This window comes from Mixophyes fleayi, chromosome 3 (genome assembly GCF_038048845.1).
Source record: "Mixophyes fleayi isolate aMixFle1 chromosome 3, aMixFle1.hap1, whole genome shotgun sequence".
Lineage (NCBI taxonomy): Eukaryota > Metazoa > Chordata > Amphibia > Anura > Limnodynastidae > Mixophyes > Mixophyes fleayi.
This window is the reverse complement of record NC_134404.1, coordinates 1,175,957-1,247,374: the sequence shown is the minus strand read 5'-3', so window position 1 is coordinate 1,247,374 and position 71,418 is coordinate 1,175,957. Positions and strand designations below refer to the sequence as shown.

The 71,418-nt window shown below is 48.3% G+C and overlaps 1 protein-coding gene across 2 annotated transcripts; it reads right to left on the bottom strand.

The window, feature by feature from the left end:
- Positions 1 to 24,168: 24,168 nt before the first annotated feature.
- On the bottom strand, positions 24,169 to 69,158 carry LOC142143288 (low density lipoprotein receptor adapter protein 1-B-like). 2 transcript variants are annotated; one of them, XM_075201004.1, is made up of 10 exons: positions 69,022 to 69,158; positions 57,233 to 57,375; positions 56,258 to 56,370; positions 56,053 to 56,167; positions 54,397 to 54,469; positions 48,703 to 48,753; positions 35,490 to 35,590; positions 29,509 to 29,552; positions 27,968 to 27,999; positions 24,169 to 26,742 (listed from the first exon to the last, which is right to left on the bottom strand). In XM_075201004.1, the coding sequence occupies exons 1-10, from the start codon at positions 69,104 to 69,106 to the stop codon at positions 26,696 to 26,698; spliced, it is 804 nt and encodes a 267-aa protein (XP_075057105.1). In that variant the 5' UTR covers positions 69,107 to 69,158; the 3' UTR covers positions 24,169 to 26,695. The 2 variants fall into 2 exon arrangements, with proteins under 2 accessions (XP_075057105.1, XP_075057106.1); XM_075201005.1 differs by lacking the exon at positions 27,968 to 27,999.
- Positions 69,159 to 71,418: the final 2,260 nt, after the last annotated feature.

The window sequence follows — 71,418 nt, the reverse complement described above, 5'->3', positions numbered from 1 at the left end:
CAGTGAGATATGTTGATGTTCTAATGTACTCTCGTTTCTCATCCATCTATCTTTGCTGTTGAGGGAATATTCTGTCACTCATCTAGTTTTCTTCGGTTCTCACAATTCCATCCTTTTATTTAAACATCTCTCCATGTCCTCATCCAGGAATTCCACAATCTGTCCACCCGTGTCCTCGTCATCTGGAAATCCATAAACTCCTCTACTTTCTGTCCTATCACCTTCTACACTCTGACCTTTAATTCTTCATATCTCCCTTCGATGTCCTTATCATGTGTAGACAAGTCTATCGGCACCTCCTTATCTGTGTGTCCATTCTCTCATTTCACAGTCCTATAATTATTCCATACCTAGCTTCCACATGCTGATTATCTGTGCTTAAATAACTTCTTTCCAGATCTTCATCATCTGTACCTTCTACCATGCTTTTATGTTTCCATCATTTGTGTTTTCTTTCCTTATTTCTACCTCCTCACCATCGTGTGTCTCATCATCTGTTCTTCCATACCATGATCTACACGTCCCTTAAACTTCTTCCTCACACCTCTCTTCCCCATCATCACCTGCATCCATAACATACCTCTATTGTGGGTCTCTGCTCTCCTTACACATGCCCATCATCTGTGGTTCTCTGCCTTCCACACTACCATCATACATGGTTCTCTGCTTTCCACACTACCATCATACATGGTTCTCTGCCTTCCACACTACCATCATACATGGTTCTCTGCTTTCCACACTACCATCATACATGGTTCTCTGCCTTCCACACTACCATCATACATGGTTCTCTGGTATGTTCCATATTATAATCATATATGGTTCTCTGGTATTGTTCCACGTTCCCATCATCTGTAATCCCATACCTGTCTAACATATTCATGTCCATAATTTCATCCAGTCTTCTTGTTTTGCCATCTGTGTCTGCAACCTTTTCATTTATTTTCCGTTTATTTGCAATTTATTGTACTTGTGTCAAAGCCCATTTTTGATCCTCATGTTTCCAATAGAACAACCTAATGTCTAATGTTTAAAATTTGACAAGTTATGTGTTGTTTTCCCTCTTTGTTATGCTCTATTATACAATTATGTCAGACTGTTGTCTTATAAAACTAATAACATTTGACATATATTGTTTCTATACTTTGTTGTCCTGCATTATATTGTTTTAGAAACATTTCCTAAAATGTGACATCATGTTATACATTTGCTAATGTCTGTTATATTCTAACAATGGGTCATGTTCTGTAAGTCAACAGACAAACCAGTACAGCCCAGTTTCTGACCAATGGTACATACACACAATGATGCTCATCAGATACACCCATATAATCCTATGTCAGGTCAGTCATACATGTACATAATGATGATCACCGGATACACCCGTATAATCCTGTGTCAGGTCAGTCATACATGTACATAATGATGATCATCAGATACACCCATATAATCCTGTGTCAGGTCAGTCATACATGTACATAATGATGATCACCGGATACACCCGTATAATCCTATGTCAGGTCAGTCATACATGTACATAATGATGATCACCGGATACACCCGTATAATCCTGTGTCAGGTCAGTCATACATGTACATAATGATGATCATCAGATACACCCATATAATCCTGTGTCAGGTCAGTCATACATGTACATAATGATGATCACCGGATACACCCGTATAATCCTGTGTCAGGTCAGTCATACATGTACATAATGATGATCATTGGATACACCCGTATAATCCTGTGTCAGGTCAGTCATACATGTACATAATGATGATCATCGGATACACCCGTATAATCCTGTGTCAGGTCAGTCATACATGTACATAATGATGATCATCGGATACACCCGTATAATCCAGCCTCAGGTCATCAGATACATCAATATAACCCAACTGTTAAAGTGCCCCATTCATAGCGGGCATTAGCTGCAAAGATTGCTTATCAACCCCGCTTCATGTATCTCTGAGCGGTTTTGCAAAGAATCACACCACAGCTCTACCACAGCGTGGTCCATGTTTGTCAGGAGCAAATGTCACAGTGAAGGCAGCTTCCAGTAAAGAACCACTTGTCTGAGGTAACTATCAAAGACACACCACGTCCGGCCAGGACGCTTAATCCTGAGTGGACTGGTAGTGAGGTACAAGCTGAAGTTAATGGATTAGAGAAGGGAGAATAATGGTGGGCGAAGCCGAGGTCGAAAAATTGAAGAAGGTAGAATAGTGGAGAATAAAGATGAGGATGCAGGATTGGAGAAAGTAGAGTAGTGATGGACAAAGCCAAAGTCAAGGGTTTGGAGAAGGTAGAATAGTGGTGGATGAAGCCTCGGTCGAAGGATTGGAGAAGGTAGAATAGTGGGGGGTGAAGCTGTAGTTGAAGGATTGGTGGAGATAGAATAGTGAGGGACGAAGCCGAGGTTGAAGGATTAGAGAAGGTAGAATAGTGGGGAATGAAGCCAAGGTCAAAGTTTTGGAGAAGGTAGAATAGTGGGGGGTGAAGCTGTAGTTGAAGGATTGGTGGAGATAGAATAGTGAGGGACGAAGCCGAGGTTGAAGGATTAGAGAAGGTAGAATAGTGGGAGATGAAGCCAAGGTCAAAGAATTGGAGAAGGTAGAATAGTGGGGGGTGAAGCTGAAGTCGAAGGATTGGAGAAGGTAGAATAGTGGGGGATGAAGCTGAAGTCGAAGGATTGGAGAAGGTAGAATAATGGGGGATGAAGTCAAGGTCCAAGGAGTGGAGAAGGTAGAATAGTAGGGGATGAAGCCGAGGTTGAAGGATTGGAGAAGTTAGAATAGTGGGGGATGAAGCCGAGGTCGAAGGATTGGAGAAGGTTGAATAGTGGGGGATGAAGTCAAGCTTGTAGGAGTGGAGAAGGTAGAATAGTGGGGGATGAAGCCAAGGTCGAAGGATTGGAGAAGGTAGATCAGTGGGGGATGAAGCTGAAGTTGCAGGATTGAAGAAGGTAGAATAGTGGGGAATGAAGCCAAGGTCGGAGGATTGGAGACGTTAGAATCATGATATACAATGAAATGAAACAAGTCTTCAAAGCACAAACCAGGAAATTCAAAACAAAATGTTGCTCCTGTATGATTTGGTAGAACTGAAGGACTTTATAAAGTCTACAAACTGATGTGATAAATGTTTTGATTGACTTGACCTTTTCCCTGATGGACTGAATGCAAAGTAGAGAAAGCTGTGCAGTAGTCCAGGTGAGGTGACTAGCTAGATTACTGTTCCTAGCGGAGTGCTGATTACAGGAATTGAGAGAAGGTGTTTTTAGCTGTCACATTATTATTATTATTATTATGAATCTTTATTTATAGGGCGCCATATGATGTCTGCAGCTCCATACAGAGGGAAAACAACAAGACAGTACATGGTATAACAGTACAATACAGTAAACAACACTACAATTCTCAGCACAGCTACTGGGGTGCAAGGGGTATATTCAGGGCAGGCTGAAATGTGTGCCCATTAGCGTGGATGCAACTAACAGGTCACTGAAAGACGTGCAAAGACAATAGAGGCTTGGAGTCAAGGAGCTGAGAACCCAAGTAGGAAGTGTGCAGTGTTGCTGGTGAGCAAAAGTTATATATATTGGGAAGAGGGCCCTGCTCACTAGTGCGTACAATCTAAAGGGAAAGGAGCAGACAGACATTTGAGGGTGGTGGCTGGAGGGAGTTGAGGGTGGAGTGGTAAGGGTGGCAGAAGAATGATTGGAAAAGAAGATTTTATATCTGATAGAATTGTCTTCTGACAGCTGTCATTTGGAGCTAGTGTTGTGAATCCTCACATCAACCTCTGATCAGTGATATAAACACACATTGAAGATCACCATATGAGCGACATAACACAGATTCTGTACAGTGATACAAACACACACTGAAGATTACTTTATACAATGACATCACTCAGCCACAATATATACTAATATAACCCAGCCTCTGATCAGTTATACATACACACAATAATGAGTGGGAGATACACCAGTATAACCCAGTCTATGGTCATTGGTACAAACACACAACAATGGTCATCGGATAAACCATTATAACCTAGTCTCTGATCAGTGATACAACCCCTGGGGTGATCTGTCCTGGCAGTAGTCCAGTGTTTGTTATTGTCCTTCTGCTGGCTAACCAGTGGTCATGTCTGATGTCACACCAGCACAAGACCAGGCAGGGATCCAACAATGTATCTGCTATCCAGCTGCTAACTATTCCACTGGGAGCCAGAACGCACAGCTCTCCGGGCTTCCTAGGTACCATCATTGATGCCCCCTCTGGTTCCCACAATTTAGGCTGGTTATTAACTGGGGAGTCACCCTCGTTGGCTGCCTGGATTGGTGGCTCTTATCATGAAAATGGTTTGTTGTCAAATCTCAAACTGGCTCCCTGAAGTCTAAAGATAAGGGAACAAGATACCGTTATATCCCATCCTCTGGACAGTAATAAATGCATGTAGATTATATTCACCAGCTACTCCGGAATAACCTTGACAACGGTCAGTCGTACACATACATGTATTATGTTGAGCACCAGACACACTGGTATATCCCATCTTATGGTCAGTCATATGTGCAAACATTGGTGATCTTCATATACACTGTTATAACTAGAATCAGAACCAGCAAGCGCAGTCACGTCTTCCTCCTCAGCTGTGGTGCTTCTTGTGGGTACTGACTCAGAAGATCGGAGTCAGTACCCACAGGGTCCCTCCTGTAAGAATATGGGGATGATCGGACACACTGGCACTGTCAGCTAGCATTCCATATGAAACCCTAAAGACAGAAGAAATAAGGTGATCAGCGGCACTGAAGATAGACTGATGTGGGGCAAGGCTAGGCCAGAGAAGAGGGGGTTGCAGTAATCCAGGCAAGAGATTATAAGGGAGTGAATAATAGTTTTAGTAGCTTCAATGATGAGAAAGGGCCAGACCTTAGATATATTCAGGGGTGGTGATAGTGTTACCAACAGAACGATGGGGGGAGGTGACTGGAGCCCTGGAGGTGGATGACATTGTCACACATCGGGGTCTTAGTCCCATTTACCATATCTGTCGTTGTGATCTCATCCAGGCATATCCTGGTCACCTGGGTCTTTCCTGAGCTCTAGACCATCATTTGTAAACAAACACTTCTGTCTGTTCTCCTGCAAGGGCGTGGCCATATTGGATTGTGTCAGGTGATCTTCCCAGTCCTACCAGGCTCCAGCAGCTGTGTTCACATGACCTCTGCAGCCAATAGGCACTGGGAGTACCCTATTTCAACTAGAGATGTTCACTGACCCCCTTGTTCTGGTTTTGGATCTGGATTTGGATTAACTTCGTGCTTTGGTTGTGGCAAAACCGTTTTGGATCCCGATTTTTTTCTAAAATCCCTATTTCTTTTGCTAAAATCACATATTTTTGCTCCCCCCCTTATATTATTATTAACTTCAATAATTTATTTGCAGTAAATTTTGACCACCTCAATATTATTTTCATACACTTTCAAACAAAGTTTGCAGGTTTAGAAGACCAAGTCTGCCAGACCTATTATTTCTATTTCAGCATTGACAATTAGCAATGGAGCAATGAAGCTCTCCTCTTTGTGTGTTACCTAAATAACACAGTACAATGTGACTGCAGATTTAGAAGACCAAGCCTGCCAGACCTTTTATTTCTATTTCAGCAATGACAATTAGCAATGGAGCAATAGAGCTCTCCTCTTTGTGTGTTACCTATATAACACAGTACAATGTGACTACAGTTTTAGAAGACCAAGCCTGCCAGACCTTTTATTTCTATTTCAGCAATGACAATTAGCAATGGAGTAATAGAGCTCTCCTGTTTGTGTGTTACCTATATAACACAGTACAATGTGACTACAGTTTTAGAAGACCAAGCCTGCCAGACCTATTATTTCTATTTCAGCTATGACAATTAGCAATGGAGCAATAGAGCTCTCCTCTTTGTGTGTTACCTATATAACACAGTACAATGTTACTGCAGATTTAAAAGACCAAGCCTGCCAGACCTTTTATTTCTATTTCAGCAATGACACTTAGCAATGGAGCTCTCCTCTTTGTGTGTTACCTATATAACACAGTACAATGTGACTACAGTTTTAGAAGACCAAGCCTGCCAGACCTATTATTTCTATTTCAGCTATGACAATTAGCAATGGAGCAATAGAGCTCTCCTCTTTGTGTGTTACCTATATAACACAGTACAATGTTACTGCAGATTTAAAAGACCAAGCCTGCCAGACCTTTTATTTCTATTTCAGCAATGTCAATTAGCAATGGAGCAATGGAGCTCTCCTCTTTGTGTGTTACCTATATAACACAGTACAATGTTACTGCAGATTTAGAAGACCAAGCCTGCCAGACCTATTATTTCTATTTCAGCAATGACAATTAGCAACGGAGCAATGGAGCTCTCCTGAATGTCACTGGAGACTTTGAAGAACACTGCTACCCCTCCTCTTTCTATTCTACCTATGATGCTGCCCAACTGCTCTACAGACTACCAAGAACTATGCTACTCCTTCTGTGTCCATCTGTGAAATGGCGCTGGATCGCCGTGCAAGGCGGTACTTATAGAATCCAAAGGTCATGAGATCCGAGAACCGACGACGTAATGATGAAGTTTTGCCTTGCTTTCAATTACGAGGGTGCGCAAAAGTACCGAGCCGGCTCAGCTCGGTACTCGGATCTGCTAAGTTTGGGTGTGTTCCATTATTGGGGAACCGAGCCTGAGCATCTCTAATGTAAACTAGCTTCTGAGATCGGCTCATTGCCAGAACAACTCACTTTCTTCTCCTTATGATACGTCCTGGGCTCCAGGGTTCAGTTGTTTCCAGCATTGTTCCTGAGTCGCTCAGCGTTTTCCAAAGTGCTGATTTCTCTGCAAATAATCTGCATTCAAAGTGCTCATCCCTCACAAGAGCTTATTCTGCAGTAGCTCAGTGTTCTGCTGGTATCACCAGATCTGTAGCTGATTTGCAGTCCTGAGTTCTCCACTACTAGGGGGTAAATGTATCAAGCTACGAGTTTCCGGCTGGTTTGAAAAGTTGAGCTGTTGCCTATAGCAACCAATCACATTCTAGCTATCAATTATTTAGTACATTCTACAAATTGACAGCTAGAATCTGATTGGTTGTTATAGGGAACTTCTCCATTTTTCAAATTTTTCAAACCCACCGGAAACTCGCAGCTTGATACATTTACCCCCAGGTCTCAGTTCTGAGTTTCCGTCATCACATCTTCTCAGTTTGCAGTGGGCTCCAGCTCTGTGCGCCTGGTTACAGGCTCTGAGGCCGAGTTCTCCACGAATCATTCCAGATTATTACCACAGTGGGCTCCAGCTCTGTTTGCCTAACTCAGCCGAGGCTGAGTTATCCATGAACGCTTCCAGATTACAGTGGATTCCAGGTTCGTAGCACAAACTTGTTCCTATCTGCTAGAGCTACACTGTTTCTAGCAGTTAACAGAACATGTTTGGATCAACAAAAACAGACGACTGTGACAGACGATGAATTCAGGCTTTGAAATATTAGGTTAAACAGCAGGATTTATGGGGGAGATCAGGTCAAACAAACCTTACTGACTTTTTATACTGGGTAACTAAAGCAATAGATCAAGGGGGGGGGGGGGGCATAGATATAACTTATCTGGACTTTAGTAAGACTATTGACATTGTCCCACATCGCAGATTGTAAAATAAACTGTAAAGCTTGGAATTGGATTCTAAGATGGTTTAATGAATAAGTTGCAGGATAGAGAACAGAGAGTTATAGTATATGGAGTGTATTCACAGGGGGTAAAGGTTACCAGTGGAGTACCCCAAGGATCTGTACTTGGACCAGAGCTTCTTAATATCTTTATTGGTGACATTGCAGATGGTATTAGGGGACAAGTATTCCTTTTTATAGGTGACACAAAGATATGCAACAGGGCAGACACACCAGGAGGGGTAAAACAAATGACTGATGATCTAGGTAGACTACAGGAATGGTCACGAGAGCGGCAACTACAGATTCATGCCAAAAAATGCAAAATCATGTACTTGGGTCTCAAAAACCCAAAGGATAAATATAATATTAATGGCACTATAATGGAAACTACTGAGGAGGAAAGGGATCTAGGAGTCACTATTTCAGGTGACTTACAGGCAGGTAAGTAATGTAACAAAGTAATGAGGGAGGTAAGTCAGATGCTGGTTGTATAGGGAGAGGAATCAGTAGCAGAAAGAAGTAATAATACCACTGTATAGGTCATTGGTACGGCCTCATCTAGAATACTGTGTTCAGTTCTGGAGGCCATATCTCCAGACGGATATAAATACATTACAGACTGTACAAAGAAGGGCAACTAAAATGGTGCATGGCCTACAGCACAAAACTTACCAGGAGAGACTAAAAGATCTCATTATGTATAGTTTGGAGCAGAGAAGGGAACGGGGGGAAACTTTCATATATATCAAGGGTTATAACAAGGTGCAGGAGGGAAACATTCTACAAAGGAAGAGAAGTAATAGAACACGAGGACATGTACTGACACTGGGGGGAAGAGAAGTATTAGAACACGAGGACATGCACTGACACTGGGGGGAAGAGAAGTATTAGAACACGAGAACATGTACTGACATTGGGGGGAAGAGAAGTATTAGAACACGAGGACATGTACTGACACTGGGGGGAAGAGAAGTATTAGAACACGAGGACATGTACTGACACTGGGGGGAAGAGAAGTATTAGAACACGAGGACATGTACTGACATTGGGGGGAAGAGAAGTATTAGAACACGAGGACATGTACTGACACTGGGGGGGGAAGAGAAGTATTAGAACACGAGGACATGCACTGACACTGGGGGGAAGAGAAGTATTAGACCACGAGGACATGTACTGACACTGGGGGGAAGAGAAGTATTAGAACACGAGGACATGTACTGACACTGGGGGGAAGAGAAGTATGAGAACACGAGGACATGTACTGACACTGGGGGGGAAGAGAAGTATTAGAACACGAGGACATGCACTGACACTGGGGGGAAGAGAAGTATTAGACCACGAGGACATGTACTGACACTGGGGGGGAGAGAAGTATTAGAACACGAGGACATGTACTGACACTGGAGGGAAGAGAAGTATTAGAACAGGAGGACATGTACTGACACTGGGGGGGAAGAGAAGTATTAGAACACGAGGACATGCACTGACACTGGGGGGAAGAGAAGTATTAGAACACGAGGACATGTACTGACACTGGGGGAAGAGAAGTATTAGAACACAAGGACATGTACTGACACTGGGGGGGAAGAGAAGTATTAGAACACGAGGACATGCACTGACACTGGGGGGAAGAGAAGTATTAGAACACGAGGACATGCACTGACACTGGGGGGGAAGAGAAGTATTAGAACACAAGGACATGCACTGACACTGGGGGGAAGAGAAGTATTAGAACACGAGGACATGTAATGACACTGGGGGGAAGAGAAGTATTAGAACACGAGGACATGTACTGACACTGGAGGGAAGAGAAGTATTAGAACAGGAGGACATGTACTGACACTGGGGGGGAAGAGAAGTATTAGAACACGAGGACATGCACTGACACTGGGGGGAAGAGAAGTATTAGAACACGAGGACATGTACTGACACTGGGGGGAAGAGAAGTATTAGAACACGAGGACATGTACTGACACTGGGGGGAAGAGAAGTATTAGAACACGAGGACATGTACTGACACTGGGGGGAAGAGAAGTATTAGAACACAAGGACATGCACTGACACTGGGGGGAAGGAGGTTCAGAGGAAATGTGAGGAACAACTACTTCACAGAAAGGGCAGTGGATATGTGGAATAGCCTCCATCTTAAAGTGAAGTAATTCAGTATTAAAGTGAAACTTTCTCCACAGCCGATATTTGCCACGGGAGCATTTTTGAAGATATTTAGGCAGTGTTCCCCCCAGATGTTACCCTGGTTATATGACTCAGATTAGCTGTGAAGTTTCTGATGATAATGTGAAATTGATGCACACTGTGCTCACTGTTAAACCCTCTGTAATCTTTAGAATAACTATATTGATAGTGGCTTTAAGGGCATTCTGGAAGCAGTAGTGCAGCCATAGTACGATACAGATCAGCAACTAAACCCAAGTTGGAAGTCCAGTGCATGATATTATGGAACGCGCGGCACCAGCAGTGTCACATGGCCAAAGAGACAAGTGAAATATGTTATATGGAAGTTACAGAGTTTTCTGATCTACACCAGGGTAAGGTGAAGGTTTTTCAAGGTAGAATATGGAAGCTGAACTGTTTTATCAATAATCACTATATTATTAACAGGTGACTTGATTTAAGATTCTTTTCATTTTCCCGTGCGTTCTTATGGGGTGATTTCAGCAGTGTGACCAATCTTGGGAGGGGGTAGACTATAGTGAGCCAAAAAATCAGGACTAGAATTGACTGGGCCAAAAGGCAGGGACTTTCTGTCCATGTGCTGATGTTTATCTAACCAGGTAAGAGGACAGAACCTTCCAGGTTACAACACAGCATCACAACATACCAACATTGTAGTAAGGACCAAGTGGTTGTATGGGAAATTTAATTTAAAAACCATATACAGCATTCTCTGTTTCCCCAATAACTGTCTGTTTCTACACTGGTATAGTTCATCCTTGGAATCATTTTATACTATAATGTCTTTATTATAATTTGGCACCCCGGCAATACTTTGAGAAGTCGCTTTTTGATCAGATCTGCCAGGGTTTTGGCTATGGTGCTAATGTTTGGGACAAATCATCGGTAGTACCCTGCAGTCCCCAAGAATTCTAGCACCTGACTCTGAGCCATGTGCTCGGGCCAGTCTCAGATTGCTTCTACCATCTCTTCTACCCAGTCCTTCCCCCATACTATGCTCCAGGCACTGCTCTTTGGACAGCCCCTCTGGCACTTGTCTCCACTGACTGTCAGACCTGCCCACCTAATCTTCCTAATTCCTCTTATATGTGTCTTGCCAGAGGGATTCGTAGGCCACTGACAATAGCTGCATATGAAAGCCTGTGGAACAACCAGCTGAACTCTCTCCCAGTAAGGACTATCTACTTCTACCCCCCTGATTGTCTTGTACTTTAGCCTATTATGCCAGTGTCTGTCAGGATGATGTAACTACTAATCACTTAAGCTATCTTCCCACTAGGCCAAGAGCCTCTCCGGGAACCAATCAGGAACAGGCAGGCTGGAAACGACAGCCACTGTGTTGTTAACAGACAAGGTCTTCTCAGAAGTAAAGGTTCAGCTCGGTAATCACACTGATGTAGAAACTTCAGATTGTTCCACTGGGCTGGTTGATGATGATGTAACTCTTCCTGAAGAGATCACTCTGGCAGTTTGGGTTTATTCCTCTGGCGAATGCAGTTTGGCTGGCTGACTCCTGGTAATTTCTGTTAGCCAAAATTGTTTCCCAGAGTTACATATGATCTGAGGCCACCATTAACTGCCATGTCACTGACTTAATTGACAACTCCTAAGTCAGGAAGTACACTAGTCATTGACACTTTGCAGTGGAATTTGCCACTGTGTTTAACCCTGCCACCTCATATCAGGATCCACAAGGTGGGGTTCACCGCCCCCCAAGTCTCTCAGTCCTTCTCACCACATCACCCTGCCTGGATCAGCAGCAGGTGTCTCCCTATATTTTGGTGGCCATTTTCCCACAGAAGTAACTCTCTCCACTGAGTCACCTGCATTCTCAATATACTCAACTGGACCGGCTGGAGTGAGAACAGTCTCACTTCCATTTGAGAGGCAGCAAGAGACATGAGTCTGGGGTGCTGGGGCTGTTGTACGGTTCATCCTCAGTTGACCAGTCTTCCTCCAGCCATAACACTTTCTCCCCAGCTTTGGTGGTCTCTGATAGTTTCAGAAGATTGGGGAGCATGGCTGGCTGGAAGCACCAGGGTGTGTGGGTATTGGCATGGGGGAGGTGAGCAGAAAAGGGAAGGTCCACTGTTCGCACAGTGGGGCTGGCTGCTGGACTGGCACTTCTGGCTGTGTGGTGGGACAGGGCCTCTCCACAACATGGGAGGTTCTGCGACCAGCACCCATTCCTTCACCTCTGAAGCATGCCAGCAGTGCTCTATGGGAACTACAAGAACCTCTGCCTTGATCCACCTTCCTTCACACAAAAATGGTTAGAAATAGCTTATTGCATAAATTTATGTCTGTTATATGTGTATATTTTTGTAAATGCATAAAGTATATTAAGGTACTGACATTTTGTAAGGCAGGATGCCCACAGCATGTTTGTGTTACACTGTGTCACAATATATTGCATACTAATTAAGTATCTGGTCTGAGCCTAGGTAGGGGGAAGGCATCATATTGACAACTGCATTCCTTTGATCGAGTGCCCACCAGTGAGTCTTCCTATGTGTGCATTAGAGCTATTAGTGGAAACTGTCTCGATAATGAGCCATTCAGTTATTTGGGAATAACAGATTACTGTAAATTGTGTTTAAATGGCAAATTTAGATAATTGTTTCATGCAAGTTATTGCCTAATAGCGCCCATTAATATGTAATATTAATTTAAGGTCTCATGTTTCAAAAAGGGAGGGCTCTGTCCTCATGACTAACCAAGGAAGAAATGATCTTTAAGCAAAAAATGGTCCATTGTCTTCACCTCTCCATGACGCTCCTCCCATGGAATCCACAAACATTGGCCTTCTGTGCTTTTAATTTAAAGCCTCCCGTAAAAGGAGAGCCAGACAAAATCTCTGTACTTTGGGAATATCCTATGGGTGTTCACCAGAGCTATACCTGCCCTACAAACACCACTCAGGCAGTCGTTCAATGATAGTGGAAGAACAAGATTCTAATCTCCAACTCCCAACTCACATTACCACCCCTGATCCATGCAGAGAAAAGGAAAAACCCAGTCCCTAGAACTGTCTATCCACTGGAGGTGTCTCTAACGAGACCTTTAAAAGCTTAGTTTAATAAAGAAGAGTACTAGGTTAACCATATCCTGGCCAAACTCCCTCCTCAGTTTATAGGTCACAGTGCATTTGATGAGGTTAAGCCTATTCCCCCAGCGAGTCTGGGTGGAAATTTAGTTAACCTCGGTCCATAAAGGTTCAGTGAAACGCATAGTGTGACAAAGGTAAAGGTTTGCCACAGGCCTATAATAGAGGAGTTAGCTATTCAGCTGACAGTCTGCAGGTAAATGCTGCACACCAGGTTACACACAGGTATAGCAGTTTACCTAGGTTAAGGTATACAGGTATAAGACATGTGACAAAGTAAAAGTATAAAGTGCGATGTAACTTACATGCCTTGAAATGATTTGAGAGCGTCTTTTCCACAGCTACCAGCGAAGCTGACAGGGTGTGTCTGCAGTAAAGGGTAATTACAGAACACCTGTAGAGAACTCCCTTTTAAAGGCAAGGTGGGAGTGTTACCTGTCCATCAAGCTAAGACTGTGGGAGGAGTCTCAATTATAAAAACCTGTATTGTGCTACTATGCATTGTGACTGATGCCAACAGTGGCCGGTGACTAGACGGGAAAATTATGTCTAGTCAGTGTTAGGTTCTCCGGTGTCATCACTGGTGATGAAGTGTATACTGTTTATTGTGATGGAGCAATAAATGTACAACTTAAAAAGCAAGAAGCTGTTTGTGTATGCATCACCAGAAGTGTGGCGGTGTCACAATAGCTAACATACAAAACAAATGTGGTCAAGTAGGTGTTGGTGGAAGCTTCTCCCAGACTCTGATCCCAATTTTGAGTGGTGTATTTGCCTGGGTCGAATCAGATTCCAAGAATTTTGACCTCTTTGCTAGCCTAGCTGTGGACCATTCTAAGCAAACCAGAGAACACTGCTCTTATCTTGGCTGAGTCTGGAACCTGTAGCCTCAAAGTACCGTCATACTAGATGTCTCTGCCATGTGTCATCACACATCTTCATAGATGTCTCTGCGCTCAGTTACACTCCTCTCACTTTATCATCTTCTGTCCTTTAGAACACATATAAAAGGGTCTCAGGGAACACAGCTGCCAGACTCCTGAATTTACCACAAAGGCATGGTTCACCCAACCACTGACAAGATGAAATCTCTCAGCTAGTCTATAGCGGGTACAGATAATTATTCCAGGAAGCAGAGCCCAGAGGTACTCGTAATTTACCCAAACGCCTTGGACTGATCCAATACGAGCAGGTTCTTTCTCCATTTTTCAGTCCTGTACCACAGTGCAGTGCTGGAAAGGAAGAAGTTGCAGACTAGAATTAATCTTTTGAAGGGTATTTTTGGCAGAATGTTACGATCCTATAAAAAACAATGTGGTGCCAATTCTCAGTTCTGGCTCCTGTCTGTACTTTGGATTGCAGAATAAGGGCAGAAGCCCTCATTATGTGAGTAATATATCAGCCAGGCTCTTGTAAAAGACCTTCATAAGGTTAGGGGCCAGCAGATCTTTACAGGCATTATAAAACTTACAAGTTAGACCATATATTCCTGGGGATTATTCCATAGACAGGCTGTCTATGGCCTCTTTGCCCTCATCTGCCATTATGAAAAGAGACAGAATTTGCTCTCTGTTATGGCATTTAGTGCGTTGGTAGCACTACATGCCAGACACCGTATCCACGACGCTACATGCGTTCCACCGTGTCCTCGATCCTGCTGTCAGCGTCTCCTGCTACATCATCATCACCATCTATTTATATAGCGCCACCGCTTCCAGAGCGCTGTACAGAGAACTCACTCACATCAGTCCCTGCCCCATTGGGGCTCACAGTCTAAATTCCCTAAAACACACACACACATACACACACACACACACACACACACACACAGACTAGGTCCAATTTTGATAGTAGCCAATTAACCTACCAGTATGTTTTCGGAGTGTGGGAGGAAACCAGAGCACCCGGAGGAAACCCACACAAACACGGAGAGAACATACAAACTCCACACAGATATGGCCATGGTCGGGAATTGAACTCATGACCCCAGCGCTGTGAGGCAGAAGTGCTAACTACTGAGCCACCGTGCTGCCCCACAACATCATGCTCAATCGAATCAGTACTACAGACAACATCTGACCATCAACAGCTGAGTTTACAACAGCCCTATAGGAACTTAAAGTGAAAGTGTTATAGGGTAAGGAAACTGCTTCCTACTATGTTTTCATCGGCTATCTCTGCCAATAACAGTTTCACTTACACTGTCCCACATCCAAATGGAGCTATAAATAGTGTTTGTGGAGGGGGGGTTAAATCAGTTTACTAAAATTCATTATATTTCAATTATTTACTATTATGAGAACACCCATTTCACTGCTTTTTATATAATACACAAATTCTACTTTCTTCTTACATGCTGTAAATTCATTTAAACAGAGCATTACGCTTTATTTTATCCTACTACCATTATATGGATTACATCGGCCTCCCGGTCTTCCCAGCCAGCATGGCCGCCTCCAGCTAGATTTCCATCTTTGCCTTCTCACCAAGGAGCTCAGAGTAAAAGGACGTCACAACATCCAAGATGTCGTCCCTTTAGCTGTCGCCTCACCCATCATACAAACCTCTCCATGGCTTGTTGTGAACCAAGTTCAGCATACGGAAATAACATTACAAGCATTTCAGAAGTGTCAAACGCTTTTATTGACAATTACATTAAGTTTATGAAAACAGTCAATATTTGCAGTGTTGAACCTTCTTTTTGACGAGCTCTGCAATTCGCCCTGGCATGCTGTCAATCAACTTCTGAGCCACTTACTGACCGATAGCCGCCCATTCTTGGCTAATCAATGGAGTAAGGTCTGGGAAGTTTCCTGGCCGTGGAGCCAATGTTTAGCTGTTTTGATCCCCAAACCACTTGGTGCTCAATCATGCTGGAAAAGGCCTTGTTCATCACCAAACTGTTCTTGGATGGTTGGGAGAAGTTGCTCTTGGAGGATGTTTTGGTTCCATTCTTTATTCATGGCTGTGTTCTTAGGCAAAATTGTGAGTGAGCCCACTCCCTTGGCAGAGAAGCAACCCCATATATGAATGGTCTTGTGATGCTTTACTGTTGGCATGACACAGGACTGATGATAGCACTCACCTTTCCTTCTCCGGACAAGCGTTTTTATAGATACCCCAAACAAAAAAGGGGATTCATCAGAGAAAATGACTTTACCCCAGTCCTCAGCAGTCCAATCCCTGTACCTTTTGCAGAATATCAGTCTGTCCTTGATGTTTTTCCTGGAGAGAAGTGGCTTCTTTGCTGGCCTTCTTGACACCAGGCCATTCCAAAAGTCTTCGCCTCACTGTGCTTGCAGATGCACTCACACCTGCCTGCTGCCATTCCTGAGCAAGCTCTGCACTGGTGGTGCCCCAATTCAGCAGCTAAATCAAATTTAAGAGACGGTCCGGGCTTTTGCTGGATGTTCTTGGGCACCCTGAAGCCTTCTTCGCAACTACTGATTTAGGTGCAATCTTAATTGCCTGTGAATCCCTTTTTGTGCAAAGCAATGATGACTGCATGTGTTTCCTTGCAGGTAACCATGGTTAACAGAGGAAGAACAATGATTTCAAGCACCACCCTCCTTTTAAAGCTTTCAGTCTGTTATTCTAACTCAATCAGCATGACAGAGTGATCTCCAGCATTGTCCTCATTAACACTCTCACCTGTGTTAACGAGAGAATCTCTGACCTGATGTCAGCTGGTCTTTTTGTGACAGGGCTGAAATGCAGTGCAAATGTTGTTTTTGGGATAAAGTTCATTGTCATGGCAAAGAAGGACTTTGAAATGAATTGCAATTCATCTGATCACTTCATGACATTCTGGAGAATATGCAAATTGCCATCATAAAACCAGAGGCAGCAGACTTTGTGCAAAATAATGTGTCAATCTCAAAACTTTTGTCTGTGACTGTACTTTCATTTGTGGCTTTTTACTCATTGGTATAGAGCTAAATGTTATTATTTTACCCTGGCCTCTCCCTATTCTAATTATTATTATTTATTATCCTTTATTTAGAAGGCGCCACAAGATTTCCACAGCGCCGTACAGAATACAAACAGTAGACCATACAGGGTGAAAAAGTACACATCAATTTACGAATAATACCAAGAGCTCCAAGCATACCTAGCACAGCGACGTTGGAGCAGTAGTATAGGAAGAGAGGGAAGAGGGACCTGCTAATAAGAGCTTACATCCTAAAGGGACGGTGTGACAGGATGGATCGCCTATGCCACCCTGTCTGTTGTTGCTAGGAACCGGCTGGGCTTACTTTGCCACTGTCCCCTTTCGTTATTACAAATACAACCCTCCTGCCGCAGTGGGAGGGGCCTGCTGCCACCACTGAGCTCCTTCTATGGCACTCAGAACCACGTTTCTTCTGGGTCATTGATGCTGCTAGCGTATCTCGTTGCTGGTGTACCTGGGCTGGTAACTCCGGACCTCTTACTATGGATCCGGATTGCTGTGAATGGATCCCCCCTGGCCTATCACATTGACCAGGGCTGCTGGGTAGCAGTTAGAGCAGCGGTACTGGAAACACTTGGGTCCAAACCTCAGAGACAGCCGGAGAATGTATTAGATTTAGGGTCTAATCTGTAGATCACAGGAATACAGCGATATTGAAGATGTTTTCAAGCAGGTCTTTGAAGCAAGATGGTTTATTTGCTCACACTGGTTTGAAGTACCAGTGATCAAGTCAGATGTTGAAATCAGAAGAACACTTACATGCTCACACAGATCATCTTTTATACAGTTCAGAAATAGTCTATTTTTAGAATCAGGAAGTACCCTGCTTCCCAAAACATAGATTTACATGCATTTCAAGGCTAACAAAATTCTTGAAATGCTGTGAGGTCGTCCTACACCTGGTTTTCAGGTGCAGAGAATCCAGGAGCCAGTCTTAATTAAAAGTTCCTGCCTTAAATGTTGGACCTTCACACATCAAAAGATCTAATTAACATGTAGTCTTTCATCAGACCGTTCGGAATACATATTCACACAGAACACAAAAAAAAAAAAAAACAAGCTAGTTTCCCACATCACAATACACAAGAGGCTTGTAAACACAGGCTCATTGTATCAGATATATACGCATAAGAAACAGGCATATCCTATAGCAAGGTTAAACAGAAAAACAAACTTTTCTACCCTGGTCTCAGAGATTACGATTTCCTATCTCACAATATACACACACAAAATCAAAATAAGTGCACGCGCAATTACATAAATAAGTGCCCTGCGCTATTTGCTTTAAATACATTTTTACCAAAAGTTATTTAATAGTGATCAGTCACAGAGTGCAAACAGACAGCAGGCAGAATGGGGGGTCTGTGGAGAAGATCAGGTGCAGGAGGAGCGCTTAAAGGGGCCTGGAAAAGAGAGGTGATGAGAGCGAGCACCGAGAAAGGGTTAAGTCGAAGGCTGTAGACTTTGAGGAAGAGGTGAGTTTTAAGTGCCCGTTTGAAGGAGCACAAATTAGGACACAATCAAATGGAACGTTGGAGGCCATTCCAGCGCAGGGGGGCAGCTTAGTAGAGTAGAGAGGAGGTTGGAGATATAGGGGGCAGTTGTCACGAGCCGCGGCGGTACTCACAGCCGCCGCGGCTCGCATCCTGTCGGTCCCAGCGTCCCGGCCGTCGCTATGACGACCTGGACGTCACTTCTTTCCAGCAGTCTTTAGCATGCAGGTGTGAGATTCAGGGCTAAGCCCTGATTGGCCTTTTAGTATCTGCCAATTAGTCTGCAACTGTGGCTCTGTTTGTGATTGGCTCTGGGCTGCATTTAAGGCAATGAGGGCTGATGTCTCAGTGCCGGTTATAGTGTTCTGTCCTCAGTCCTGCTGCCTGCTTGTATTATCCGTTTAGGTTCCTGCTACCTTAGGATTTGACCACCCGTGTTTGACCCCTGCTTGTTATTGGACCTGTGACCCTTCTCTTCTGACCTTGACCTTTTGCCTGGAATTCGGATTTTGCTTCTTTTCCTGTGAGTTTGACCCTTCGCTTGCCCTTGGATATTGTATCTGTGCCTGTGACCTTTTGACCTTGGATTTCTCTTATATACCGTCCACCAATCACTCCTGGGAAACTCCTTTAAGTCAGTATACGCTACTCGACCCTCGGTCGGCCCGCAGCCCAGTCTGTACCCACCACTAGGGGCTCCAGCGAACACCTGGCCTTCTGAGTAGTTCCCGAGTTTCACTGTACTGACTTGGTAGTTCCTAACAGCAGTGGAGCGGGAGAGGGTCTTGTAGGTGAGGTGAGGGTGAGGAGTTTGAAAAGGATTCTGTATGGGAACGGGAGCCATTGTAAGGATCCCCTTCCTCTACAATCTCCTCCTCACCTTCCCACTCATCATCCAAATCAGGAGAATTAACAGGCTGGTCAATAACCTCTGGCTGATTATCAGTATATAGCAGAACATCATTGGTGTAAAGCTCGTACCTGTTATGATTCTCACATATACCTATATAAATCCTCTGGACACTGCCAAACATAGTTCTAATCGTTCATCTTTGCTTCGATCTCTAACCCCAAATACCTGTTTAAAACATTTAAATCTCTTCTCAATTCTCCCACCCCAAACCCTGACTTAAATGACAAGATTAACGAGATCCGACAAGGAATGGTGTTCTCTTCCTTGACAAACAACCACCTCAGTTCCTTCCCTACACCCCCTGACACATTATCTTCATTTGATCCCACAAAGGGCCAGAGTCATTAAGGAAAGTAAAGCAAAAATAATGAGAAACTTTTCACCTTGGCAAAACCATGTTGCTTTGGAGGGGGAGCTAAATTTAAAATGTGAGAATAGATTTATAGTTGGGGTAAGGCATGTCCTAGATCAACTTCAAATGTCAGTGTAAAAATAAAGCTATTAAGTATTTGTGTCCAACATGAAAAAACAGCCAATATTTTCCTTTTGTGCAATATAAACCAATGTTCACCCTTTGAATTGCAACATGGTTTTGTCCAGGAGGAAACTTACTCATTTTTTGCCTTACTTTCCTTAATGAATCAGAAACCACTCTTTTCTCATCTTCCTAGTCTACGTCCTGTCCTTTTGATCCTGTAACCTCATAAATCAGTCTATCCCCGTCTCCTGTGCTTATCCCAACCTTAACTAAAATCTGTAATCTCACTCGCTGCTGGATTCTTTCCTTCATTAGTCAGGCACGCAATGATCTTTCCTATTCTGAAAAGACAAAATTCAGACCCAAACTCTCAAATTATCGCCACCTCTTTCAGCTCCTGTTCTCCTCCAAGCTTCTAAAAACACTTACCTATACTCTCCTCACACAACCTACTGGTTTTTGTTCCCAACATTCCTAGGTCTTCAGGACACTGTCCTATCCTGGTTGTCATCCTACCTATCTAATCGCTCTTTCAGTGTTAATTTCTCTGGATCCACCTCTGCTCCGCTTCCTTTATCAGTTGGAGACCACAAGGCTCAGTCTTAGGTCCTCTGCTATTCTCTATCTACACCACTTCTCTTGGAAAACTAATAAGCTATTTTGGATATCAGTATCATCTCTATGTGGATAATACACAAATCTATCTATCTGGATCTCTCAACATATGTGCTGGCCCACGTTGCTGTCTGACAGGATGGACCTCCTTTGCCACCCTGTCCGTTGATGCTGGGGACCGGCTGGGCTTGCCTTGCCACTGTCCCCTTTCTTCCTCCCAAATGCACCCCTCCTTTCGCAGTAGGAGGAGCCTGCTGCCACCACTAGGCATTGCATTTAAATCCAAGTGTAAAAGATTTTACATTCTGAGATCTGATGTAATATTTCAGACGCTTTGGTGCCTGGACGGATCAGGGGGCTGGTTTACCCCCTGCCAGGATTTGTGTCAGAATCTGTATAGAAATCTCTATTTGACCTCGTAGTACCATACCATCTGTAACTTCTGAAAAGATCAATTGTACCATAAACTGTCATGTAACTATCACTTTTAGGACTTAATAAATATCACTGCTTAAGGAACCTGCTTTGACGCCTACTTACCTGTTGTAATTCCTGTGGCCACAGATTAGACCAATCTAATCCGTTATCCTGCTGTTCTGAGGTTTGGACCCAGCTCTCCGGCACCACCGCTCTACCCGCTACCCACCAGCTCTGGCCAGTGTGATAGGCCAGGGGGGATCCATCCACAGCAACCCTGATCTGAAGGAAGAGGTCAGGGGTACCAGCCCAGGTGCCGAGCAAGAAGGTACACTAGCAACGAGAGTTACCCAGAAGGACGCGGTTCTAGGTGTTGGCCGAAGGAGACTAATGGTGGCAGCAAAAACCCCTCCTACTGCGGTTAGAGGGCGCATTTGGGAGAAAGAAAGGGGGCGGTGGCAAGGCAAGACAAGCCAGTCTCCAGCAGCACAACAGACAAGGTGGCATAGGCGGTCCATCCGGTCACAAAACTAATAAGGCCATCAACAAAATTGCACCAACATTAATCTCCTCACTTGTCTCATATCTCCCAACTCGACACTTCCGTTCTGCACAAGATCTGCGTCTCTCTTCCACGCTCATCACTTCCTCCCATTCTAGGTTACAGTAAGACTTTCCTCTAGTCTCCAAACCTTCAAGCGTTCACTGAAAAGCCACCTCTTCAGACAAGCTTATGATATTCCTCATCCACCATCTTAATCTCCCCTATTACCACCCTCTACACAGCTAACACGAGACCACAACCCTCTGACCAATATTTCTGTGTGATTGCACACTAAACACTTTTTACCTTTGCAATCTGGCTGGACCAATATGCAGCACTTACCCTCATGTATCAAACTCCAATTGTCCCATAGATTTAGACAAAAGAAAACAAAGTGTATAAAATTGGGCACTCTGGGATGTTTATGAGAAAACTTAAATTCTTTATTAGATTGTAAGCAGGGCCCTCTTACATCTCTGTATTACCCATATTGTTATATTATGGGCTTCCTAATTGTAAAGCGCTACGGAATATGCAGGTGCTTTGTAAACGAATATGAATCATTATTATTACCGGGTCACCCCTAACTACCCTGGTATGATATTGGCGCTCTACTTGCATTATCATGTGTCACCTGGGACCACCTCCGCACCGTTACACATATGTCTCCTGTGGCTCCTCGCCTGCACATCACTACTCGCAGCGCTACTTCCACTGACTTCTGCTGTGCCATTACTACCTTCGGTAACCACAAGTCATGGTTGCATTTGTTCTTTTACTCCTCCTCCCACCTGTTATACCACCATCAATGACCACAGGGAAATATTTTCCATCAGTGCTGGGGGGACTCTCACCCACCATCTGCTATCTGTGTGTTTGTGTCCATATCGTCCCCATCTCTACTGTATATTTAAAGTAGAGTGTTCTTTTGGCTTCCCTGTAATCTGCTGCCTCTACAATAAAAGCAGCTCTTCTCTTCAGCTTGGGTAGGCAACCTCGTATGTTCCTTTGATGAACTCTCATCACCTCCATGGATCTTTCTACAGTCTGCCTTTAGATTTCTCTTTTTCATTTATAATTTCTATCATGTTGCTCATCTCACAAGTACATGCCACCCGGTCATACGTGAACATACAGTTTCTGTCTGCAAGTTCCTATTTCAGCTGGGTCACCTCTACCTCCTCGGCTGTAATCACAGAATCATCAGGTCCCGTAGAGTCAGTGTCGTCCCCACTCATGCTCGCCTGCCCTTGTTTTCCCCTTCACTCAACTCAGAACTGCGAGAGGTATTCTCCACGGCCCTCTGCTCAGGGACCAAAGGCCCAGACTTATTGCTTCTGCCTTAGGGCAGCCATTGGGTTATCGGACACAACACAGACGCTTTTACGCTCCTTGATGTTTCTCGGTCAATAGGGATTATGCTCGCACTGCTTGTCTGCACACCTAGAGCTTTCTCCTGGTCCACGTTCACTTCTGGAGGTGCAGCCACAACAGGCCCAGGGTTTGCAATGTTCTTCTGGCCTTTATCCAGGGAGCTGCTCTCTGTTAGGAACACCAGCAGCCAATACCACAAAACCCGGAGTCTGCTCCAAAAGTCTGGTGTTCACTGTTGCCCCTAGTGGTGGGGACAGACTTGGCCGCAGACTAACGGAGGGTCGTGAGATGGGTACCGGCTGCGGAGAACCCAGGAATGAGGAGTAATGGCAGGCAGCGAATCCAGTAAACTAGCCGAGGTCAGAGGTCACTTGCAAGCAGGAATAGTTGGTAAATAAGCCAAAGATCGGGGTCACAGGCACGGTAGCAAGATCCAAGGTACAGGCTGAAAGGTTAAGGGTCACTGGCAAACAGGCAGAGTCAAAGTCCAGGCAGGGGTCATACACAAGAAATCAATCCAGAGGTTGTCACCAACACGATACAGGAGCAGGCTAGCTGACAGGCAAACTGAACGCTATAACCGGAAGGGAGGCTAAGCCCTCCCTGCCTAACATACTGCCACCAACCAATCAGGGCTCAGCCCTGTGATAACCAATAAGCCCCAGTAAATGCCTAATAAATCAGCCCACAGGCTGGGATATAATTAGCACCTGCGCCTGGCTGCACTACCTGCCGGTGCGCAGGTGCTAATTATATCCCAGCCTGTGGGCTGATTTATTAGGCATTTACTGGGGCTTATTGGTTATCACAGGGCTGAGCCCTGATAACCAATAACCTGTTTAGAACACTCAGCGTCCGACCGTTGCCTTGACAACGGCCGGGGCCGAAAAACCGGAAGTGACGCCCGGTCATCATGGAGACGGCCGGGACGTCATGAGTAAGCAGAGAGTCGCAGCGGTGCCTGCGGCCGCCGTGGCTCCTAACACTCTCTGACCATTCAAGGCTTCGCAGACCTCACAGCCTGGGGATTCTCAAGGGAAGGATCCACAGGAGGCTCCATCTTTCAGGGCTTAGCCCAGGTACCACTGCTTACTTTGGAGCATCACAGCTTCAGCTGTCTGCTTTGGACCATCCATCTAAGCTCTGTCTACACTGTAAAATCCTCCTCCTCAGCTATGATATGACTTGCTAATATCTGAGAGTATGACTGGCAGCCATACTGGTTTTCCCTCCAGAGAGATTTTAAAAAGGAGATAATGATCAGATGCATGCTTAAATAAAGTACTTAACTTGTTATTGAAAGAAAAAAGAATCCTCAATGTTGAAACATATGCAAAATGAATCACAAGGGCACTTTTAACATTTGTAACTTAAGTTTTTATTGACTTCTCACAAATTATAATAGGTACAGAGAAGAGGGAATATACTAGGGAAGACAACTCAAGGGGTACAGAGCAGATTGTAAAAAAATTTAGACACCAGCAGCAACAATATTGTTGTATAAAATATTCACTCCTACACAACATACAATTCTGAATTAGCAAAGATATAAAGAACCAGACTCATCCTTCTCTACCTAATGGGATTAGTCCCCTCTTACAGAATGCAAACACATAAGGAGTGGACTGGAATACATCTAGACTCTGTAAAGATCTGTCATCCCATTGGCGTGTCTGAAACATGGGACAATCAGAGAAGAGAAAGAGATTGTTATATAAATTCTCTATTGTGAAAGAGTAAAGAAACAAAGCAGTAAAATAGTAATGAGCTAATGAGGCAGTGTCATGAACGCAGCCAGCCAGAGATTAAAGCTGTGTGCTGGAAGGCTATAATGACAGAAATGGGTGTATTTCTCAGTACGTAGTATCATAGGAAGAGTTTGTAGGACGCAGCATCCCAATTGGTGTATTTGTGTGGAGAGAGTTAGGTGTCGCTGACCACACTCGTTACATGTAACGTTCCCCAACGTTCCTGCATCAGAGGGGCAGTAAGTACATCAACGCTGGTCAGCGGGTCACTTCAGGACGATGTAGCTTCTGGTTACTTCTATCTGTAGATATTTATACTGGGGACCGTCGTACCTGCTGGGAGAACATCCCGGGTAGGCAGATAACGCTCATTATGAATGATAGGAGCAGATCCTCTTAAAACTATTCCAATCCAGTCCCATTATTGCAAATTACTATACTATTATCACTCTCCTTTTATCTACAGTAATTTTATTACACTCTCAAGCTGAAATCCTCAGAATAAAGATTGAGAAAGTCTCCCGGTTACCTCTTACACTGACTTTATACTTCTATTACTAAATAAAAGGTTATGGAGCATTCCCACCTTCCTCCGAAAATCTTCTGTAGATTTAGTGGAGTCAAACACTTAATGTCTTCTAGCAGGGACCTTCATATATGACGAGACATAACTATTATAGAGGTTGTAGTTCTGTCTTTTCCTCATTTATTAAATCATACTCGTGTATTAAACAGTTATTAGTATGACCCACAGCTGAAGAGAACCAGCCCTCTATGGTCACTCACCAACTATTTATCCTGAAAACAGAAAACTAAGGGGAGAGGGGTATAGCACATGATTTACTATAACCATCACTAAGAGGAAGAAGCATAACTAACTGTCCAGAGCTGTAATTGTACGTCCCCACCTGGATACTGATATGTCCAGATCTTTATTCATGGCTCACAGTGAAAAGAGATTTACAAAAACAGCTAACATCCCCGATAACTACTCATTCCAGCACAGTGACTCATAAAATGACACATTTTAACAGTCTAGGTCTAGTTTGCATAACTTGATAAAAATAGCACCATACTTCATTAGGAATTAAACGTATCACTATAGCATGTGAATATATGGCTGATGGACCATTCATCAGTGGAGCTTGTGGAGATCTGGCTGATGGACCATTCATCAGTGGAGCTTGTGGAGATCTGGCTGATGGACCATTCATCAGTGGAGCTTGTGGAGATCTGGCTGATGGACCATTCATCAGTGGAGCTTGTGGAGATCTGGCTGATGGACCATTCATCAGTGGAGCTTGTGGAGATCTGGCTGATGGACCATTCATCAGTGGAGCTTGTGGAGATCTGGCTGATGGATCATTCATCAGTGGAGCTTGTGGAGACCTGGCTGATGGACCATTCATCAGTGGAGCTTGTGGAGATCTGGCTGATGGACCATTCATCGGTGGAGCTTGTGGAGACCTGGCTGATGGAACATTTATTGGTGAATCTTGTGGAGATTTGGCTGATGGACCATTCATCAGTGGAGCTTGTAGAGATTTGGCTGATGGATCATTTATTGGTGATTCTTGTGGAGATTTGGCTGATGGACCATTTATTGGTGAATCTTGTGGAGATTTGGCTGATGGACCATTTATTGGTGAATCTTGTGGAGATTTGGCTGATGGATCATTTATTGGTGAATCTTATGGAGATCTGGCTGATGGAACCATTCATTGGTGAATCTTGTGGAGATCTGGCCGATGGACCATTCATTGGAGAATCTTGTGGAGATGTGCAAGATGAATCATCTGTCGGCAAAGCTTGAAGATGCTCAGTTAGTGAACCATACAACAGACATGGGTACAATTCAAAAGAAGATGACAGAATACAAAGAGTTGAATACTTCCAAGACCGTTTTGGCACTTCATGAAAGGAAAACGCTGAAATTCTGCAAACAGATGACAACTCAAAAGGTTTCAGTAATTCAATCGGACACAACATAATAGTCGTACTGTGCTTTCACTGAGCCAAGTTTCTCCCCATCTGATTGCCATTACATTATAACCTGAGACCCCGACACGTAATGAGCATGTTAGGATACCCTGTAGAACATGAGGTTGAAGTGATAATTCTGTATCAGGAGATCTCATGTCACTGTCTCGGAGGATCCTGGCTGCCTTGTGCCGGTCTCTGCCAGTCTGAAAGTGTAGACAGATATGAGTAAGGAGCACGTGGCTGTATTTAAATGTAAGAGACATACAGATAATGAGCATTGAAGGAGGACAGCCGTAAGGACAAATGATGGGAGTGGATGGGGGGTGTGAGAAAGAGAAGCTACAGAGAGAGGTTGTGGGGTGGTGGCAGAAAGAGAAGAATGTTTTACAAAGGGCCAAAAGAGAATGGTATCAAAGAAGAGAACAGACATGTTCGGGTGTCAAAGAGGAGCCACAAGGGAGAAAAATGGTTGATGAATATACAGAAATGTAAATCAAAGGCGAGAGGGCAGATAGAGTTGTGGGATACTTTTACCTCTAGTGACCTAATGATAGTTTGTGGCCACAAAACACAGGTGTCAGGATCGGGTGCGGAGCACAAACTCTCAATTCCACATTATTTCCCTAGAGGCAGAGGCTCTGAGCCTCTAGGGGACAGAGCTAGGAGGGACTCACCTCTATTTTTCTATTGCTTGAAAACATTCATTTCTACATAAGGGAGTGCAGATAGAGGACAATGGTTATCTATAGAGAGATGGAAGGTCGAAGAGACAAACACTGACAATAACTTTATATATGGGGTACACGGACATTAAAATGGAGTGTAACAAGGTACTAAGTCATCTTTCATTTAACTATTTTGTTGAATATATTTGTAAAAACTTAGTGTTAACACAAACCAATAAAAAAGCACAAAATGATAAAGGGTGGGAGCCAATATAGGAGTTTCAAAATAAAACTTCTCAAAATATTACACCCTGACAGTGGGAAACTCTGAGAATATAATATAAACGGGGACAATCTCAGTATGGGGCTTTAGTCTGGTTATGGTGATGGTTATTTCTTATTAGTTTGTTCTTTGTACTTTCTTCTACAGCCCATGATTAGAATGAGGGATTGGAAAGGAACGGAATTAGTCACAATAAATGTAATTTGGGGATGGTATGGTTGGCGTCATGGCACACTGTTGGTGCGGTACAGTAAGGTCGCTTGCATGGTACACGATTATGGTGCGGTATGTTAATCGTGGCACACTGTTGGTGCACACGATTATGGTGCGGTATGTTAATCATGGCACACTGTTGGTGCACACGATTATGGTGCGGTATGTTAATCGTGGCACACCAATATTCTATAGGGAACTATCGGAGAAATCCTGAACTAGACAACAGACAAGGAACTAGGAGAACACATAACAGCGTCACTTTACCCATTCTGTCTGCGCCATCCTCCATAAAGCAGCTTCAAGAAGAGACAAGTTATATAACACGAGTGGTGATAACACCAGTTACATACATACATATATACATATATATATATAGCTGTGATGATTAGAGAGGTCATCATTGGTTAGTGATGGCAGAGAGTGACAAGGATAAACATGTATTTCACACAACAATACTTACACCTTCTCTGCTTCGGTGCCTACTCGTCCATACTAAATACTAAAATATTTACTTCATTGCCAACAACATCCTTATCTCTCTCAGCCTCCGACATCAGAGATAACATTTCACTACTGTGGCCATAACACACCACAGTCATGTGAGACAACTGTAATATATACACTTTATTATATATCTATAACTTGTCAGCTTTGCTGTCTTCCTCCATCAGCCAAACATTACACTGCCAGCAGCAGCCGTGTGCCGGGATTCCTCCCACACACAGCTTGTCTCAGATACAAACCTGTCATCACGCACTTTAATTTCATTTAAAACATTAATTACCTCATTCAACAAAACATAAATCTAACACAATGACAAAAAAACTCAAATGATTGATTGTGCTATTGTCAAGCAGGTGGGGGGACGCGCACGGCCAACGCTCGGCACAGGCGGGGGGACGCGCACGGCCAACGCTCGGCACAGGCGGGGGGACGCGCACGGCCAACGCTCGGCACAGGCGGGGGGACGCCCACGGCCAACGCTCGGCACAGGCGGGGGGACGCGCACGGCCAACGCTCGGCACAGGCGGGGGGACGCGCACGGCCAACGCTCGGCACAGGCGGGGGGACGCCCACGGCCAACGCTCGGCACAGGTGGGGGGGTCGCGCACGGTCAACGCTCGGCACAGGCGGGGGGACGCGCACGGCCAACGCTCGGCACAGGCGGGGGGACGCCCACGGCCAACGCTCGGCACAGGCGGGGGGACGCGCACGGCCAACGCTCGGCACAGGCGGGGGGACGCGCACGGCCAACGCTTGGCACAGGCGGGGGGACGCCCACGGCCAACGCTCGGCACAGGTGGGGGGGTCGCGCACGGTCAACGCTCATCACAGGTGGGGGGGGGTGCGCACGGCCAACGCTCGGCACAGGTGGGGGGACCCGCACGGCCAACGCTCGGCACAGGCGGGGGGACGCGCACGGCCAATGCTCGGCACAGGCGGGGGGACGCGCACGGCCAACGCTCGGCACAGGTGGGGGGGTCGCGCACGTTCAACGCTCAGCACAGGTGGGGGGGGTGCGCACGGCCAACGCTCGGCACAGGTGGGGGGTGCGCACGGCCAACGCTCAGCACAGGTGGGGGGGCGCGCACGGCCAATGCTCGGCACAGGTGGGGGGGGTCGCGCGCGGCCAACGCTCAGCACAGGTGGGGGGGCGCGCACGGCCAACGCTCAGCACAAGTGGCGGGGGCAACGCTGTTCAATATCTGCAAGTAACAGCAATAGGGGTAAAAAGTAACAATAGATACATCATTTACATCTAATATTACAAGGACAAAACTTAATATAGAGCAACCGTCACCAACCTGGAGAAATCTTCATCCAGATCTTCATCACCCTCCGCCTGCTCCTGACAAGAAGGAACAATAACAGTAGAAGTGAAGGTTACTAAAAGCACTGAATACATCATGAGGGGACAAATACACCCAGATGCCCACTGTAAACTGCCCCCTATACAACTGCCACCCAGTTCACTGTACACCTTCCTCTATAACACCACCTTACACCCCACTGTATACCTTCCACTATAACACCACCTCACACCCCCCTGTACACCTTTCTCTATACCACCACCTCACACCCCACTGTACACCTTCCTCTATACCACCACCTCACTGTACACCTTCCTCTATACCACCACCTCACACCCCCCTGTACACCTTCCTCTATACCACCACCTCACACCCCACTGTACACCTTCCTCTATACCACCACCTCACACCCCACTGTACACCTTCCTCTATACCACCACCTCACTGTACACCTTCCTCTATACCACCACCTCACACCCCCCTGTACACCTTCCTCTATACCACCACCTCACACCCCCCTGTACACTTTCCTCTATACCACCACCTCACCCCCACTGTACACCTTCCTCTATACCACCACCTCACACCCCACTGTACACCTTCCTCTATACCACCACCTCACTGTACACCTTCCTCTATACCACCACCTCACACCCCCCTGTACACCTTCCTCTATACCACCACCTCACTGTACACCTTCCTCTATACCACCACCTCACACCCCCCTGTACACTTTCCTCTATACCACCACCTCACCCCCCACTGTACACCTTCATCTATACCACCACCTCACCCCCCACTGTACACTTTCCTCTATACCACCACCTCATCCCCGACTGTACACCTTCCTCTATACCACCACCTCACACCCAACTGTACACCTTCCTCTATAACACCACCTCACACCCCACTGTACACCTTCCTCTATACCACCACCTCACTGTACACCTTCCTCTATAACACCACCTTACACCCCACTGTATACCTTCCTCTAAAACACCACCTCACACCCCACCACCCGCTGTACACCTTCCACTATAACACCACCTCACACCCCCCTGTACACCTTTCTCTATACCACCACCTCACACCCCACTGTACACCTTCCTCTATAACACCTCACACCCCACCACCCGCTGTGCACGATCGTCTATACAACCACCTCACACCCCACCACCCGCTGTACACCTTCCTCTATACCACCACCTCACACCCCCCTGTACACCTTCCTCTATACCACCACCTCACACCCCACTGTACACCTTCCTCTATACCACCACCTCACTGTACACCTTCCTCTATACCACCACCTCACACCCCCCTGTACACTTTCCTCTATACCACCACCTCACCCCCACTGTACACCTTCCTCTATACCACCACCTCACCCCCCCACTGTACACCTTCATCTAAACCACCACCTCACCCCCACTGTACACTTTCCTCTATACCACCACCTCACCCCCGACTGTACACCTTCCTCTATACCACCACCTCACCCCCCACTGTACACCTTCCTCTATACCACCACCTCACATCCAACTGTACACCTTCCTCTATACCACCACCTCACACCCCACTGTACACCTTCCTCTATAACATCACCTCACACCCCACTGTACACCTTCCTCTATACCACCACCTCACTGTACACCTTCCTCTATAACACCACCTCACACCCCACTGTATACCTTCCTCTAAAACACCACCTCACACCCCACCACCCGCTGTACACCTTCCACTATAACACGACCTCACACCCCCCTGTACACCTTTCGCTATACCACCACCTCACACCCCACTGTACACCTTCCTCTATAACACCTCACACCCCACCACCCGCTGTATACCTTCCTCTATACCACCACCTCACACCCCACTGTACACCTTCCTCTATACCACCACCTCACTGTACACCTTCCTCTATACCACCACCTCACACCCCCCTGTACACCTTCCTCTATACCACCACCTCACACCCCACTGTACACCTTCCTCTATACCACCACCTCACACCCCCCTGTACACTTTCCTCTATACCACCACCTCACCCCCCACTGTACACCTTCATCTATACCACCACCTCACCCCCCACTGTACACTTTCCTCTATACCACCACCTCACCCCCGACTGTACACCTTCCTCTATACCACCACCTCACCCCCCACTGTACACCTTCCTCTATACCACCACCTCACACCCCACTGTACACCTTCCTCTATAACACCACCTCACACCCCACTGTACACCTTCCTCTATAACACCACCTCACACCCCACTGTACACCTTCCTCTATACCACCACCTCACTGTACACCTTCCTCTATAACACCACCTTACACCCCACTGTATACCTTCCTCTAAAACACCACCTCACACCCCACCACCCGCTGTACACCTTCCACTATAACACCACCTCACACCCCCCTGTACACCTTTCTCTATACCACCACCTCACACCCCACTGTACACCTTCCTCTATAACACCTCACACCCCACCACCCGCTGTGCACGATCGTCTATACAACCACCTCACACCCCACCACCCGCTGTACACCTTCCTCTATACCACCACCTCACACCCCCCTGTACACCTTCCTCTATACCACCACCTCACACCCCACTGTACACCTTCCTCTATACCACCACCTCACTGTACACCTTCCTCTATACCACCACCTCACACCCCCCTGTACACTTTCCTCTATACTACCACCTCACCCCCACTGTACACCTTCATCTAAACCACCACCTCACCCCCACTGTACACTTTCCTCTATACCACCACCTCACCCCCGACTGTACACCTTCCTCTATACCACCACCTCACCCCCCACTGTACACCTTCCTCTATACCACCACCTCACATCCAACTGTACACCTTCCTCTATACCACCACCTCACACCCCACTGTACACCTTCCTCTATACCACCACCTCACACCCCACTGTACACCTTCCTCTATAATACCACCTCACACCCCACTGTACACCTTCCTCTATACCACCACCTCACTGTACACCTTCCTCTATAACACCACCTCACACCCCACTGTATACCTTCCTCTAAAACACCACCTCACACCCCACCACCCGCTGTACACCTTCCACTATAACACGACCTCACACCCCCCTGTACACCTTTCTCTATACCACCACCTCACACCCCACTGTACACCTTCCTCTATAACACCACCTCACACCCAACTGTACACCTTCCTCTATACAACCACCTCACACCCCACTATACACCTTCCTCTATACCACCACCTCACCCCCCACTGTACACCTTCATCTATACCACCACCTCACCCCCACTGTACACTTTCCTCTATACCACCACCTCACCCCCGACTGTACACCTTCCTCTATACCACCACCTCACCCCCCACTGTACACCTTCCTCTATACCACCACCTCACCCCCCACTGTACACCTTCCTCTATACCACCACCTCACCCCCCACTGTACACCTTCATCTATACCACCACCTCACCCCCCACTGTACACTTTCCTCTATACCACCACCTCACCCCCCACTGTACACCTTCCTCTATACCAACACCTCACACCCAACTGTACACCTTCCTCTATACCACCACCTCACACCCCACTGTACACCTTCCTCTATAACACCACCTCACACCCCACTGTACACCTTCCTCTATACCACCACCTCACACCCCACTGTACACCTTCCTCTATACAACCCCCTCACACCCCACTGTACACCTTCCTCTATACCACCACCTCACACCCCACCCCCCACAGTACACCTTCCACTATACAACCACCTCACACCCCACTGAACACCTTCCTCTATACAACCCCCTCACACCCCACTGTACACCTTCCTCTATACAACCCCCTCACACCCCACCCCCCACTATACACCTTCCTCTATACCACCACCTCACACCCCACCCCCCACTATACACCTTCCTCTATACCACCCTCACACCCCACTGTACACCTTCCTCTATACAACCACCTCAAACCCCACTGTACACCTTCCTCTATACAACCACCTCACTGTACACCTTCCTCTATACAACCACCTCACACCCCACTGTATACCTTCCTCTATACCACCACCTCACACCCCACTGTACACCTTCATCTATGCAACAACCTCACACCCCACCACCCACTGTACACCTTCCTCTATACCACCACCTCACACCCCACTGTACACCTTCCTCTATACAACCACCTCACACCCAACTGTACACCTTCCTCTATACCACCACCTCACACCCCACTGTACACCTTCCTCTATAACACCACCTCACACCCCACTGTACACCTTCCTCTATACAACCCCCTCACACCCCACTGTACACCTTCCTCTATACCACCACCTCACACCCCACCCCCCACAGTACACCTTCCACTATACAACCACCTCACACCCCACTGAACACCTTCCTCTATACAACCCCCTCACACCCCACTGTACACCTTCCTCTATACAACCCCCTCACACCCCACCCCCCACTATACACCTTCCTCTATACCACCACCTCACACCCCACCCCCCACTATACACCTTCCTCTATACCACCCTCACACCCCACTGTACACCTTCCTCTATACAACCACCTCAAACCCCACTGTACACCTTCCTCTATACCACCACCTCACACCCCACTGTACACCTTCCTCTATACCACACCTCACCCCCCACTGTACACCTTCCTCTATACCACCACCTCACACCCCACTGTACACCTTCATCTATACAACCACCTCACTGTACACCTTCCTCTATACAACCACCTCACACCCCACTGTACACCTTCCTCTATACCACCACCTCACTGTACACCTTCCTCTATACAACCACCTCACACCCCACTGTACACCTTCCTCTATACCACCACCTCACACCCCACTGTACACCTTCCTCTATACCACCACCTCACACCCCACTGTACACCTTCATCTATGCAACAACCTCACACCCCACCACCCACTGTACACCTTCCTCTATACCACCACCTCACACCCCACTGTACACCTTCCTCTATACAACCACCTCACACCCAACTGTACACCTTCCTCTATACAACCACCTCACACCCAACTGTACACCTTCCTCTATACCACCACCTCACACCCCACTGTACACCTTCCTCTATACCACCACCTCACTGTACACCTCCCTCTATAACACCACCTCACACCCCACTGTATACCTTCCTCTAAAACACCACCTCACACCCCACCACCCGCTGTACACCTTCCACTATAACACGACCTCACACCCCCCTGTACACCTTTCTCTATACCACCACCTCACACCCCACTGTACACCTTCCTCTATAACACCACCTCACACCCAACTGTACACCTTCCTCTATACCACCACCTCACCCCCCACTGTACACCTTCCTCTATACCACCACCTCACCCCCCACTGTACACCTTCCTCTATACCACCACCTCACCCCCCACTGTACACCTTCCTCTATACACCCACCTCACTGTACACCTTCCTCTATACCACCACCTCACACCCCCCTGTACACCTTCCTCTATACCACCACCTCACACCCCACAGTACACCTTCCTCTATACACCCACCTCACTGTACACCTTCCTCTATACCACCACCTCACACCCCCCTGTACACCTTCCTCTATACCACCACCTCACACCCCACAGTACACCTTCCTCTATACCACCACCTCACACCCCACAGTACACCTTCCTCTATACCACCACCTCACCCCCACTGTACACCTTCCTCTATACCACCACCTCATCCCCGACTGTACACCTTCCTCTATACCACCACCTCACCCCCCACTGTACACCTTCCTCTATACCACCACCTCACACCCCACTGTACACCTTCATCTATACCACCACCTCACACCCCACCCCCCACAGTACACCTTCCTCTATACCACCCTCACACCCCACTGTACACCTTCCTCTATACCACCAGCAAACATAATTTCCTGTTATTACCCCATATGTCAACGTCTGCAGATATCCAGAAGATACATCTGTGGACCTCGGCTGGAGATCAGTGTATGAACAATGTGTCTCAGGAATCCGGGCAGAGTGATCTGTAATGTTATATTTACACTGTGATATAGAATAACTGGGGAGTGAGGGGACATACAGATAGATTACTGTAATATCACTAATAAGTTTCTTGCAAGGTTGCCTCAATTTGATGTTCCGTGTGGACAACCACACACGATCTCCTGCTTTTAATACACATGGACCACGATGGCGATCAGCGAAGGCTTTAGACCTAAGAGAAGCTTGACACAGAGCGGAATGTACCTTCTTCCAAACGGACTTCAACCTGGCAGTGAAGGCAGGTATTCCAGGATCACCAAGGGAAACAGCAGAAGAGAAGGAGTTAGATTTTGGGTGGAACCCGAGATTACAGAAGAATGGGGATATGTGTGTTGCAGAATGGTAGGAATTGTTGTAAGCGAATTCTGCCCAGGGCAAGACAGAGGACCAATTATCGTGGAACTTGGAAACATAGATGCGGAGGAACTGTTCCAAGGACTGATTGGTTCTTTCCATCTGCCCATTTGACTGAGGGTGGTAAGCAGAGGACAGACTGATACTAATTCCTATGGAATTACAAAAAGACCTCCAAAATTGTGCAATAAACTGAGACCCTCGATCCGAAACAATGTTTTCTGGAAGGCCGTGGAGACGGAAGATATGGGTAATAAATAAGGTAGCTAAACTTCTGGCATCCGGCAATTTGAGTAAGGGTATAAAGTGTGCCATCTTGCTGAACCGATCAACAACTACCCAGATGGTGTTATTGTCAGACGCTGTCTCCGTGCTATGCCTGCCGCACAGAGACGGACGTCTGCTTCTGTGACAGAGCGCTCGGTTGCCAGGCAACCGAGCGTACTTCCGGGTCAGCGGTCGCGCGTTCCGTTGCTAGGCAACGGAACGCTTCCTAGTAACTCCGGCGGTGGTGTTTAGCGTCACCACCGCCAGTGATTGGACTGCACCTGTATAAAAGCCTCACTCTGGCACATGGAGAGTGCCAGAGTATTAGGTCTCCTCCTAGCTCCAGCGTTCCTGTGTACCGTTTCCAGCGCTTCCTGTGTATTACCCAGCTTGTTACTTACTACCCCTGTTCTGTGCTCCCTGTGAACTTGACCTCGGCTTGATATTTGATTCTTCCTCCTGTGCTTCTGACCTCGACCCGGCTTTCCTGACTACGGCTTTGAACTTTCCCTTGGACATCTCCTGAATTCACGGTTTGGACTGGGCCTGTACGACACCGCTTTCATCTACTGCTTCACTGATTACTCCCTTAGAGGACCGCGACCTGCGTGTTCCCGCAGCTAAGACCACACTTCCTTGCGGGGGTCCCTGGTGAAAACCAGGAACACGTTAGACTCCGCACCTCTTGGGTGAGTAGTGCAAAAATCAGTTAGCAAATACCCTAAATCTGTGACAGTATACTCTGGCCATGACGTCAGATGGAAAAGGTGAACCTACAACTCGGGACCTCATTATCCACCTGGGCCGCCGAGTGGAACAGCAGGAGGCGGACCAGGCTCGTTTACTCCAGTGTGTGCAGGGAATCCTATCTCGCCTGGACTCTCTACGGGCAGGACAAACCCCTCCTACGGAACCATCTGCGGCTCCTTCTCGCTCTGCAGTGTCCCCTGCGGCTCCTGCTGCCCCTCCAGCCGCCACTACTGGACTAAGAATACCTTCCCCCGATAAGTTTGACGGGGATCCAAAAAGATGTAGAGGGTTCCTTAACCAGTGTGCCATTCACTTTGAGTGTAACTCTACAGCATTCTCCTCGGAACGTACCAAGGTAGCCTTCATAATTTCGCTACTTAGTGGGCAAGCCCTGGCCTGGGCATCCCCGTTATGGGAGCACAATGACCCTTTGCTGGAGGACTCCGCGGCTTTTATTGACATGTTCAGGAAGGTCTTCGACGAACCGGGCAGAGTCTCTTCTGCCGCATCTAGCCTCTTGAACCTGCGACAAGGTTCTATGTCTGTCGGGCAGTATGCCGTTCAATTTCGGACTCTCTCCTCTGAGCTTCGATGGAACAATGAAGCCCTCATTGCTTCCTTCTGGCAGGGTCTTACCGATCGAATTAAGGACGAATTGGCTACCAGAGAACTCCCCTCGGAGTTGGACGCCCTCGTTTCATTATGTATCAGGATCGATCTTCGTTTCAGAGAGAGAAGTTCAGAAAGGTCCTCTACAAGACGGACTCCCCGTTTGGCTCCCCAATTTCAAAACCCAATATCTTCCACTGAAGAACCTATGCAGCTTGGCCGCTCTAAACTAACGTCTGAAGAACGCGAGAGACGGTTCAAGCAGAGATTATGTCTATATTGTGGGGAGTCTGGTCACGTTCTAAGTCTCTGTCCCAAGAGACCGGGAAACGCCTCCTCCTAGACGGTAAGAGGGAGGCCGCCCTAGGAGTCACCGTTTCCACTCCCTACTCCACCTCCAATCTCGAGTTTCTCATGCCTGTCCAGCTCTTTACTACTAAAGGACCCCAACAAATCTCTGCCTTCGTGGACTCCGGTGCCGCAGGAAATTTTATTTCGGCCTCTCTTGCTTCAGAGCTCCAGTTAACCATTCAAGATCTGCCCCAACCGCTTACCCTCACTGCCGTGGATGGTAACCGTGTCAGCAACGGTGTCATCTCCAGCATTACGAGTGCGGTTCAATTGTTGGTAGGAGCCTTACATCAAGAGTGGATCCAATTCCTAGTATTACCACAGTCTATTAACCCACTGATACTGGGTCTTCCTTGGCTCCGGAACCATTCTCCTCAATTTGACTGGGTTCGTGCGGAGGTTATTTCCTGGGGCCCGCAGTGTCATAAGCAATGTATTCCCTCACACCGCTTTCAAGTCTGTCATACTCAGACGAATTCTAAAACCTGTACATTACCTTCGGTCTATTTAGCCTTTAAGGACGTCTTCTCCAAACAAAGATCAGAGATTCTTCCACCCCATCGCCCGTGGGACTGTCCGATTGAATTAATCCCGGGAAAACAAATTCCTCGTGGTAGGACGTATCTCCTGTCCTTACCGGAGACACAAGCTATGTCACAATACATATCTGAAAACCTAGCCCGAGGGTTCATTAGAAAATCATCTTCTCCAGCCGGAGCAGGATTTTTCTTTGTTAAAAAGAAAGACGGACCCTTACGCCCATGTATTGATTATCGGCATCTAAATAAAATTACTATCAAGAACCGTTATCCATTACCCCTTATTATGGACCTTTTCGACAAGATTAGTGGAGCCCGCATCTTTACCAAACTAGATCTCAGAGGGGCATACAATTTAGTACGGATCCGTCAAGGAGACGAGTGGAAGACAGCGTTTAACACGCGGGACGGACATTTCGAATATCTAGTCATGCCCTTCGGGCTTAGTAACGCCCCCGCAGTATTTCAATCCTTCGTTAATGAAATCTTCCAAGACTGTTTATATCACTTCGTCGTTGTCTATTTGGACGACATTCTAATCTTTTCCCAAGACATTGCCTCCCATCGACACCATGTGAAGGAAGTCTTACTCCGATTACGAGCTAATCGACTCTTCTGCAAATTAGAAAAATGTATCTTTGAGGTGGAACAAATCTCTTTCCTTGGGTACATTGTTTCCGGAGCAGGATTAAGCATGGACCCACTTAAGGTGTCTGCCATTACCAACTGGCTTCTTCCCCAGGGCACCAAGGCCATCCAAAGGTTTATTGGATTCGCCAATTATTACAGACAATTTGTTAAAGGGTTCTCCTCCATTATTGCACCTATAACAGCGCTGACACGAAAATCAGCCAACCCCAGGAATTGGTCTCCAGAAGCCCTAAAGGCATTTAATCTCCTGAAACAGGCCTTTTCATCCGCTCCAGCCCTGTCTCAACCGGATCAATCTGAACTCTTTTTTCTAGAGGTTGACGCCTCTGCTATAGGTGTGGGGGCAGTACTCTTCCAAAAATCCAAAAACGGTTCTCATTTATCTTGCGGGTTCTTTTCCAAATATTTTTTATCCCACGAGAAGAATTATGGAATTGGTGACAAAGAGTTACTAGCTATCAAGGCTGCCCTAGAGGAGTGGCGACACTTACTTGAAGGTTCACGTCATCCAGTAACGGTCCTTACCGATCATAAAAACCTGCTTTATGTTAGCGAGGCTCGATGCCTTAATCCACGCCAAGCTCGATGGGCATCGTTCTTCGCACGTTTTGATATCATCCTGACCTACCACCCAGGATCCAAGAACATCCGAGCTGATGCTCTATCTCGATCTTTTGACAACACGGATCTCTGTACTTCCTCGGAACCTCTACCCATTCTAAATCCTACCAGGGTTATCGCCCTTACCAAAACCACGGCCAAGACACCCCCAAGGGGCTGTTCCTTCTTAGAGCCTAATTTACGAATTAAAGCCCTCCGCTGGGCGCATTCCTCTAAATTGGCAGGACACGCTGGTGTTAAGAAAACTCTTGAATTTCTTTGTCAGAGATATTGGTGGCCGACACTACATTCAGATGTACGAAGTTTTGTGGCTTCTTGTGATACATGTGCCCGTTGTAAGAACCCCAGAATGGCCCCTTCTGGACTCCTTCAACCACTTCCCATTCCAGATTTCCCTTGGCAAAGCATATCCATGGATTTCATCACAGACCTTCCCCCCAGCAATGGATACACCACTATTTGGGTTGTTGTGGACAGATTTTCTAAAATGGCCCACTTTGTACCTTTGTCTGCTCTACCATCTGCTTCTCAGTTAGCTTCTGTCTTCATTAAAGAAATATTTAGACTTCATGGATGTCCTCGTGAGATCATCTCTGACCGTGGAGTGCAATTCGTTTCCAAATTCTGGAGGGCCTTTTGTAAAATACTTGGGTCTGACCTCAAGTTTTCATCAGGTTATCATCCACAAACCAATGGTCAAACAGAGCGGGTTAACCAAGATCTCGAAGTCTTCTTACGATGTTTTTCTTCAGACAATCAAGCAGAATGGGCTAATCTCTTACCCTGGGCGGAGTTTTCTCACAATATTCATCATCACGAGTCTACTGGTGCCTCTCCATTTTTTATTGTTTATGGTTCCCAACCCACCCTCCCAGATTTTTCCAGCCAAAGTTCCTTGTCAGTTCCCGCAGTGGAGGATGTCATGCGGAACCTTTCTCAGATTTGGTCTAACACGAAAGCTAGACTCCAAGAGACTTCCCTACGCTATAAGCAAGCAGCAGACCGCCATCGGAGACTGGTCCCTCTTTTACAGGTTCACGACAAAGTATGGTTATCCACACGTAACCTTAAGTTGAGAGTACCTTCTCAAAAATTGGCTCCCCGTTATATTGGTCCCTTTTCCATAACACATGTGATCAATGCAGTAACCTACAGACTCCGGTTACCCTCTTCCCTGAAGATCCACAATGTCTTTCATATCTCTCTTCTCAAACCACTTGTACTCAATAAATTTCATCAGTCGCCTCATCGTCCAGCTCCTGTACGTACTACGGAAGGTGAAGAATTTGAAGTTTGTCGTATCCTGGATTTCCTTATCCTTCATGGACGACACCAATTCTTAGTACATTGGAAAGGCTTTGGGCCAGAAGAGAGATCCTGGGTGCAAAAAGAAGATCTCCACGCCCCACGGTTATTGAAACAGTTCTTCAAACAAAGATCTATCCAACAAAGTAGGGGAGGAGGTACTGTCAGACGCCGTCTCCGCGCTATGCCTGCCGCACAGAGATGGACGTCTGCTTCTGTGACAGAGCGCTCGGTTGCCAGGCAACCAAGCGTACTTCCGGGTCAGCGGTCGCGCGTTCCGTTGCTAGGCAACGGAACGCTTCCTAGTAACTCCGGCGGTGGTGTTTAGCGTCACCACCGCCAGTGATTGGACTGCACCTGTATAAAAGCCTCACTCTGGCACATGGAGAGTGCCAGAGTATTAGGTCTCCTCCTAGCTCCAGCGTTCCTGTGTACCGTTTCCAGCGCTTCCTGTGTATTACCCGGCTTGTTACTTACTACCCCTGTTCTGTGCTCCCTGTGAACTTGACCTCGGCTTGATATTTGATTCTTCCTCCTGTGCTTCTGACCTCGACCCGGCTTTCCTGACTACGGCTTTGAACTTTCCCTTGGACATCTCCTGAATTCACGGTTTGGACTGGGCCTGTACGACACCGCTTTCATCTACTGCTTCACTGATTACTCCCTTAGAGGACCGCGACCTGCGTGTTCCCGCAGCTAAGACCACACTTCCTTGCGGGGGTCCCTGGTGAAAACCAGGAACACGTTAGACTCCGCACCTCTTGGGTGAGTAGTGCAAAAATCAGTAAGCAAATACCCTAAATCGGTGACAGTTATGACCCGAGGACAAAGGGAGGTCGACAATAAAGTCCATGGAAATATGGGTCCATGGCCTGTTTGGGATTAACAAGGGTAGAAGTTGACCCGGAGGACGGATTCTGGAAGACTTGTTCCTGGCACATTCTGGGCAAGTGCGGACATAGTTTTCCGCATCAGAGGACAAGGTGGGCCAGCGGGAAAGTATATATATGGTTCTCTGGATACCGGGATGACCTGCTGAGCGGTTGTCGTGGCATTCGATGAGGGCCGACTTCCTGAGATGAACTGGGACAAACAACTTTTCAGCGGGTGTCTGAGCTGGAGCAATTTTCTGAAAGCGGCGGAGTGTGACCCCGAGATCCTGAGTTAGACCGACATGAATGGAGGTCGAGGAAATAGAATGCGGGTCAGGAGGCTGAGGATGGGATGCCATAAAACTCAGAGACAGAGAATCAGCCTTGGTATTCTTTGATCGCGGACGGTAAGTGATGAGAAAAATTGAACCGGGTGAAAAACAAAGCCCAGCGGGCCTGTTGAGGATTTAGAGTTTTGGCGGTCTGAATATACTGAAGGTTTTTGTGGTCAGTGAAGATGGTAATAATGTGAGATGCTCCTTCTAACCAATGCCGCCATTCTTCAAAGGCCCACTTGATGGCCAATAACTCCCTATTCCCAACATCATAATTAATTCCGGCAGATGAGAATTTCCTGGACAGATACGCACATGGGTGCAATTTTTTGCTTTGAGGATCCCTTTGAGAGAGATTGGCGCCTCCTCCTACATCCGAGGCGTCTACTTCTACAATGAATGGGAGTTCAGGATCTGGGTGCCTGAGAACGGGTGCAGAAGTGAAGGCGACTTTAAGGGCAGAAAAGCTCGCCAATGCCTCTGAAGACCAATTAGCTGGGTCTGCGCTCTTCCGGGTGAGGGCTGTAATAGGAGCCACCAAAGAAGAAAAAGAGCGTATAAACCTCCGGTAATAGCTGGCGAAACCAAGGAACCTTTGGATCGCCTTGAGGTTAGTAGGTAGAACCAAGTCTTGGATTGCTTGGACTTTACTGGGGTCCATGGAGAAGCCAGAAGAAGAAATGATGTAGTATAAGAAGGCCATACTGGGGACTTCGAACTCACACTTCTCAAATTTTGTGTAGAGGTGGTGTTGACGTAATTTCTCCAGAACTTCCCGAACGTGTTGGCGGTGCTGGGACAAGGACTGAGAATAAATTAAAATATCATCTAAATAAACCACCACGGTCTTACCTAAGAATTCTCGCAAGATGTCAATGATTAGATCTTGGAAGACTGCCGGGGCGTTACACAATCCAAATGGTATCACCAAATATTCATAATGCCCAGAGAGGGTATTAAAGGCCGTCTTCCATTTGTCTCCCTGTCTGATGCGGATGAGATTATAAGCGCCCCGCAGGTCAATCTTAGAGAAGATGGTGGCAGACTTGAGCTGGTCAAACAGAACAGAAATCAAGGGCAGCGGATAAGTATTTTTAATCGTGATCTTATTCAGCCCACGATAATCGATGCAGGGTCTCAGACTGATGTCTTTTTTGGCCACAAAGAAACATCCAGCACCTACAGGAGATTTGGAGGGGTGGATGAATCCTTTCTTTAGGTTCTCCTCCACGTACTGTTCCATGGCTTGTGTTTCAGGGGCAGACAAAGAATATAGATGCCCTTTGGGCAATTTTGAACCCGGCACAAACTCGATTGTACAGTCACAGTCCCCATGAGGCGAGAGAGAGTCAGCCTTCTGTTTACAGAATACATCACCGAAATCCTGGTAGGGTGCAGGCAAAATTCCAGACTAGGCTGCAGAGTTCTGAGAGGCAGGATCAAACAAGTAGAGCACTCTGGACTCCAACGGATGATCTCCCCTCTTTTCCAATCAATAAGGGGATTATGGCTGTGAAGCCACGGATACCCCAGAATCAACGGAGCAGAGGGACAGGTAATTAGGTAGAATGAGAGTTCCTCCCTATGGAGGGCTCCCACAGACAACCGTACCATAGGAGTCTTCGCGAGAATTCTACCCCCCGGCAAGGGGTTACCATCCAAACCACAGGTGGTAATGCTTGATCCTAAACTTGATATCCGGAATGTCAAGCGTCCGAGCCAAGTGAATATCCAGGAAGATACCCGCTGCACCACTATCAAGTTAAGCTGTAACATCCATGAATTTGTCACGGAAGGCTAGATGTCCAGGAACCAACAAGGAGTTTTCTGAAGAGATAATTTGCAGACCTAAGCGCACCTCTTTGCCTGCGCTTAGGTTTTGGCATTTCCCGACTTGTTGGGACAGGAGCGTATGAGGTGGCCTGGTTGGCCACAATACAAACAAAAGCCTAGTGAGCGTCTTCTTGAGCGTTCCTCCGGAGGCAGGCGGTAAGCACCTAGCTGCATGGGTTCAGGGGAATCCGGCAACTTAACACTAGAACTGGGTGGTGAGCCAACAGGTATAGACGACTCCCGTTCTGCTTTCCTCTCTCTAATTCGACGGTCAATTTTAATGACGAGCTGCATCAAATCTTCCAGAGAGACAGGGACGGGATACTGAATTAAGGAGTCCTTAATTTGCTCGGTGAAACCCAAGCAGAATTGACTCCACAGTGCCGGATCATTCCAGGCACTATCGGTGGACCATCGCCGGAATTCCGCACAATATTCCTCAGCGGTACGTCGTCCTTGCCTTAATGCTTGGAGATGAGACTCAGCTGAGGCCACCCGGTCTGGGTCATCATATAGTAACCCCAGGGCCTGGAAGAAGGCATCCATGGTCTGTAAGGCTGGACCGGTTGGTGGAAGGGAGAAGGCCCAAGACTGAGGGTCGCCCTGGAGTAGAGAGATAACAATCCCTACTATTTTATGTTTGGAACTGGAGGAGCGTGGTCTCAGGCAGAAGTATAACCTGCAACTCTCTTTAAAGTTGCGGAAAGCAGACCTGCTTCCCGAGAACCGTTCAGGCAGGTTAATTTTTGGCTCTGGAATGACACCAGCGGAAGCTTGCTGAGGCTGCAGGTTTCTGGAAGCCTCTTCTTGACCTGCCAAGCGCTGGGATAGGCCCTGTACTACTTGAGAAATCGCCTGGATCTGGTTAGCCAGGACCTGGGCTGGAGAAAGGTTCAAGTCGCTGTTGTCCATGGCAATAAACACCAATCTTCACTGGCCGGTTATAATGTTAGGAACACCTCCAGCCAGTGCGACAAAACCCGGAGTCTGCTCTGAAAGTCTGGTGTTCACTGGAGCCCCTAGTCTTGGGGACAGACTTGGCCACAGACAAACAGAGGGTTGTGAGATGTGCACTGACTGGGGAGAACCCAGCGATAGTGTGTAGGAGCAAAAGCAGTGTGAATCCAAGCAAGGGTCGAGGGCCGGCAGCAGACAGCAAAACCAGTAAACAAGCCGAGGTCAGAGGTCACAGGCAAAACAGCAGCGTAAGAGTCCAGGCAATAGATCAGGGTCAGAAGTACAGGTTCAGAGTCCAGGAACAGGCAAGGGTCATACACGGGTAATCAATCAGAGGTAGCGACACCAACACAGGAACAAGGTAGCAGGCAGCAGCACTGGAAACAGGACGCTATAAGCGGCAGTGAGGCTCAGTCCTCATTGCCTTAAATAGTCCAAGTAACCAATAAGGGAAGAGCCCTCCAGAATCCCCAGGAGCAGCCTAATTAATACATAGCCCCGCAAACCAATGAGGGGAGAGAAATTTGCTGCTAATGACAAATGCTGAGCAGCTGAATCTACACAGACTTGCGCGCTGTCAAACAGCCGGGCGCGGCGACAGGAGAACTACAGTGACCCGGTTGTTGCCCAGGCAACCGGGACGAAGACCCTGGAAATGACGTCCCGGTCGTCATAGCGACGGTCGGTCGTCATAGCGACGGCCGGGACAGCTGCAGAGAGAAGGTGACAGTGCTAACATATTTAAAACATATTTTCAAGAAAATATTTTTCTATAAAAGCACAATGTTATGGAGTGTCAGAGTTGTGTGAAGTGTGTGGTTACCGCGGGTCCCCAAGTCACTCCTGGTGGTCATTATATCCAAATACCCAGACAAGGAGGACTTGGTGAGACACTGCGCATGTAGAAGTAATACACACAGGAGGATTTTACATGTACACCCCTTAGCAGGAGTAACAGGGTGTTACATTTAACATTTATGTTATTAGGAAAGAGTAATAATTACATAGTAAAAAAACAAAATGTTATTAAGGTCAAATAAAATAAGAGACCGGCCACATGCAGCTCCTCTCTGGTCTCCGCTCTGACAAAAACTAATAAGGTTATGTACAGGTAAGAACGTTACACATCATATTTCTGGGGCTTTTATATGTAACGCCCCAAACCGGGGTACAGGGGCCGCAACACCCCATTCAAGGAACCGGGGGAGGGGTGTATAATGTCTCTACCCCAAACCCAGCTGGTGTCTATCTGCTTCTGTTCTCAGTGTGTTTAGGTCTCAGTGGGCTTAGCTCAATCTATCAGGGGAGAAGGTCGTACAACGTACAGATCCTCTGTTCAATATCAGCCTGGGCAGTAAATGTCTCCCCAGAGGAAGGGACACGTAAGGCCACCATTCGCCATTTCGGATTATAAGCAACATCTCCGTATTATATGGCCAACACTGCTCCTCACCTTTATATGTATGTGGTGAAACACTAGGTGGCAGTATAGAGCTATAACACAGCATCTAACTGTACATGTATGTGGTGAAACACTAGTTGGCAGTATAGAGCTATAACACAGCATCTAACTGTACATGTATGTGGTGAAACACTAGGTGGCAGTATAGAGCTATAACAGCAGATAACTGTACATGTATGTAGTGAAACACTAGTTGGCAGTATAGAGCTATAACACAGCAGATAACTGTACATGTATGTGGTGAAACACTAGGTGGCAGTATAGAGCTATAACACAGTATCTAACTGTACATGTATGTGGTGAAACACTAGGTGGCAGTATAGAGCTATAACAGAGCAGATAACTGTACATGTATGTGGTAAAACACTAGGGGGCAGTATAGAGCTATAACACAGCAGATAACTGTACATGTATGTGGTGAAACACTAGGGGGCAGTATAGAGCTATAACACAGCATCTAACTGTACATGTATGTGGTGAAACACTAGTTGGCAGTATAGAGCTATAACACAGCAGATAACTGTACATGTATGTGGTGAAACACTAGGGGGCAGTATAGAGCTATAACAGAGCAGATAACTGTACATGTATGTGGTAAAACACTAGGGGGCAGTATAGAGCTATAACACAGCATCTAACTGTACATGTATGTGGTGAAACACTAGTTGGCAGTATAGAGCTATAACACAGCAGATAACTGTACATGTATGTGGTGAAACACTAGGTGGCAGTATAGAGCTATAACACAGCATCTAACTGTACATGTATGTGGTGAAACACTAGTTGGCAGTATAGAGCTATAACACAGCAGATAACTGTACATGTATGTGGTGAAACACTAGGTGGCAGTATAGAGCTATAACACAGCAGATAACTGTACATGTATGTGGTGAAACACTAGGGGGCAGTATAGAGCTATAACAGAGCAGATAACTGTACATGTATGTGGTAAAACACTAGGGGGCAGTATAGAGCTATAACACAGCATCTAACTGTACATGTATGTGGTGAAACACTAGTTGGCAGTATAGAGCTATAACACAGCAGATAACTGTACATGTATGTGGTGAAACACTAGGTGGCAGTATAGAGCTATAACACAGCAGATAACTGTACATGTATGTGGTAAAACACTAGGGGGCAGTATAGAGCTATAACATAGCAGATAACTGTACATGTATGTGGTGAAACACTAGGTGGCAGTATAGAGCTATAACATAGCAGATAACTGTACATGTATGTGGTAAAACACTAGGTGGCAGTATAGAGCTATAACATAGCAGATAACTGTACATGTATGTGGTGAAACACTAGGTGGCAGTATAGAGCTATAACATAGCAGATAACTGTACATGTATGTGGTAAAACACTAGGTGGCAGTATAGAGCTATAACACAGCAGATAACTGTACATGTATGTGGTGAAACACTAGGTGGCAGTATAGAGCTATAACATAGCAGATAACTGTACATGTATGTGGTGAAACACTAGTTGGCAGTATAGAGCTATAACACAGCAGATAACTGTACATGTATGTGGTGAAACACTAGGGGGCAGTATAGAGCTATAACATAGCAGATAACTGTACATGTATGTGGTGAAACACTAGGTGGCAGTATAGAGCTATAACATAGCAGATAACTGTACATGTATGTGGTGAAACACTAGGTGGCAGTATAGAGCTATAACACAGCAGATAACTACTGAAATACATTTAAAGTATTAGATGTTATATAATAACATGATCTTACTCATTTTCTTCTGTCATTTTGACGGGCTTTTAACTAGTGTGTGTATAAATCGACACACGATAACCGGTCGCCTGAAACCTTTACTACACACAGCATTGCATTATATTACCGCCCTCATTCCTTGCCTTTCAGCCTTGCCAATATATCATCAGTTCATAGCCCCAGGATACTGGTCTCAACGCTGCTCCATGCAGAGAGCACGACTGTCGTATCCCAGGGCTATGGCCTGATGATATAATGGTATGGGCAAGAAGCATAGTACTTATGATTTATAGCAGAACTGCATGTGTAAGCCAAAACAAAAGTCATATAAAAGGTGGAAATGACAATGAGCGAGGATACAACGCGTTAGTGTGTTACTGAGCACGGCCATTCATCACCCGCTCTATATCTATTGCTGTGTGGTATATTATATATATATATATATATATTTCACCTGGCTGGCTTCCTGAGGCCCGATGACATCCAGGTGACGTGTCCTCCTTCCCTATAGGACAGAACAGAAACCTGTTACCTATAAAGCTGCCACGAATTCCGCAGCGGTGTGCTAGAGAGATAAAAGTGTACATACATTCATAGGAAGACGGTCCTCAGCATAATACTATATAACCATGGTGTCCCCGTCATTATAGTGTGCAGAATTATTACTCATTGCTTGATCTAAATACAAGTTATACAACGACCATTAATAAGACACATTGTCATAGGGGTAATCTGATCACTGGGGGAAGATATCATCATGTGCACAGCTGACTTCCTGTCACTAAGCCTACTGAAGGACTCAGCATCTTATCCCAGATGTCTGGTAACAGGACAGTTGTTCATATCAGACACCTTAAAGCAGCCCAGTGTGATGACCTCTTGTCTGACCACCATGTTGTGTCAGCAGTGGCACCAGTAGACTGGTGGACAATGCACAGTGTGATGACCTCTTGTCTGACCACCATCTTGTGTCAGCAGTGGCACCAGTAGATTGGTGGACAATGCACAGTGTGCTGACCTCTTGTCTGACCACCATCTTGTGTCAGCAGTGGCACCAGTAGACTGGTGGACAATGCACAGTGTGCTGACCTCTTGTCTGACCACCATCTTGTGTCAGCAGTGGTACCAGTAGACTGGTGGACAATGCACAGTGTGATGACCTCTTGTCTGACCACCATCTTGTGTCAGCAGTGGCACCAGTAGACTGGTGGACAATGCACAGTGTGATGACCTCTTGTCTGACCACCATGTTGTGTCAGCAGTGGCACCAGTAGACTGGTGGACAATGCACAGTGTGATGACCTCTTGTCTGACCACCATGTTGTGTCAGCAGTGGCACCAGTAGACTGGTGGACAATGCACAGTGTGATGACCTCTTGTCTGACCACCATGTTGTGTCAGCAGTGGCACCAGTAGACTGGTGGACAATGCACAGTGTGATGACCTCTTGTCTGACCACCATGTTGTGTCAGCAGTGGCACCAGTAGACTGGTGGACAATGCACAGTGTGATGACCTCTTGTCTGACCACCATGTTGTGTCAGCAGTGGCACCAGTAGACTGGTGGACAATGCACGGTGTGATGACCTCTTGTCTGACCACCATGTTGTGTCAGCAGTGGCACCAGTAGACTGGTGGACAATGCACGGTGTGATGACCTCTTGTCTGACCTCCATGTTGTGTCAGCAGTGGCACCAGTAGACTGGTGGACAATGCACAGTGTGATGACCTCTTGTCTGACCACCATGTTGTGTCAGCAGTGGCACCAGTAGACTGGTGGACAATGCACGGTGTGATGACCTCTTGTCTGACCACCATGTTGTGTCAGCAGTGGTACCAGTAGACTGGTGGACAATGCACATTGTGATGACCTCTTGTCTGACCACCATGTTGTGTCAGCAGTGGCACCAGTAGACTGGTGGACAATGCACAGTGTGATGACCTCTTGTCTGACCACCATGTTGTGTCAGCAGTGGTACCAGTAGACTGGTGGACAATGCACAGTGTGATGACCTCTTGTCTGACCACCATGTTGTGTCAGCAGTGGTACCAGTAGACTGGTGGACAATGCACAGTGTGATGACCTCTTGTCTGACCACCATGTTGTGTCAGCAGTGGTACCAGAAGACTGGTGGACAATGCACAGTGTGATGACCTCTTGTCTGACCACCATGTTGTGTCAGCAGTGGTACCAGTAGACTGGTGGACAATGCACAGTGTGATGACCTCTTGTCTGACCACCATGTTGTGTCAGCAGTGGTACCAGTAGACTGGTGGACAATGCACGGTGTGATGACCTCTTGTCTGACCACCATGTTGTGTCAGCAGTGGTACCAGAAGACTGGTGGACAATGCACAGTGTGATGACCTCTTGTCTGACCACCATGTTGTGTCAGCAGTGGTACCAGAAGACTGGTGGACAATGCACAGTGTGATGACCTCTTGTCTGACCACCATGTTGTGTCAGCAGTGGTACCAGAAGACTGGTGGACAATGCACAGTGTGATGACCTCTTGTCTGACCTCCATGTTGTGTCAGCAGTGGTACCAGTAGACTGGTGGACAATGCACAGTGTGATGACCTCTTGTCTGACCTCCATGTTGTGTCAGCAGTGGCACCAGTAGACTGGTGGACAATGCACAGTGTGATGACCTCTTGTCTGACCTCCATGTTGTGTCAGCAGTGGTACCAGTAGACTGGTGGACAATGCACAGTGTGATGACCTCTTGTCTGACCTCCATGTTGTGTCAGCAGTGGTACCAGTAGACTGGTGGACAATGCACAGTGTGATGACCTCTTGTCTGACCTCCATGTTGTGTCAGCAGTGGTACCAGAAGACTGGTGGACAATGCACAGTGTGATGACCTCTTGTCTGACCACCATGTTGTGTCAGCAGTGGCACCAGTAGACTGGTGGACAATGCACAGTGTGATGACCTCTTGTCTGACCTCCATGTTGTGTCAGCAGTGGTACCAGTAGACTGGTGGACAATGCACAGTGTGATGACCTCTTGTCTGACCTCCATGTTGTGTCAGCAGTGGTACCAGTAGACTGGTGGACAATGCACAGTGTGATGACCTCTTGTCTGACCTCCATGTTGTGTCAGCAGTGGTACCAGAAGACTGGTGGACAATGCACAGTGTGATGACCTCTTGTCTGACCACCATGTTGTGTCAGCAGTGGCACCAGTAGACTGGTGGACAATGCACAGTGTGATGACCTCTTGTCTGACCACCATGTTGTGTCAGCAGTGGTACCAGTAGACTGGTGGACAATGCACAGTGTGATGACCTCTTGTCTGACCACCATGTTGTGTCAGCAGTGGTACCAGAAGACTGGTGGACAATGCACAGTGTGATGACCTCTTGTCTGACCACCATGTTGTGTCAGCAGTGGCACCAGTAGACTGGTGGACAATGCACAGTGTGATGACCTCTTGTCTGACCTCCATGTTGTGTCAGCAGTGGTACCAGTAGACTGGTGGACAATGCACAGTGTGATGACCTCTTGTCTGACCTCCATGTTGTGTCAGCAGTGGTACCAGTAGACTGGTGGACAATGCACAGTGTGATGACCTCTTGTCTGACCACCATGTTGTGTCAGCAGTGGCACCAGTAGACTGATGGACAATGCACGGTGTGATGACCTCTTGTCTGACCACCATGTTGTGTCAGCAGTGGTACCAGAAGACTGGTGGACAATGCACAGTGTGATGACCTCTTGTCTGACCACCATGTTGTGTCAGCAGTGGCACCAGTAGACTGGTGGACAATGCACAGTGTGATGACCTCTTGTCTGACCACCATGTTGTGTCAGCAGTGGTACCAGTAGACTGGTGGACAATGCACGGTGTGATGACCTCTTGTCTGACCACCATGTTGTGTCAGCAGTGGTACCAGTAGACTGGTGGACAATGCACGGTGTGATGTCCTCTTGTCTGACCACCATGTTGTGTCAGCAGTGGCACCAGTAGACTGGTGGACAATGCACGGTGTGATGACCTCTTGTCTGACCACCATGTTGTGTCAGCAGTGGCACCAGTAGACTGGTGGACAATGCACAGTGTGATGACCTCTTGTCTGACCTCCATGTTGTGTCAGCAGTGGTACCAGTAGACTGGTGGACAATGCACGGTGTGATGACCTCTTGTCTGACCACCATGTTGTGTCAGCAGTGGCACCAGTAGACTGGTGGACAATGCACGGTGGTTCACAAACTGCAGCTGGTAATGAAAATATCATCATCAGCTTCAGCAGAAAGAAGATTTTACACATTTGGTTTGGTGCAGTCAAAACTGAGAAACCGTTCGGTACTGACAAAGCTGCAATAACGGTGGCGACATCTGACTACCCCGACACCTGACTACCCCGACATCTGACTCCGCCTCCTTCCCGAAGAGGATCGATGACGACTGTTCTGGCAACCAATCCCGATGGAGGAAGAAGCCACCGCGACTTCATGACGCCACTGACATAGGCGATGCTGTTATCGCTGTTCAGGGGGAATGTAAGTATGCACCAATGTACAATGTAGTTTACAAAGCCTTCTACATTGTACTTGGGGACATATGTACATTACCCCCTTAACAGCGTCGCCTATGTCAGCGACGACGGCTTCTTCCTCCATTGGGATTGGTTGCCAGAACAGTCATCATCGATCCTCTTCGGGAAGGAGGCGGAGTCAGATGTCGGGGTAGTCAGATGTCGGGGTAGTCAGATGTCGGGGTAGTCAGATGTCGGGGTAGTCAGTGTCGGGGTAGTCAGATGTCGGGGTAGTCAGATGTCGGGGTAGTCAGTGTCGGGGTAGTCAGATGTCGGGGTAGTCAGATGTCGGGGTAGTCAGTGTCGGGGTAGTCAGTGTCGGGGTAGTCAGATGTCGGGGTAGTCAGGTGTCGGGGTAGTCAGTGTCGGGGTAGTCAGTGTCGGGGTAGTCAGTGTCGGGGTAGTCAGTGTCGGGGTAGTCAGATGTCGGGGTAGTCAGATGTCGGGGTAGTCAGTGTCGGGGTAGTCAGATGTCGGGGTAGTCAGATGTCGGGGTAGTCAGATGTCGGGGTAGTCAGATGTCGGGGTAGTCAGATGTCGGGGTAGTCAGTGTCGGGGTAGTCAGTGTCGGGGTAGTCAGTGTCGGGGTAGTCAGTGTCGGGGTAGTCAGTGTCGGGGTAGTCAGTGTCGGGGTAGTCAGATGTCGGGGTAGTCAGTGTCGGGGTAGTCAGTGTCGGGGTAGTCAGTGTCGGGGTAGTCAGATGTCGGGGTAGTCAGATGTCGGGGTAGTCAGATGTCGGGGTAGTCAGATGTCGGGGTAGTCAGATGTCGGGGTAGTCAGATGTCGGGGTAGTCAGATGTCGGGGTAGTCAGTGTCGGGGTAGTCAGATGTCGGGGTAGTCAGATGTCGGGGTAGTCAGATGTCGGGGTAGTCAGATGTCGGGGTAGTCAGATGTCGGGGTAGTCAGATGTCGGGGTAGTCAGATGTCGGGGTAGTCAGATGTCGGGGTAGTCAGTGTCGGGGTAGTCAGTGTCATTATACCCCACCCTTCAATCAGGCAGATTTACAGATCAGGCAATTGGCAACTATTGTAACATTTAACATCATTGCTGTTTCTTTCCTTTTGTGATTTGTGTTGTGTGACACTGTCTCCAATCATGGTACAGCAACGTCATTTAAATTGAATATATTAATGATACAGTATTTTAAAATAACTCTGTATTGTGTTTTGTGTTTGTTTACTTGATCATTTTTTAAAAATCTGATTTTTTTTAAAAAAAAATAAAAAAAAATCTTGATTTTCCACACTCTGATCCTAGGGTTAATGGCTCAATTATAAGGTAAAAACCTGAATATAGAATCTGTTCATTGTTTGAACTATTATTTGTAACAAGATCTGTTCTAGAATTTACAATGAAATAATAGTACTGCAGGGAACCTCCCACCTGTCCTGATTGGTGGACCTTGAGGGGGCAGATTCTGGGGCTAGTTTAGCCACGGTCCAGCATTGTATAAAGGTTGGGAGGAATGTGGCAGGAACATATAATTTAGACTGAGGCCTCTGCTCCCAGGAGCTTACAATCTAAAGGATGCACAGAGATATGAGGGTTTATACAACAGGTGACATGAGAGGACTGCTCCGCATACAGCGTCTATAGGACCCATACCTTCCTTAGCAGACTGCCAAAGTTCTAGAGCCACTTTGAATGCTTGAGCCACGGTCAGAGTCACAGTCTGAGCCTGCAAAAAGAGAACAGTGCATGCTGGGTAATATGCAGTATTAAACCATTCCCGGTCACATGACCCATTACTTCCCAGAGAAAGTGCTCCTGTGTCTCAGAACATGGGAACCCATATACACCAAACACCTGACGATCAGCGCAGAATTATCTGTGGTTGTGTTGTAAGCCGTAGCCCACACAGCCCACCTCGCTCTGCAGCCCTAACCACCCCCCTTGTGACCTCGCTCTGCAGCCCTAACCACCCCCCTTGTGACCTCGCTCTGCAGCCCTAACCACCCCCTTGTGACCACGCTCTGCAGCCCTAACCACCCCCTTGTGGCCTCGCTCTGCAGCCCTAACCACCCCCTTGTGGCCTCGCTCTGCAGCCCTAACCACCCCCTTGTGACCACGCTCTGCAGCCCTAACCACCCCCTTGTGGCCTCGCTCTGCAGCCCTAACCACCCCCTTGTGACCACGCTCTGCAGCCCTTACCACCCCCGTTGTGACCACTGTCTAGTCCTGGTCCATTCACTCATCATTTCTTGTCTCGTCCATTGCAACCTCCTTCTCTGTCCATCAATCCATACAGAATGCTGCGGCTCGGCTCGTCTTCCTCCCCCACCGCACCTCTTCCGCTTCTCCTCTGTGTAAACCCCTTCATTGGTTCCCTATCTGATTCAGAATTCAGTTCAAGCTCCTCACTCTCACTTACAAAGTCCTTACTAACACTTCTCCCCCTTACATCTCTGACCTTGTCTCCAGGTACCTACCTGGCCCCTCTGCCTCTGACCTCCGCCTCAATTCACCTCTCATTACCTCCTCCCATGCTCGCCTCCAAGACTTCTGCCGTGCTGCCCTTAATCTTTGGAGCTCCTTACCCCATCTCACTCGACTCTCCCCCAACCTTCAGTTGTTGAAATGCTCACTCAAACCTCATCTTTACAAGCTCACCTATCCTACCACCTCCTGACCATTCTAACCATCACCTCTTCCATCTTCTGCCAGTTGGTCCTACTGCCTCTCACCACCCCTCCCTCTAGAATGTAAGCTCTCATGGGGAGGGTCCTCTCTGCCTATTGTCCCACGTCTGTCTACTGTCTGACTCCCTCGTATGTCCCGTCTTTTGCTGCACTGTGTGTAAGTCCCCACAACATTACTAACACTTATCTGTATTACCTCATCTATTTGTGACTTGCTTCTGTATCTGGCGCTGCGGAATCTGTGGCGCCTTATAAATAATAATAATAATAATAATAATAATAATAATAATAATAATAATAGTGTGCCCCTCCCTTCTCCACACTAATAATGTGCTCCCCTAACTCCAACCCTCCGCGATCACTGTGCGCCTCTAATGACTCCTCAAACCACAACCCAGCTGACCCCGCCCATAACCAACCTCACCCGGTCAGTACTCACCCTAATCCCCCACCTTCCCTGTACTGTGGACATACACTAACACCCCAGACGTGTGCCCCTCCTGCCCCGAGGGCGGAAGTCTCCCAGATGATTTCATGAGGAATTTGGATGCCCCTATAAGGGTAATAGACAACCTCTATACTGATTACAGCGTTTTATACCCCAGTAGATACAGACACTTACCAGCTTCTTCTTCGGAGACAGGAATCCGTGACACTCTAGGGCTCCGGTGGACCGGTTCTGGGCTACGTAAGCAAATACTTTATTCTGGACTTTATCGGTTGTACAATAGGAAATTCTGGAAGAGAGAACAGAAAATGCTGCTCTAGGAGCCACCAGGTGTTTCTTGTGAAGCGAAATAACCTGTGTGTGGCGGGATAGATCTCACCTGTATATAGACACGTCCTCTATCGGATTCCCAGAGACCGCGTCTTGCAGAGCGATTCCATTCGGCGTCACCGTTAATATTACTTTCTGTAACTTCTTGGCACTGACGCGGGCCTGAAGGGGGAGACAGCGCTCTAAAAGTCACCAGGTTCATTCATAAACTGAAGGATAGTCAGCTGGACCAGCAATGACCATGTCTTGCAGGACGAAATAACAACAAATGCAAACGAATACATAGGACATAATGTATAATATATTCTGCCCCATAAATCAAGAACTAATACATAGTATATGGTAAACAATAGAGAATTCTGCCCCATAAAGCCTTACAAGGAGCGTGTGCTCAGCACAGTGTTGTAACACCTGAATAACTGAGACACCACCGGCTAGCTCATTATCCCCACAGATCACACTAAATGCGGGAGGATTATTAGTATTTAAAGAGCTCTACAGGGACACGATCTTGTAGCTTCTAAGAGTCTGTCGTAGCCGCAGCACTCTCACCTTAGGTTACATACTCCTAAGTATTTTATTTCACCATTTAATTAAAGGCAGCAATTATCATTAATGGTGTATAGCACACAGAAATCTATGGACCAAACTGAGGTCCACGTTCCATCTTTCTGCTGGTTGTAGGAGAGTTGTGATGGTCTCCTCCCCGCTCACGGTTGTATTATTATTTAATTATATAACACCACTAGATAACGCAGGGAATAGTAACTCATTCACATCAGCCGCTGCCCCATTGGAGCTTGTTACCCATGAGTAAGACTTGAGGGGGAGAAGGTTAGATGATGAGTAAGACTTGAGGGGGAGAAGGTGATGAGTAAGACACTTACAGAAGCTAGGTAAAGATGACCACTGGCCATGGATCACTGGATACCGAAGGCATTCCAGGTTATGTCCACACAGAAATGGAGATGAATGGGATGAAATGACGCCTGGCTCTATCTAAATAATACTAAGATTCGCTTACCATGGTGATGATGCGCCGTATAGCGGCAGCCGCCATGTCCTCGCCTTTAGGTTTCTCCACCAGAGTCATGCCAAGGTATTTAAGATGAAAGATAACCCCTTCCAGAAGTGCCTCCTGTGAGTCCAGGCAGGTCTCTGGTAACTCTGAAATGACAGAAGCACAGCATGGACTGTACAATACAATATACATCTTCAGGTACAGCCAAGAGAAACGTCTGCCATGCCTGGTAGGAGGTAGATATGGAACCAGTACTAATGCCTAGGTGGCAGCCTCCCCTTAAACTGGGAATAAAATGGATTTACCAAGATCTCCGAGAACAGAGGAGGGAAGAGGGAGAGGGGGGGTCAATCTGCACCACGTGACCTTCTCAGCATCAGATGACCTCACATGATGCATCACGTGACCTCCTGACACAACGCCAGCAACGCTTCTGAAAACAGAGGGGGGTGGGCAGTGTGCATTCTATGGTCTTCCTCTTTCCTCTGCATTATGTAGCGTCTGTCACGATCTGCCTCCGGCCGCGCTGCAGCGCCCTCTATCAGGATGCCCTCTTCTGCAGTTCCTCTCTACGAGGAACTATATTAGACTGTGCCATTATATGAACCCTAACCTGCAGTACCTCTGTACCACCGAAGGGGCTACTGTTGTACTCGAGGAGTTAAGCTCATTACTTAAGGATGCTATCACCTGTCTCTGGCCTTTAAATACTTCCTCTCCCAGCAGTCTTGGCCAGTTCATCAAAGAACTTTGCTGCTGGTCTCTCAGAGTAACTCCTGTGTATTGATCCTGCTTGTGCTTCTGTTTGCATCTCAGCTTATGTCCCAGACCCTGGCTTCGCTTTAACCTTGCTCCTGCTCTTTCCTCTAGCTTCTGACCCCTGGCGTGTTTGACCCTCCTATTGTCTAGTTCTTCCATGAATCTTTCCTGGGTGGATGTGGCTTTTCCTGGCTTCTGTTATACTTGCTGTGCATCCCTGCTGCAGACCATTACACCTCTGCTGATCCAGTCACCATGCTTTCTGCATACCTGGACCTCCGTGTACTCCTGCTGCATAGCGTTACCCTTTTCTGTTCAAGCCTTCAAGTTGTCTGCTTATCTGGCCTAATAAACCACTTTGTTTCACATTACTCTCCGTGATTTGAATGCTAGGGATCTGAGATTTTCGTCAGGAGCATGATTCCTGCCTACATCACTAAACTAAGGCCAGACCCCATCGTGTACTGTTAATGTTTACATACACACGTGAACAGACATATCTGTCATAGAGGACGCTACAAACAACAAGTGCCGGAGATGAGAATCCTCAGAGCAGAATAAATGAATTGTCTAAAGCATAACAGAGATTAAGAGTAATACGCTGCATCATACCACAGACCCAGGGGCTCTCCTGACACGTGTGTTCTGTGAGATACCAACACGCTGGATCTAGGACACACAGACATAGCACAGGGTGATACCCGGAAGAGGATGTACCCCAATCACTGCACAGTAATATTCTGTAACGGTATCAGCAGTGCTGGAGATGGATGTTAGACCACACACATTAAACCAAGGTAACAGCAATGCAGATACCCACAGGGTTAGTTGTTACAGTAGAACAGACTTATGCAGACTATGTACTTAACACTATTCTGATTATACATATATAGATGGTAAGTAGAATGTTCTGTGCAGTGTTAGGACAGGGCTCTCCCGACGTAAGGCTACGGTCACTAATAGACGCAGCAACCTCAATCCTCACAGACTGGCACAAACCCAAACTTCTGGAACACACGCATGTGCAGTAGCGCATGCGTGTGTAGCGTCTGTTACCCAACTCCGCTGCCTGGGTGTCACCCTCGACTCCTCTCTCTCTTTTGCCCCCCACATCCATTCCCTTGCCCAGTCCTGTCACTTCCTACTGCGCAACATCGCCCGCATCCGTCCCTTCCTCTCTCAGGATGCCACCAAAACTATCATACACGCACTCATCATCTCCCGCCTGGATTACTGCAACCTCCTCCTCACTGGCCTCCCCCACTCCCTTCTTTCCCCCCTCCGATCTATACTCAATGCAGCCGCTAGACTCATCTTCCTCTCACGCCGCTCCTCCTCTGCCTCCCCTCTCTGCCTTGCCTTACACTGGCTCCCCTTCCCCTACAGAATCCTTTTCAAACTCCTCACCACCACTTACAAGGCTCTCTCCCACTCTACTGCCCCTTATATCTCTAACCTCCTCTCCATTCACACTCCTGCCTGCTCCCTGCACTCAGCCAATGATCGCCGCCTCTCCTCCACTCTTATCACCTCTTCCCACTCCAGAATCCAAGACTTTTCCCGTGCAGCCCCCTTCCCTGGAATGACCTCCCTCGCTCCATCCGCCTCTCTCCTACTCTGTGCTCCTTCAAACGTGCACTGAAAACTCACCTCTTCCGCAAAGCCTACCAACCATCTACTTGACCACCTCACCTCCTCCACTCGCTCTCCCTTCTCTCTTCTGGCTCCCCCTGTGCCTGTTCTGTCTACCCTCCTTTAGAATGTAAGCTCACATGAGCAGGGCCCTCTTCCCTCCTGTCTCCTCGCCTGTTCTTCTGCTCCGTGCTTATTGCAGCAGCCTGCCTGGAGTTTCTGAAGTATTGGTATTTTTTGTTTATTGTTCTGTACTGTTACACCCTGTATAGTCTACTATTTTTACTGTGTACGGCGCTGCGGAAATCTTGTGGCGCCTAACAAATAAATGATAATAATAATAATAATAATAATAGCGTCACACGGAGGGACAGAATCTGCTCTACTTTCTATCCCCACTAAACCACTGGGAATAAACACAAAGAGATGGAGAGAAGCGCTACATATCAACAATACGTTACCAATGTCACTACTCCTACCCCTACTATCCTACACCAGTCACCCCTCCAACCCCTACTATCCTATACTAGTCAGACGTCCCCCTGATACCACACCAGTCACCCCTCCACCAGTCACTTGTCCCCATCATTCCACACCAGTCACCACTCCTACCCCTACTATCCAACACCAGTCACCCCTCCACCCCCTACACCAGTCACTCGTCCCCCTAATTCCACACCAGTCACCCCTCATCCCACTACTATTCTACACCAGTCACCCAGATTCCACACCAGTCACCCCTCCACCCCCTACTATCCTACACCAGTCACCCCTCCACCCCCTACTATCCTACACCAGTCACCCGTCCCCCTGATTCCACACCAGTCACCCCTCCACCCCCTACTATCCTACACCAGTCACCCGTCCCCCTGATTCCACACCAGTTCCCCCTCCACCCCCTACTATCCTACACCAGTCACCCAGATTCCACACCAGTCACCCCTCCACCCCCTACTATCCTATACCAGTCAGACGTCCCCCTGATTTCACACTAGTCACACCTCCACCCCCTACTATCCTATACCAGTCACCTGTCCCCCTGATTCCACACCAGTCACCCATCCACCCCCTACTATCCTACACCAGTCACCCGTCCCCCTGATTCCACACCAGTTCCCCCTCCACCCCCTACTATCAAACACCAGTCACCCAGATTCCACACCAGTCACCCCTCCACCCCCTACTATCCTTTACCAGTCAGACGTCCCCCTGATTTCACACTAGTCACACCTCCACCCCCTACTATCCTATACCAGTCACCTGTCCCCCTGATTCCACACCAGTCACCCATCCACCCCCTACTATCCTACACCAGTCACCCTAATTCCACACCAGTCACCCCTCCTCCCACCACACCAGTCACTCGTCCCCCTCATTTCACACCAGTCACTCCTCCTTCCCGTCACTCTCATTCCACACCAGTCCCCCTGTCACTCTCAATCCGCACCAGTCACCGTCATTCCACACCAGTCACCCCCGTCTCCCCTCGTTCCACACCAGTAACCCCCTGTACCCCCTCGTTCCACACCAGTCAACCCCTGTACCCCCTCGTTCCACACCAGTCACCCCCCTGTCCCTCCTGATTCCACAACAGTCACCTCCTGTCACCCTCATTCCACAACAGTCACACCCTGTCCCCCCTTGTTCCACACCAGTCACCCTCATTCCACACCAGTCACCCCCCTGTCCCTCCTCATTCCACAACAGTCACACCCTGTCCCCCCTTGTTCCACACCAGTCACCCCCCTGTCCCTCCTCATTCCACACCAGTCACCCCCTGTCCCCCCTCGTTCCACACCAGTCACACTCATACCACACCAGTCAGCCCCCTGTCCCCCCTTGTTCCACACCAGTCACCCCCTGTCCCACCATCATTCCACACCAGTCACCCCCTGTCCCACCTATCACCATCATTCCACAACAGCCAGCCCCTGTCAACCCTCGTTCCACACCAGTCACCCCCTGTCCCCCCTCGATCCACACCAGTCACCCCTCCTTCTCCTACTATCCTACACCAGTCACTCGTCCCCCTGATTCCACCCCAGTCACCCCTCCTCCCCTGTCACTCTCATTCCGCACCAGTCACCCCCTGTCCCACATATCACCATCATTCCACACCAGTCACCCTCATTCCACAAGAGTCACCCCCTGTTGCACACCAGTCACCCCCTGTCCCCTCTCGTTCCACACCAGTCTCCCCGTCCCATCTGTCACCATCATTCCACACCAGTCACCCTCATTCCACAACAGTCACCCCCTGTCCCCCCTCGTTCCACACCAGTCACCCTCATTCCACACCAGTCAGCCCCCTGTCCCTCCTCATTCCACACCAGTCACCCCCTGTCCCACCTATCATCATCAATCCACAACAGTCACCCCCTGTCAACCCTCGTTCCACACCAGTTACCCCTCCTTCCCCTACACCAGTCACTAGTCCCCCTGATTCCACCCCAGTCACCCCTCCTCCCCTGTCACTCTCATTCCGCACCAGTCACCCCGTCACTCTCATTCCACACCAGTCACCCCCTGTCCCCCCTCGTTAAACACCAGTCACCCCATGTCCCTCCTCATTCCACACCAGTCACCCCCTGTCCCCCCTCGTTCAACACCAGACACCCCCGGTCCCCCCTCGTTCCACACTAGTCACCCCCTGTCCCACCTATCACCATCATTCCACAACATTCACCCCCTGTCCCCCCTCGATCCACACCAGTCACCCCTCCTTCCCCTACTATCCTACACCAGTCACCCTGTCCCCCCTTGTTTCACACCAGTCACCCTCATTCCACACTAGTCACCCCCCTGTCCCTCCTCATTCCACACCAGTCACCCCCTGTCCCACCTATCACCATCATTCCACAACAGTCACCCCCTGTCAACCCTCGTTCCACACCATTCACCCCCTGACCCCCCTCGATCCACACCAGTCATCCCCGGTCCCCCCTCGTTTAACACCAGTCACCCCCTGTCACCATCATTCCTCACCAGTCACCCCCTGTTACCCTCATTCCACAACAGTCAACCCCGGTCCCCCCTCGTTCAACACCAGTCACCCCCTGTCCCCCTCATACCACTGACACCCGTCCCCCTGATTCCACACCAGTCACACCTCCACCCCCTACTATCCTATACCAGTCACCCGTCACCCTGATTCCACACCAATCACCCATCCACCCCCTACTATCCTACACCAGTCACCCGTCCCCCTGATTCCAAACCAGTCACCCCTCCACCCCCTACTATCCAACACCAGTCACCCATCACCCAGATTCCACACCAGTCACCCCTCCACCCCCTACTATCCTACACCAGTCAGACGTCCCCCTGATTCCACACCAGTCACACCTCTACCCCCTACTATCCTATACCAGTCACCCGTCCCCCTGATTCCAAACCAGTCACCCCTCCACCCCCTACTATCCAACACCAGTCACCCATCACCCAGATTCCACACCAGTCACCCCTCCACCCCCTACTATCCTACACCAGTCACCCGTCCCCCTGATTCCAAACCAGTCACCCCTCCACCCCCTACTATCCAACACCAGTCACCCATCACCCAGATTCCACACCAGTCACCCCTCCACCCCCTACTATCCTACACCAGTCAGACGTCCCCCTGATTCCACACCAGTCACACCTCTACCCCCTACTATCCTATACCAGTCACCCGTCCCCCTGATTCCAAACCAGTCACACCTCTACCCCCTACTATCCTATACCAGTCACCCGTCCCCCTGATTCCACACCAGTCACACCTCCACCCCCTACACCAGTCAGACGTCCCCCTGATTCCACACCAGTCACACCTCTACCCCCTACTATCCTATACCAGTCACCCGTCCCCCTGATTCCACACCAGTCACACCTCCACCCCCTACTATACTAGTCACCCGTCCCCCTGATTCCACACCAGTCACCCCTCCACCCCCTACTATCCTACACCAGTCACCCTAAATCCACACCAGTCACCCCTCCTCCCCCTACACCAGTCACTCGTCCCCCTCATTCCACACCAATCACCCCTCCTCCCACTACTATCCTACACCAGTCACCCCTCCTCCCCCTACTATCCTACACCAGTCACTCATCCCCCTGATTCCACACCAGTCACTCCTCCTCCCCATCACTCTCATTCCACACCAGTCCCCGTCACTCTCATTCTGCACCAGTCACTCCCCTGTCTCCCCTCGTTCCACACCAGTCGCCCCCCCCCCCCTGTCCCTCCTGATTCCACAACAGTCACCTCCTGTCACCCTCATTCCACAACAGTCACCCCCGGTCCCCCCTCGATCCACACCAGTCACCCCCCGTCCCTCCTCATTCCACAACAGTCACCCCCTGTCCCTCCTCATTCCACACCAGTCACCCCCTGTCCCTCCTCATTCCACACCAGTCGCGCCCCCCCTGTCCCTCCTGATTCCACAACAGTCACCTCCTGTCACCCTCATTCCACACCAGTCACCCCCCTGTCCCTCCTCATTCCACAACAGTCACCCCTCGATCCACACCAGTCACACCCCGTCCCTCCTCGATCCACACCAGTCACCCCCTGTCCCACCTATCACCATCAGTCCACACCAGTCACCCCCTGTCCCTCCTCATTCCACACCAGTCACCCCCTGTCCCACCTATCACCATCATTCCACAACAGTCACCCTCATTCCACACCAGTCAGTCCCCTCTCCCCCCTCGTTCCACACCCGTTACCCCCTGTCCCACCTATCACCATCATTCCACAACAGTCACCCTCATTCCACACCAGTCAGCCCCCTGTCACCATCATTCCTCACCAGTCACCCCCTGTTACCCTCATTCCACAACAGTCAACCCCGGTCCCCCCTCGTTCAACACCAGTCACCCCCTGTCCCCCTCATACCACTGACACCCGTCCCCCTGATTCCACACCAGTCACACCTCCACCCCCCTACTATCCTATACCAGTCACCCGTCACCCTGATTCCACACCAATCACCCATCCACCCCCTACTATCCTACACCAGTCACCCGTCCCCCTGATTCCAAACCAGTCACCCCTCCACCCCCTACTATCCAACACCAGTCACCCATCACCCAGATTCCACACCAGTCACCCCTCCACCCCCTACTATCCTACACCAGTCACCCGTCCCCCTGATTCCAAACCAGTCACCCCTCCACCCCCTACTATCCAACACCAGTCACCCATCACCCAGATTCCACACCAGTCACCCCTCCACCCCCTACTATCCTACACCAGTCAGACGTCCCCCTGATTCCACACCAGTCACACCTCTACCCCCTACTATCCTATACCAGTCACCCGTCCCCCTGATTCCACACCAGTCACCCCTCCACCCCCTACTATCCTACACCAGTCACCCGTCCCCCTGATTCCACACCAGTCACCCCTCCTCCCCCTACTATCCTATACCAGTCACCCGTCCCCCTGATTCCACACCAATCACCCCTCCTCCCCCTACTATCCTACACCAGTCACCCGTCCCCCTGATTCCACACCAGTCACCCCTCCACCCCCTACTATCCTACACCAGTCACCCGTCCCCCTGATTCCACACCAATCACCCCTCCTCCCCCTACTATCCTATACCAGTCACCCGTCCCCCTGATTCCACACCAATCACCCCTCCTCCCCCTACTATCCTACACCAGTCACCCGTCCCCCTGATTCCACACCAGTCACCCCTCCTCCCCCTACTATCCTACACCAGTCACCCGTCCCCCTGATTCCACACCAGTCACCCCTCCTCCCCCTACTATCCTATACCAGTCACCCGTCCCCCTGATTCCAAACCAGTCACCCCTCCACCCCCTACTATCCTATACCAGTCACCCGTCCCCCTGATTCCACACCAGTCACCCCTCCACCCCCTACTATCCTACACCAGTCACCCGTCCCCCTGATTCCACACCAGTCACCCCTCCACCCCCTACTATCCTACACCAGTCACCCGTCCCCCTGATTCCACACCAGTCACCCCTCCTCCCCCTACTATCCTATACCAGTCACCCGTCCCCCTGATTCCAAACCAGTCACCCCTTCTCCCCCTACTGTCCTACACCAGTCACCCGTCCCCCTGATTCCAAACCAGTCACCCCTCCACCCCCTACTATCCTACACCAGTCACCCGTCCCCCTGATTCCACACCAGTCACCCCTCCACCCCCTACTATCCTACACCAGTCACCCGTCCCCCTGATTCCAAACCAGTCACCCCTCCACCCCCTACTATCCTACACCAGTCACCCGTCCCCCTGATTCCACACCAGTCACACCTCCTCCCCCTACTATCCTATACCAGTCACCCGTCCCCCTGATTCCACACCAGTCACCCCTCCACCCCCTACTATCCTACACCAGTCACCCGTCCCCCTGATTCCACACCAGTCACCCCTCCTCCCCCTACTATCCTACACCAGTCACCCGTCCCCCTGATTCCACACCAGTCACCCCTCCACCCCCTACTATCCTACACCAGTCACCCGTCCCCCTGATTCCACACCAGTCACCCCTCCTCCCCCTACTATCCTATACCAGTCACCCGTCCCCCTGATTCCAAACCAGTCACCCCTCCTCCCCCTACTATCCTACACCAGTCACCCGTCCCCCTGATTCCAAACCAGTCACCCCTCCACCCCCTACTATCCTACACCAGTCACCCGTCCCCCTGATTCCACACCAGTCACCCCTCCACCCCCTACTATCCTACACCAGTCACCCGTCCCCCTGATTCCACACCAGTCACCCCTCCTCCCCCTACTATCCTACACCAGTCACCCGTCCCCCTGATTCCACACCAGTCACCCCTCCACCCCCTACTATCCTACACCAGTCACCCGTCCCCCTGATTCCACACCAGTCACCCCTCTTCCCCCTACTATCCTATACCAGTCACCCGTCCCCCTGATTCCACACCAGTCACCCCTCCACCCCCTACTATCCTACACCAGTCACCCGTCCCCCTGATTCCAAACCAGTCACCCCTCCACCCCCTACTATCCTATACCAGTCACCCGTCCCCCTGATTCCACACCAGTCACCCCTCCACCCCCTACTATCCTACACCAGTCACCCGTCCCCCTGATTCCAAACCAGTCACCCCTCCTCCCCCTACTATCCTACACCAGTCACCCGTCCCCCTGATTCCAAACCAGTCACCCCTCCACCCCCTACTATCCTACACCAGTCACCCGTCCCCCTGATTCCAAACCAGTCACCCCTCCACCCCCTACTATCCTACACCAGTCACCCGTCCCCCTGATTCTACCCGAGTCACCCCTCCACCCCCTACTATCCTACACCAGTCACCCGTCCCCCTGATTCCACACCAGTCACCCCTCCTCCCCCTACTATCCTATACCAGTCACCCGTCCCCCTGATTCCACACCAATCACCCCTCCTCCCCCTACTATCCTACACCAGTCACCCGTCCCCCTGATTCCACACCAGTCACCCCTCCACCCCCTACTATCCTACACCAGTCACCCGTCCCCCTGATTCCACACCAATCACCCCTCCTCCCCCTACTATCCTATACCAGTCACCCGTCCCCCTGATTCCACACCAATCACCCCTCCTCCCCCTACTATCCTACACCAGTCACCCGTCCCCCTGATTCCACACCAGTCACCCCTCCTCCCCCTACTATCCTACACCAGTCACCCGTCCCCCTGATTCCACACCAGTCACCCCTCCTCCCCCTACTATCCTATACCAGTCACCCGTCCCCCTGATTCCAAACCAGTCACCCCTCCACCCCCTACTATCCTATACCAGTCACCCGTCCCCCTGATTCCACACCAGTCACCCCTCCACCCCCTACTATCCTACACCAGTCACCCGTCCCCCTGATTCCACACCAGTCACCCCTCCACCCCCTACTATCCTACACCAGTCACCCGTCCCCCTGATTCCACACCAGTCACCCCTCCTCCCCCTACTATCCTATACCAGTCACCCGTCCCCCTGATTCCAAACCAGTCACCCCTTCTCCCCCTACTATCCTACACCAGTCACCCGTCCCCCTGATTCCAAACCAGTCACCCCTCCACCCCCTACTATCCTACACCAGTCACCCGTCCCCCTGATTCCACACCAGTCACCCCTCCACCCCCTACTATCCTACACCAGTCACCCGTCCCCCTGATTCCAAACCAGTCACCCCTCCACCCCCTACTATCCTACACCAGTCACCCGTCCCCCTGATTCCACACCAGTCACACCTCCTCCCCCTACTATCCTATACCAGTCACCCGTCCCCCTGATTCCACACCAGTCACCCCTCCACCCCCTACTATCCTACACCAGTCACCCGTCCCCCTGATTCCACACCAGTCACCCCTCCTCCCCCTACTATCCTACACCAGTCACCCGTCCCCCTGATTCCACACCAGTCACCCCTCCACCCCCTACTATCCTACACCAGTCACCCGTCCCCCTGATTCCACACCAGTCACCCCTCCTCCCCCTACTATCCTATACCAGTCACCCGTCCCCCTGATTCCAAACCAGTCACCCCTCCTCCCCCTACTATCCTACACCAGTCACCCGTCCCCCTGATTCCAAACCAGTCACCCCTCCACCCCCTACTATCCTACACCAGTCACCCGTCCCCCTGATTCCACACCAGTCACCCCTCCACCCCCTACTATCCTACACCAGTCACCCGTCCCCCTGATTCCACACCAGTCACCCCTCCTCCCCCTACTATCCTACACCAGTCACCCGTCCCCCTGATTCCACACCAGTCACCCCTCCACCCCCTACTATCCTACACCAGTCACCCGTCCCCCTGATTCCACACCAGTCACCCCTCCTCCCCCTACTATCCTATACCAGTCACCCGTCCCCCTGATTCCACACCAGTCACCCCTCCACCCCCTACTATCCTACACCAGTCACCCGTCCCCCTGATTCCAAACCAGTCACCCCTCCACCCCCTACTATCCTATACCAGTCACCCGTCCCCCTGATTCCACACCAGTCACCCCTCCACCCCCTACTATCCTACACCAGTCACCCGTCCCCCTGATTCCAAACCAGTCACCCCTCCTCCCCCTACTATCCTACACCAGTCACCCGTCCCCCTGATTCCAAACCAGTCACCCCTCCTCCCCCTACTATCCTACACCAGTCACCCAGATTCCACACCAGTCACCCCTCCACCCCCTACTATCCTACACCAGTCACCCAGATTCCACACCAGTCACCCCTCCACCCCCTACTATCCTACACCAGTCACCCGTCCCCCTGATTCCAAACCAGTCACCCCTCCACCCCCTACTATCCTACACCAGTCACCCGTCCCCCTGATTCTACCCGAGTCACCCCTCCTCCTCTGTCACTCTCATTCCGCACCAGTCACCCCCTGCCCCCCTCATACCACTGACACACTGTCTTACTCTGATGCCTGGTGACCCGCCGGGTGTGTCGGGCGATGCTCGGGCTCCGCATTATTGCTTTACCGGCTGATTTCAGAGCATCCATAATACACCCGGAGCTGAGACATCAGCGGGTGACGCCCACGTGGGGCGGGATAGACGGGAGGATACACCCTATAGGGGGAGGGAGCGGGTGTGCTCCTATTATACAGAGAATATGTACCTTATACACAGTGTGATCTCTATATACCTGTATGTACCTTATACACAGTGTGATCTCTATATACCTGTATGTACCTTATACACGGTGTATCCTATATATACTTGTATGTACCTTATACACAGTGTATCCTATATATACCTGTATGTACCTTATACACTGTGCCCCTATATATACCTGTATGTACCTTATACACAGTGTATCCTATATATACCTGTATGTACCTTATACACAGTGTATCCTATATACCTGTATGTACCTTATACACAGTGTATCCTATATATACCTGTATGTACCTTATACACGGTGCCCCTATATATACCTGTATGTACCTTATACACAGTGCCCCTATATATACCTGTATGTACCTTATACACAGTGCCCCTATATATACCTGTATGTACCTTATACACGGTGCCCCTATATATACCTGTATGTACCTTATACACAGTGCCCTATATATACCTGTATGTACCTTATACACGGTGCCCCTATATATACCTGTATGTACCTTATACACGGTGCCCCTATATATACCTGTATGTACCTTATACACAGTGCCCTATATATACCTGTATGTACCTTATACACGGTGCCCCTATATATACCTGTATGTACCGTATACACGGTGCCCCTATATATACCTGTATGTACCTTATACACTGTGCCCCTATATATACCTGTATGTACCTTATACACGGTGCCCCTATATATACCTGTATGTACCTTATACACAGTGTATCCTATATATACCTGTATGTACCTTATACACTGTGCCCCTATATATACCTGTATGTACCTTATACACGGTGCCCCTATATATACCTGTATGTACCTTATACACTGTGCCCCTATATATACCTGTATGTACCTTATACACAGTGCCCCTATATATACCTGTATGTACCTTATACACAGTGCCCCTATATATACCTGTATGTACCTTATACACAGTGTATCCTATATATACCTGTATGTACATTATACACAGTGCCCCTATATATACCTGTATGCACCTTATACACAGTGCCCCTATATATACCTTATACACGGTGCACCTATATATACCTGTATGTACCTTATACACAGTGCCCCTATATAAACCTGTATGTACCTTATACACAGTGCCCCTATATATAACTGTATGTACCTTATACACGGTGCCCCTATATATACCTGTATGTACCTTATACACGGTGCCCCTATATATACCTGTATGTACCTTATACACAGTGTATCCTATATATACCTGTATGTACCTTATACACGGTGCCCCTATATATACCTGTATGTACCTTATACACGGTGCAGCCTATATATACCTGTATGTACCTTATACACAGTGCCCCTATATATACCTGTATGTACCTTATACACGGTGCCCCTATATATACCTGTATGTACCTTATACACGGTGCCCCTATATATACCTGTATGTACCTTATACACGGTGCCCCTATATATACCTGTATGTACCTTATACACGGTGCCCCTATATATACCTGTATGTACCTTATACACGGTGCCCCTATATATACCTGTATGTACCTAATACACGGTGCCCCTATATATACCTGCATGTACCTTATACACGGTGCCCCTATATATACCTGTATGTACCTTATACATTGTGCCCCTATATATACCTGTATGTACCTTATACACTGTGCCCCTATATATACCTGTATGTACCTTATACACTGTGCCCCTATATATACCTGTATGTACCTTATACATGGTGCCCCTATATATACCTGTATGTACCTTATACACGGTGCCCCTATATATACCTTATACACGGTGCAGCCTATATATACCTGTATGTACCTTATACACGGTGCCCCTATATATACCTGTATGTACCTTATACACGGTGCCCCTATATATACCTGTATGTACCTTATACACGGTGCCCCTATATATACCTGTATGTACCTTATACACGGTGCCCCTATATATACCTGTATGTACCTTATACACGGTGCCCCTATATATACCTATATGTACCTTATACACGGTGCCCCTATATATACCTGTATGTACCTTATACACGGTGCCCCTATATATACCTGTATGTACCTTATACACGGTGCCCCTATATATACCTGTATGTACCTAATACACGGTGCCCCTATATATACCTGTATGTACCTTATACATGGTGCCCCTATATATACCTGTATGTACCTTATACACTG

Bases quoted from the DNA above. Each gene is read 5' to 3' on its own strand.
- LOC142143288 (XM_075201004.1), bottom strand. From the start codon at position 69,106: ATGGATGCTCTGAAATCAGCCGGTAAAGCAATAATGCGGAGCCCGAGC. The intron at 54,470-56,052 runs GTAAGTGTCTGT...CTCTTTTTGCAG, and splicing joins TGTCTCCGAAGAAGAAGCTG to GCTCAGACTGTGACTCTGAC. The intron at 28,000-29,508 runs GTTGGTGACGGT...CTCTTCTTGAAG, and splicing joins CTGGATGAAGATTTCTCCAG to CTGCTTTATGGAGGATGGCG.